This window comes from Grus americana, chromosome 1 (assembly GCF_028858705.1).
Source record: "Grus americana isolate bGruAme1 chromosome 1, bGruAme1.mat, whole genome shotgun sequence".
NCBI classification, from domain to species: domain Eukaryota; kingdom Metazoa; phylum Chordata; class Aves; order Gruiformes; family Gruidae; genus Grus; species Grus americana.
Genome location: NC_072852.1, coordinates 58509339 through 58570984, shown reverse-complemented (window position 1 = coordinate 58570984; position 61646 = coordinate 58509339). Strand labels below are relative to the sequence as shown.

The 61646-nt window shown below is 56.1% G+C and overlaps 5 protein-coding genes across 10 annotated transcripts; 4 read left to right on the top strand and 1 right to left on the bottom strand.

Annotated features, from left to right (window-relative positions):
• The first annotated feature begins 2609 nt into the window (after positions 1–2609).
• CDC42EP1 (CDC42 effector protein 1) lies at positions 2610–10846 on the top strand. 2 transcript variants are annotated; one of them, XM_054821391.1, is made up of 3 exons: positions 2610–2839; positions 6417–7319; positions 8372–10846. In XM_054821391.1, the coding sequence occupies exons 2-3, from the start codon at positions 6878–6880 to the stop codon at positions 9184–9186; spliced, it is 1257 nt and encodes a 418-aa protein (XP_054677366.1). In that variant the 5' UTR covers positions 2610–2839; positions 6417–6877; the 3' UTR covers positions 9187–10846. The 2 variants fall into 2 exon arrangements, with proteins under 2 accessions (XP_054677366.1, XP_054677375.1); XM_054821400.1 differs by lacking the exon at positions 2610–2839 and adding an exon at positions 3933–4306.
• A 1026-nt stretch (positions 10847–11872) lies between these two features.
• LGALS2 (galectin 2) lies at positions 11873–26830 on the bottom strand. 2 transcript variants are annotated; one of them, XM_054821411.1, is made up of 5 exons: positions 26786–26830; positions 26558–26611; positions 13660–13742; positions 13210–13369; positions 11873–12097 (listed from the first exon to the last, which is right to left on the bottom strand). In XM_054821411.1, exons 1-5 carry the CDS (start codon positions 26813–26815, stop codon positions 11951–11953), a joined length of 474 nt encoding a protein of 157 aa, XP_054677386.1. In that variant the 5' UTR covers positions 26816–26830; the 3' UTR covers positions 11873–11950. The 2 variants fall into 2 exon arrangements, with proteins under 2 accessions (XP_054677386.1, XP_054677396.1); XM_054821421.1 differs by lacking the exons at positions 26558–26611; positions 26786–26830 and adding an exon at positions 14195–14337.
• Positions 26831–29831: 3001 nt separating this feature from the next.
• On the top strand, positions 29832–40986 carry GGA1 (golgi associated, gamma adaptin ear containing, ARF binding protein 1). 3 transcript variants are annotated; one of them, XM_054821360.1, is made up of 17 exons: positions 29832–30001; positions 30557–30641; positions 30947–31022; positions 31550–31648; positions 32898–33021; positions 33535–33635; positions 34734–34814; positions 35229–35366; positions 35510–35591; positions 36017–36124; positions 36424–36579; positions 37403–37467; positions 37610–37788; positions 37899–38182; positions 38470–38639; positions 38884–38994; positions 39163–40986. In XM_054821360.1, exons 1-17 carry the CDS (start codon positions 29971–29973, stop codon positions 39271–39273), a joined length of 2001 nt encoding a protein of 666 aa, XP_054677335.1. In that variant the 5' UTR covers positions 29832–29970; the 3' UTR covers positions 39274–40986. The 3 variants fall into 3 exon arrangements, with proteins under 3 accessions (XP_054677335.1, XP_054677351.1, XP_054677344.1); XM_054821376.1 differs by lacking the exons at positions 29832–30001; positions 30557–30641; positions 30947–31022; positions 31550–31648 and adding an exon at positions 31655–31799; XM_054821369.1 differs by lacking the exons at positions 29832–30001; positions 30557–30641; positions 30947–31022; ... (1 more) ...; positions 32898–33021; positions 33535–33635 and adding exons at positions 33642–33816; positions 34409–34636 and having other exon boundaries at positions 34714–34814.
• Positions 40987–42460: 1474 nt separating this feature from the next.
• SH3BP1 (SH3 domain binding protein 1) lies at positions 42461–53365 on the top strand. The gene is made up of 18 exons (XM_054838856.1): positions 42461–43233; positions 45120–45162; positions 45528–45632; positions 46505–46581; positions 46878–46989; positions 47088–47164; positions 47847–47982; positions 48641–48709; positions 49092–49182; positions 49472–49614; positions 49701–49812; positions 49908–49989; positions 50654–50734; positions 50841–50957; positions 51407–51504; positions 51693–51822; positions 51962–52077; positions 52564–53365. The coding sequence occupies exons 1-18, from the start codon at positions 43172–43174 to the stop codon at positions 52896–52898; spliced, it is 1986 nt and encodes a 661-aa protein (XP_054694831.1). The 5' UTR covers positions 42461–43171; the 3' UTR covers positions 52899–53365.
• A 568-nt stretch (positions 53366–53933) lies between these two features.
• PDXP (pyridoxal phosphatase) lies at positions 53934–59547 on the top strand. Of its 2 annotated transcripts, XM_054813341.1 has the most exons (3): positions 53957–54582; positions 54847–55178; positions 59383–59547. In XM_054813341.1, the coding sequence occupies exons 1-2, from the start codon at positions 54003–54005 to the stop codon at positions 55170–55172; spliced, it is 906 nt and encodes a 301-aa protein (XP_054669316.1). In that variant the 5' UTR covers positions 53957–54002; the 3' UTR covers positions 55173–55178; positions 59383–59547. The 2 variants fall into 2 exon arrangements, with proteins under 2 accessions (XP_054669315.1, XP_054669316.1); XM_054813340.1 differs by lacking the exon at positions 59383–59547 and having other exon boundaries at positions 53934–54582; positions 54847–56392.
• The last annotated feature ends 2099 nt before the right edge of the window (positions 59548–61646 follow it).

Genomic DNA, 61646 nt, shown 5'->3' with positions numbered 1-61646 from the left:
GGCAAGAGGGAAGGCAGTGAACAGAAGCACCAGGGAATAGATACCCAGGGGCAAGTGCCCTGTCCCCAAGCTGGGATGCCCCTGTCACCTTCCCTTGGCTCTCCCCAGGATCTGCGGAAAGGGAGAAGGAGGATTTTTCTTCTCCGGAGGGAGTCCTGCATCAGTCTCCTTCAGGCAACGGGCCTGTGAGCAGCAGGGGCTGCAAAGCAAAATGGGAGGAAGAACCAAGCACATGGAGGTGTGGGGCAGAGACCTCAGCTCCTCCAGCACCCTCCATCCCTCTCTCCATCCCTGTCACACTCAGCCACCCATAAGACCTCAGCCCCATGCCGGAGGCATGAGCATTGGGAAGAAGGGGGACAATTTGCACAGCTCCGTCTTTGATGTAGGAATCAAAGCAAATCCTCAGCCAGGAAAGCTGCGGGGCCACTTGTCTGCTCCCATGATAAGCCCAATGGCCAGTCTCTCTGTAATGGTGAGACTGGTACCACTGCCTGGGGCACAGGGTTACAGATAGGATGAAAGTTTGGGGTGTCTGAAGTTAAATGAGGTAGCTGGGCGTCTGTGGCAATGGGGCTGGGAGGTGTCCAGGTATTAGCTCCTGGCCAGGGCATGCACGGATGGTACAGTGGCTCTGCAGCACCGTCCAGCCCCACAGCCACCTCTCATGTATCAACTGAGGCAGATAAACAGGCTGGGAGGCAGGATTGTATGGATTCACTTTCCAGGCAGCTGTGTATGAAAGAAGGGGGTCTCTGGAGGGTGCAACCCCTGCTAGGGTACAGCCGGAGGGGCTGCACCACCTCTGCTTGTACCCAGGCAGCCACCGGCCAGGATGGGTGCTGAGTCCCAGAGCCCACACGTACCCTGGAGTTCTCCAAAGAACTTCGGCGCCAGCCCCAGAAGGACAAAAGTCACAGCCTGGCTGGCACGGCCACAAGACCACAAGGTTTGGGGAGAGATGCTGAATAGGGGGGATTTCCAGCCACTTTCCTGGAAACGGAGCCCATCCTGGCCCAGAGCACAGAGATGCTTGCAGCAGGGGTGAGGAGGAGGAGGAGACGGTGGAGAACCAGCCGCACTGCAAGGAGCGGAGCGTGGCCCCTGTTCCATCTGGAAGAGATTTGTTCTGCATTCCCCAGCGGAGGCGGCTGCCGTCGCCCGGGCTCCGCTCCCCACTGCAGCCTCTGCTTCAGGGCACACGGACAGGGTGAGGGGAGTGAGGGGGAGCCCCTAGGGCTGGCAGGGGGAGATGCCCTGGCAGGCCATGCAGAGGGAAGAGACCCAAAGAAAGGGTCTTTTCCTGCCTCTCCCACCATCCCCATTGGCTTCCTCTGAGTGGGACACGTGGGAAGAGATGCCTACCATACCTCTGGCAAGCAGGGAGGATGCAGGTCAGTATTTGTCCTCCTTTCACTACTGGTAGCACAGCTTATCCTTCCTGAGACCTGAGTTCCTGTCTCCCTCCAAGATATAGACCCACTAGAAGTACCACCAACTATTCCATTTCACAGAGGGGAAGCCGGAGGCTGAGAGGCTGAGAGCCATGCCAAAATCCTGCTGCTGCTTAGCAAACCTCTGAGCAATTACTAAGGTGCTCCTGCCTGGGCACCCCGGGCCACCTGAGCCTAGTGAGAGGCCAGGCTCCATTTTGACATCTCCTCTGCAGACATCTTGTCATCCATTCAGCCAGGCCTGCTTAACCCCAACAAGTCTCATCTCGCCTTTACCAGTGGAGACACCTCCCTTCTCCTCCACAGGGCCCTGAATAGGTGCTTGTGCCTGGCTCAGTGCTCCCCAGCAGAGCCACCGAGTCTCACCTGGGGACCATGAGGGTCACCATGGCACTGGTGATGCTGTGCCCACCAGCAGGTTGCCCCTCATTGGCACCTATAGTTTTCTGCCATGTGACCATCAATGGACAAAGCAACGAAGCGCAATGCCAGAGGGATGCAGTGTCTCAAGTGTGGGCAGAAAACCTCCCTGGTGCCATCAAGGAGCACCTCCTTCAATTTACCCACTGCCACCCCCTCACCCTGGTGTGACACCATGCTGCTGATATGATGCTTGTCCTGACCCCGTAACGCTAGTCCTGACCCCATAATGCCCACCTGGCCCATGTGGCCTTCAGTGATGCTGTTCTCCTGCTAACGCTCAACCCAACACTACCCACAGGCCCTGGCATGACCATGCAGCCCCAGACCCCCATTCCTGGTTGGCAGCGCCATGGGCGCTGGGGACTTCCCATCCAACACGGGGTGCAATGATCCCATCTGATACATTCAGGGTCACGCACACAGGGGTCAAACTCCTTTCCTTTGCCCTCTGGCCAGGTTCCCCTAACCAGGTTAGCCAGCAACCTGGGCTTCCCCCTTCCCCCAAATCCATTGAAACAAGCACCCGGGAGCGGGAGGCAGAGCCAATGCCAGAGGACGGGAAATGGCACTGGGGAAGCGGGGGGGGGGGCGGGGGGGGAAGCGGCAGAGAAGTTCCTGAAGTTTTCTGTCCTGGATAGTTGGAATAAATCTCATTTTCTCTGGTCTCCTTGCCGACGCAAGGATTGGCTCGGCGGTGCTGCAGCCCGCCCTCCTCCTTCCCACGTCCCCTCCCCGCCAGCTTCGCTCCCTCTCTCCCGTGGCATCGGGGCGTCAGCCTTGGAGAGCCAGCCTTGGGGGGACAGCCGTGGGAAAAGGGGGGTCGTGCCTTCCCTTTATTCCCCCCCCGCTCTGGGACACAGCGCCGGTAACCCTCGGAACAAGTTACGAGGGTCCACAGGGAGTGTCTCACAACTTTTCAGCCGGAGGACAGGAAAAAAAATAATAACCCTGGTTTGGAAGAGGTAAATTCTAAAAGTTTTGATTCCTCAGTTTGTAGAGCTGGGGGGGGGGGGTGGTTCGGGAGCAGAAGGAAAAGGGTGGAGAGGGTGGTAGGAGAGGGGAGAAGCGGGAGGGGTAGCAAGGCGATGGAGACGGGGAGGATGGCGAAAGAGAAAGGGAGAAGGCAGGAATGCAACAGGAAACCGTGAGGAAGGAAAGCGGGAGCGAGGAGAGGGGAGACAGGCCCGGGGGGGACCAGGAGAGAAAGGAGACAAGGATGGGGTCCCAAGGACGGGGGAAAGCAGCAAGGCACCCCCCTCCCACACCCTGCTCTGGATACCTCGTGAAGCCCCTCAGGCTCTTGGCGCCTCGATTTTGGGGGTTTGGAGCAAGAAAGGGAGTGCTTTTGGGCAAGGGGGCAGGGAGAAGATGTCTGGAAACTGCCTGCCTTTGGAGCCCTGGCCTCTCTCCACATCCCAGCGTGTCTGCTTGGAAGAATACCCTTGTAATACGGAGAGATATAACTATATATAGAGAGATATATATATATATATATCAGGCGGCAGCGCGGGAGTCAGACTTGGGCTTGTCCGCCTACTGCCCGGCACTGCTCCAGGGGAGCTGGAAGAGACCCAGCCCAGCCAGCTGAGCCCTTTTCCCCCTTCCCCAAAAGCCTGTCCCTGCCGGCTTTCCCCATCCCAGAACAAAGTGACCCAACGGGGGAGCCTCTGCCTCCCTTCCTCCGGGAAAAGGGAGGTTTTTCGGCACTCAGGAAGGCTGGGAAAGCCTTCCCGGCCGCCCACAGACATTTCCACCCGCTCTTCCCCCTGTTGAGACCACCCCAAACATCTCCTCGCCCTCTTCTGGAGCATGTCCCTTTGGGGGGGGGAGGTAAGGAGAGGAGGAGGAGGGAAAAGGCTGCTTGCTGTAGCTCCAGCCAACTAGACATCTGGATTATTTTCCCCCCCTTTCTGGTTTCCGCTCTTCCCAGCAAGCAGAAAAGCTCTGGCCATTCCTGGCGAGTGGAAAACCAGTGGAAACCAGCTGAACTCCGGGGGGAAACGGGGAGGCCAGGCTGGGAGGAGGAGGAGGTGCCTGCGGTTGGTCTTTGAGGGCAGGGGGCTTCCCAGAGGAGGTGAGGAGGGAGCCAGGGAGAGGATGCCGGGGAAGGGGAGGTCAGGACAGGCTGTGGGCTCGCTGTGCCAGAAGCTGGTGAACGGGCTGGGCTGCTGGACGGAAGCAGTGTCCAGATGGACGGGTGGCCAGATGGGGGGTCCCCTTGCTCACTGGAGGAAAGGAGAGCACACGGGTCAGCTTCTGCCCACAGAATCACGAGTTTCTCTGGCATGGAGGAGTCTGCTTGGGCGGAGGGGAGGGCTCAAAGGGGAACAGCCAGCACGGAGACGCACCAGGGGCAGAGGGAAGGAGGAAAAAGTGGGAGATTGGACGAAGAAAAATCCCAGCAGGCCTGCTAGAAACCTGCCATCCAGGTAGGGTTGGGCACCAGCTGCCTCCCTCCCTCCCTCCCTCCCTCCCTTCCTCCTCTCGCAATGCCTGCTGCCTGCCAGCAGGCAGGGAGAGCCCGGGCCAGGAGGTGCTGGCTTGCGTCTCGGTAGTGGCCAAGGGACAAGGAAGGAGAAACACTTTCCTCCTCCCGGCTCCCCGCTCAATAGTTCTCCAGGCAGGGAGCAAAAGGATGCTCTCCTCCCGCATTCCCCCTTCCCTTGCCTCCCCACCCTGTCCCCAGCGTGATGCCAGCCCCGGTCCCCTGCAGGGGTCTGCAGGGCAGCTCTGCTGTGTGGAGGACCTGAGGTGGGGTTGGGGGGTCCACCCCTCAGAGTAGCCCTGCCTGGTGCAGCACAGGCTGAAGGGCACAGTCCCCACATTGGGTTTCTCAGGGGCTCCAATGTGCAGAGGGAAAGGAAAACTCGAGGGCTGTAACTTGCCTAATACTCTCTGCCAGGGTCATGCACCTTCCTGGGGAATCCAGGGACAGCTCAAAAATGGTGTCCCGTCTCTCTCCCTGTGGTCCCCAGACCCCCGTTGTGTTGCAGGGACCACCCCAGTGGTTTCCTTGCACTCCAGGAGAGCCCTGACCCAGTAGCTATGGGTGGGCTTCTGCCAGAGAGAGGACATTGCTTCCTGGTTGTCCTCCCACCCCAAATCTGCCATGTGCCTGGCCCGTCCTGGCCACAAGGCAGCACCACACGACCTCCATGAGCAGGAGGCAGACATGGGCTGTGTGAGCCAGGAAGCTGGGGGCCAGCATGAAGCCAAACCTGCCACTGTCCCACTGCCACCGGCCACTGCCACCCCGGGAGGCAGCCAATGGTGCTGGGAGCTGCCAGGGGAGGTTTGTTTTCCCTTCCCCAGGCATTAACCCCTGGCAGATAAGAGGGGCCCCCGGTGAGCAAACAAGGCCATGGCAAGGCGAAAACACATGTAGCCGGCCAGGAAAGCAGCTTCATGTCCAGGGCTCCCCCTCACCAGAAGCTTTGCCACCCTGGCACCACCTGACTGCTCCGAGGTGACCTGGGGACAGGCCGGGGAGGCAGGCAGCGTGGCAGGGGGACGTAGATGGAGCCACGCAGTGATGGGGGCCCAGCACACATGGACCAAGGGATGCGAGGCTCCTGCATTGCCTCTTGGCATGCTGCCATCTGCAACCAGCCCTGCTGAAGGGATCCAGCTCCATCCTGTTCCCCCGGCCCCTGAGTGAGGACTGAGCTGAGGGAGGGACGTGTCCCCAGGTGGACACCTGGACCACTGATGCTCCGAGGTGCCCCATGTCCCGAATCCTCTCCTTTCCCCAACCTGCCCTCTCCCTCTTGCCACACACATCAGTGAGGAATCTGCTGATCAGAGTGTCCTCTCCAGACATGGGAGGTCATTGCCCTGCCGTTGTGCGCCCAGCTGCTGCTTCCCCGCCTGCCCCAAAGCGCCTCCAGGAACCCCCTGAGTGCAGGGACCCATCCTGCCTTCTCCTCCGACCTTGAGCAATCACTTCCCTTGCCGTGCCTCAGTTTTCCCTGCCTACAAAGCAGCTGCACTGCCAGCACCCCTGTCTCCCTGCTGCTCCGATGTGTCTGCCCAGCACCCGGGGACCCAGCCAGAGGACAAACAAACCAATATACAAATACTGCATTTGTTCCTTCCCACCACCGCTCCTCCCCAAGATGCATGTGGTTCCCAGGCCTCGCTCTCCCCCTAAGGATTCATCTGAATAGCAAAAAGGAGGGAGAGGTTCCTCACCCCAGGAGCCTGGGTAGCCAGGCAGGGCACCACTCCGGAAACACGTGCTGCCTGGGAGGGAAATCCTCAGCCTGCGTTGTGGCACGGGTCTGGCAAAGCTGCTTTGTAGGCAGGGGAACTGAGGCACACTAAGGGAGTTCACTGGGGTGAGGGAGAGCACGTGTTTTGGGGGGAAAGCCTTTTCCTTCCTCCCCAAGAGGATGGCCAAGTGAGGGGGACAGCTGGTAGTAACCTCCTCATTATTGCTCATGCACCACCTTTAACCTCCCCAGACAGTCCCGGGGGTAATGCCAACGTGGTTGGGAAAATCGTCTCTGAGGGCTTCACCGTTCCTCTTATCTTGCTTAGGTGGCCAACGAGGGGACTGAGGTGCTCGCCCTGCCAGCCCACCCCAAGCTCCCATCACCCACTGCCCCATCCGTGACCAGCTCCCACTCACCCGGCAGTGGCAGAAGACGGTGGATTAACCCCTAATCCTGCGACCAGACGCAGCTTCCAGCAGCCTCTGCAGCACCCGGGGGTGACCCCAAACATCTCCTGGGGACACCTCCGCACCGCAGCTGTCCTCATCACCGGGGACGTACCGGCTGCGGGTGATTTCATGAGCACGACGTAGTGCAGGGAAGCGGGGGACAGGCACCCTTCCTACCTGCTGAAAGTCAAGGTGACGTGAGCCATTCCCCCAAGAGCATTGGAGCAGGAGTGATGGGGAGGCCAGGGATGTGACAGGCCATCCCAGTGCTGGAAGCCCATCAAGGGCTGGTTTTTTGGGGCTTTTTCAAAGACAAGGGTGAGGTGAGTGGTGCAACATGAGCCTGGGGAAGCTGCCGGTGCTCAGCTGGGTGTCGGGCTCCCATGGCAAGCGGCGGCTGAAGTCAGAGCTGACGCCGGACATGATCAGCCCACCACTGGGGGACTTTCGGCACACTATGCACGTGGGGCGCGGTGGGGATGTCTTCGGGGACACCTCCTTCCTCAGCAACCATGGTGGGGCCGACACAACCAAAGCTAACAACTTCTTCGCCCGGACGCTGCGGCACGTCCGCCGGACACCATTGAGGAGCCGGGGCAGTGGGGGCCAAGCAGGGGCGTCGCCTGCCCCCCCGCCTGTCTCACCCATCATCAAGAATGCCATCTCGCTGCCACAGCTCAACGAGGGGACATACGATGGTGGTGGTGGCCGGGGCTTGACCAGCAAGTTCTCCTTCAAAAGTGCCTCCAACAGCTTCTCCAAAACACACCAGGCCTATGGTGAGTGAAGCGTGGGGCAGAGGCTGAAGCCCAGGCACAGTGCATCCTCTGCAGCCCTTTTCCATTGCTCCATACCTTGGTTTCCCCACTGAGGGACTTTAGGTTCTCAGCAGAGACAGGACATTTAAGAATCCCCAGTCCTGGTAATCCCTGCAAGGAGATAACCCTAACCTTGCTTTCAACTACAGTCCTTGCTCCTGCCCTTGGAGGGTCTCCTCCCAGGGTGCCCCCCAAAGTGGGGCATGGATGGTTTCTCCTCCTCTCCCTTCCCCACAGCCCCACACAGCTGGCAGCCTGTGTGGAGTAGTTGTAAGGGGGTGTCCCCAGCTCCCCCCAGCCCTATGCCTTCCCCATGAGCAGCCTCCCCAAGGAAGCCAAGAGGGTGCTGGGACAGTGAGGCAATGCCCACACCAAGGTTGTGACATCAAGGGGATGCATGGCATGGCCTTTCCCACCTCCATGCAGATAGTCCAACCCTGTCCCTAGCTACGCCAACCCTTCCATCTCCATGTGCTCCTCAAGGACTCCATCCCTCCCTGCCAGTTGGGGTCCAGGAGGGACCTTTGGGGAAGGGTTGTAGGGAGGATAGGACAGGCCAGCTGGGTGGCTCTTCTCCGGCCTCACAGTACTGGGCTATGGCTCAGCTTTTCCCCAGGGAGGGAGGTCTGGAGCAGAGGGTCTCGGGGGGGGGGGGGGGGGGGGGGGGGGGGGGGGTGGGTCTGGGTGGCCTGCAGCAGTCAGCGGGGAGGTGGCTGGGCTCAGAGGGAAAGGCAAGCTGAGGCAATGCTGCCATCTCCTGGTCCCACCTGCCTGGCTCAGCCCCCACCGGCATCTTACCAAGCCCAGAGCCCACCTGGAGTCCACCCGCTGTAGCTCTGGGCTTTGGAGATGTCCACACAGACTCTGGCCTGTCCTTTAGAGGCCAGTGCCACCAACAAGAGCGTGACCTGCACCACTTTGGTGGCAGTGTCCCTTGTCCCCCACAGATGTAAGGCAGGCTTCCTCCTGCCTAGCCATCCCCCCCCTCACCAGCCATCCCTTCTGCCTCACAGGGCTGGAGTCTGGGTTTTGCACCATCCCTCGCGTCCCTCGCTTGGAAAAGGCCCAAGAGAACGCCTTCCCCGCAGAAGCAGAGCTGAAGCGCTCAGACTCCCTGCTCTCCTTCCGCCTGGACCTGGGGCCCTCTCTGATGAGCGAGCTCCTCCAGGTGATGAGCTTCTCTGAAACCAATGGGAGCGAGGTGGGGGAAGATGACCCAGACCTCCTGTGTGGTGAGGGGACCAAGGATGGGGTCCCTCCAGCATCAGGTGCATCCCATGGAGAGGACAAGGCAACGTCCAGTTTCTGGGACCACTCTGGGCAGAGCAGCCTGTCCGGGGCCAGCTCGCTGCCGGGACTGTCGGTCCATGCCAACGGAGAGGCACACGCCATCGAGGGCACTGGAGAGGACCCTGCCTGGGCTTCCGGGCCAGGGGCAGCGCCCAGAGGGACTCCGTGGCAGGGGCACTGGAACGACTGCACCATCGAGGCAGGAGAGTTTGACCGGGCGGCCCAGGTCCTGGCCCGCCATTATGGTGGGACCAGCACCCCTCGGAGCTCAGAGAAGGGTGAGGGTCCCCGGCAGGCCCGGATGCAGACCCAATGGGAGAGTCCCAGCAGCAACTCATGGCGGTTGCAAGTGACAGGGGAGAGCCGGTATCCCAAGGCCACCTGGAACCAAGGAGAGGAGGAGGAGGAGGAGGAGGAGGAAGAGGCCAAGCTCTCCAGCCTGCAGGAGGGGTACGCTGGTGCCCGGGGAGGGCGCAGCAATTCCTTTGAATACGCTGATGAAGAGGAGGAGGAGGAGGACGATGAAGTCAAGGTGTGAACAGCCATCCCTCCCATCACAGCCCCTCGCCAGAGATGCTGGTGCCGGGGTCTTCACCCTCCTCCTTGTCCCCCACCCTCAGGTGCCAGCGTCACCAGCAGAACCAGCGGGCAACCTCCTTGCCATGCTGGGGGCACTGGGGGGGGCTGGAGGGGTCAGGAGGAGAGCCCATCTCCTCAGGGGCTCCCTGGGGCTGGGCCAGGCTGCTGCGGAGGGCCAGTGAGGGCTGTGCATTGCAGCATGGGGCATCACAGCCCTTCCCCAGCCTCACTGCTGTTAGATGCCAAAGGGACATTCCCATGTGCCAAAGAAACCCCAAACCCCTTCCTACCCCATCCTGTTCCCCCCCAGCACTCTCTCTCTCATCCCTCAGCCTGGCCCCACCAGCATGTCTGGGGACATGAGCCATCCTTGCACCAAAGCCCCCAGCCGCCCTCTGCGCTGGCACAGGTGCCCTCCCAGAGATATTCCCACCAATAGCTCTGGCATGTAAGGGATGGGGCTCACCCCAGCTCCAGCTGGTGCAAGACCCTCCTGTATAGCACATCTATCTACTGGGGGGGTCAGCTAGGGGCTTAAGGGGCAGGCAAACCCCACAGAGCTGAGCTTTCTCCTTTCCCCTCCCCCCAAAAAAGGCTGTGAGCTCAGCGTTCAGGAGGTGAGAGCACAGACAGAGATAATCACAGGGGTCTTTCCACGTGCCTCCTGCTGCTGAGCATCACTTAGGATGGCTCCTTTTCCCACCCCTGCCCCCTCACAGCAAGGAGGGGAGAAACTTCTTGGCTGGCTGGAGGCAGAGGCGTCGGGTCACCAAATTCTGCAGTTTGGGTCCTAAAAACCCCTTCCTTTCCCCCACCTCAAAACAAGGAGACTCCCACTCTGCAGCCACTGTCTGTGCCACCTCTCCATCCTCACTCCCTCTCCCCATTCCCAATGCGCGCACCCCTCTTTCCAGCGCACCCCTTCCCAGGGGTACGTGCGGAGGACGGCTAATGCCCCTTGCCGAGCAGCCCTGGGCAATGCAGCCGCCCTGAAACGAGCTGCCCCCCACACTGCCCCGCGTGCAAACTGGCCCACACAGAAGTGCCTTTGTGCTGCGACGTGGAGCCGAGATGCTCGGGGGCTGAGGTCACCGGAGGGACCCTCACAGGACCCCCCTTGTTCTCCTGGACAGGAGGGGGCGTGTGGCAGGGGGAGATGCTGGGCTGTGGCCGCAAGACTCCACTCCCACGCAGCTCACCCGCCGCCTGGCTGCTTCTGGCAGGGAACTTTTCAGAGCAGAATAAAGAGGCTCTGGCATGCACACGTGTTGTACATGGGAGTGCCACTCGCAGTCAGGCCATGGAGCTTACAGGCAAGCCCATCTCCCCCAGCCTCCCTGGGCAGCTGCCTTGTGCTGGCCAGCAGCAGCATGCCGGGGCAGGCAGTAGCTTCAGTGAGTCCTCAGCTCTGGCCACTGACACCCAGCAGGATCAGCCTTATCACCCCTGCACCCTCCAGGGTGGGGACCCTGGCTCTCAGGATGAGCTCCCCCTGCCATCCGCTTTTCAGACCGTAACACAAGCTCCAGACCAAAGACCCACATCCATGGAATATCCCTTCTGCCTCCACTCTGTATCCCATGCACTTATTATTGTCCTTATTAAAGCAGTTTTGATACTAACTTCTCCTCTGGTGCCTCCATCAGCTGCAGCAACCTTATCATTTTCCTTGCTATGTCTGCTGGTGCCCCAGCCACAAAATCCCGTCCTCTCCACTCTCAGCAGGATTTTCCAGCACCTCTGGGATCCCTGGATTAATTAGCCCAGTACTTTGCTGCTCACGGTGGACCAGGCTCTCCATAAGATGCTCTTCTACTCTGCTGTCCTCCCACCCAGCCTAAAGTACACCTATGTTTGCTGTCACACATTGGTCTCTCACTTAAGGCTGGTGAGACACTTTTTAATTAGAGCAGTGGCATCAGAAAATCAGCACTAATTGCCTGTAGTCCTGTGCGAGGGACACAGACTGGGAGGTGCTGAGCCACGTAACCCAGCCCAAACCTCACTTTCGCTGAGTAGGGTTCGGTGTGGAAATGTCAGAGTAATGGGTAACCAAGCTGGAATGTGCCAGCAGATAAGTGAAGTGAGATAAGGGGTAATGTTGGAGGAGACAACTCCTTATCGCTGGCAGGAATTCTGGCTCAGGGGCACACCTGTGCTGCCTTCTCGTGCCACTGCTTCAAATGGTACCACTCCTGTGGGAGGGCAAGGCACCCCTTCCTCCTGGCCGCTGGCTTCCAGAGCAGCCAAGAGGAACCTGTCAAACCCATGCCCTGAGGTTCCCAAACCTAATATTTAATTATGTGCATTTGTGGCACCGAATGCCACATCAAATGCCACATCGCTCACGTCAACGCTTTTCTTCCCCTTCCTCCTTCCCAAAAACTCGGGTGCAGGAAGAAATGGCACATTGTGAAGAGATTACACAACCATGCCCTGAGCAATCACACAGTGTCCTCCTCCTGAACCCCACCTACAGCCTGCTTTGCCCTATCTAATATCTGTTCAGCCCCACATCCTGGTCTGACACGGAAGAGCACCTGGCATTATCTAGGAGCTATTACCATCCAACAAGGGGTCCTTTCCTGTTGGTGGAAAAACCTTGGGCTTTGTCAATGTCTCACACAGAGCCACAGCGCCAGAGATCTTACAGAAGCCAAAGCAGCTGGAGCAAGCAGTCTCCCACTGCTTGGGTTTTTATTAGAGCTAGGAAGTGGCACCCATCAATCCAGCTTGAAGGAGGTGACTTGGAAGCCTCCCTTGATGCTCATGTAGCTGATCTTGTCATAGCTGTGCCGGTTGGGGAACTCCACTTCATGTCCATCTGGTAGTTTCACTTGGAATTTGTCTGCCTGCATTTCAATGATGATCTGGGAGAAGAGACGGGGAGGAAGGGCAGGAATTGGGGACAAGGAGGAGATTAGGAGGTGAGCATCCAGGTGAAAAGCCTGACTGTTACATGTGAGGGTCAGACCTGGTCCCTACAGCCTTAAGCAAGGTGCTGGGGGTGAGGCAGGAAATGAGCAGTTGGTATCAAGTGTGTGAGCTGGTATCTAGACTATGACCTGGGGACAGAATCTCTCCTGGGGTTGTTTCAGCTACTCAGATTGTAAACTCAGAGCAGATAAACCCAAGTGTGTCTTTATACACCAGATGGCTTATATGATAGATGGCTTATATGTTCAGATACGCTCTGAACAGGGCAGAATAAACCTGACACCCCAATGCCTTCAGCAACTCACTGGGACCTGAAAAAAGGAGCTTTGCTGATAAACATGCACAGACAGACAGGATGAGAATGCATCACTGATAACTGCAAATTAAAGGCATCCTTCCCCAAAGCCATCACCTCTCCATCCCTTCCCCAAAAGCCAGCCATGACTGAGGAAAAGCTTTCTCTCCACAGCCACAGGAACAGGACTGCTCCTAAATGCAGCCCTGTTAACGTCTCGGGACATCAGATGGGGTGAGACAGCAAGTGGGACAGCATCCCCAGCAGGAAGAGAGGGAGGACAGACTGGCAGTATGGATACCGAAGTAGTGAGGACAGAAGAGTTGAGGGAAAGGTTTTTGGACATTGCCCCAAACTCTGGGTTGCCTTAAAGCCTATGTTTGCATAGGAGGGAATCAGGGAGAGAAGTAAGGTAGAAAACAGCAAGATCCTCTTCTTGGAGACCCCCTTTACCTTCATATGTGCCCCTGGTGCCCCTGCTGGGCAGGTATGGGGGGCAGGAAGCACTTACAAAGTCTGAGACAGACAGGGCTCATGCAAAGTTCTCAGAGGAAGCGCTGGGGTTTTGAAGGAGGAGTGGAAATGGCAATCAGGATCAAAAACCCAGAGGATGAGGATGAGAAGTTGTTGGGAGACAGCACGAGGCATTGGATGGGACCGGGAGGATGAGGGTATGGGAATCTGCTAACCAGGGGCTTCCCCCGACCACACCCCCCCCCCCCCAACTGCATTCCAGCACAGACCCCTCACCTTGGTAGTGGAGCCCTTGGAGAAACAGAAGTGGTTATCACGATGCTCTGACTGCCAGGCGTTGGAGCACCTGGAGTTGCAGACAATGACGGACTCATCAAAGCGGGGATTGAAGTGAAATGCCAGATCCGAGGACCTGCAGCCAAGATTGATGCTGAAGCTGTGGGTGAACAGGAGGAAAGTCAGTCACACAGGCAGGACAGGGTCTTGGAAGACCTGAGATCCAACACATGGCTCTGCACTAATTCCTCCATCAGCGTTGCAGGTGCTTAATGCCTCCTGCTTCCTCATTCTGCTCAGGAACCAGAGGAGTTTGCATAGTGGTGGTGTAGGGGCTCCCCTAACACTGAGCTATGCTCACGCTTTTTATCCCTGATGACTTTGGAAAATCACCTCCATCAGCAGCCCACCTTCAGTCCTGGTAAGTCAAAGTGGTTTCTTTGTACTTACCGGTCAACATCATCGGATATCTTGCCCTTGATTTTCAGGGTGTCCCCTGTCTTCATATCCAGGTTGAGGATTTCAAATTTTTCCTAAGGCAGAAAGAAAAATAGTCTGCGGGGCTCATTCAGTCATTTCTCCCCTGCCACCACAAGTGAGAGGGTGCTGCTTGGAGAATGTGCCCTAGCCAGGAGAACATCTACTGCTCTCAGCATGGCCAAAACCCCTCCATCCTGTAGGTCTTGCATGGGCTTCTCAGCAAGGGAAAAGTGGGTTGAGTGAAGCCAGCAAGCGATAAAAGACATCAGAGAGAGAGGAGATGAAAACAGGCTTGTCCTCAGCAGAAGAAAAGGAGAGCATGATAGCAGAGGTACAAAGAGGGTTAAAGCAGAGGGGCACAGCACAGACTTTGGTGGGTAGCATCACCTGCAGCCCACGAAATGCCAGTGGTGAGAGCGGAGGTGGCTGTGGCTTGCAAGTCCCTCACTCAGCCTTGCTGAGCTGGGGATCCTGGGTGACAGATGACAGGAGCAGCAGCACTTACAGACATCTTCCTCAGAGGGCAGAGTAACCAGGCAGAGAACCACCAGCAGTTTAGCTCAGAAACACCTCACACAGAGGACCTTGAATCCTTAGACTTCCTTGTGGCTTAAACATTAACAGCATCTCCGCCTCTGCAAGGCACCCCAACTGCTATTCAGCCAGGAGACTTTGATCCAAAGAAATAGCTTCCCTATGTACACTTCTTCCTGTTAGGGACTTTAGGAAATTTAACCAATTGCCAGCCTCTCGGTAGGCTCCCTTTGGAGGGACCACCATGTTACAGCCCTTAGGGGTGCTACTCCAGCCACCACATAGGAGAAGCATCTTCCCAGCCGGAAAGGTGTGACTGCCATGTTCGCTTCTTTACTGCATGTAACAGCTCAGCCAAAAGAAGCATTCCAGCTCCTTCCTTAAGTTGCAGGGGGCAATCCCCAAAATGTAAACCAGCACACTGAAATGGACCCCACCATCCCTCCCCACAGTGCTCTGAGGAAGGGCTCCAAGGGGCTCAGAGGAGAGGGCAGCCAACACATGCCTCTAGATGACACAAGCTATGAACAGTCCTTTGCAGGGGTGACGTGTGGCATTCCATCTCCTTCCCTTCTCGTGGCTCTAGATTCAGCCACAGCTGCATGGATTGCACTAGCAATACATGGGAGCTCTCTGCAATCTCCCATCCAAGCTCCATCGAGACCCAAAACTTTTGGCTTGAGGAGCCATGCACATCAGGTTCAATAGCCCCACCCTCCCTGACCCTGAGAGGAATGTTGTCCTCACAGGGGAGCATCACCCCTGCTGTCTTCTTCTGAAGTAAGAGCTACAAGTCAGTAGACAGTGTCCCAGGTTTGGTTGAACAAATAGGCAATGTTTTGCCAGACTCCAGAAGCCAGTGGGAAAGCGAGAGTGAGGAGGAGGCCAAAGCTCAGGAGACTAGCAGTCCCTCAGCCCCCCGTCTCAAGCGCCGCAAAGAGCAGCTGAGTGCAGTCACCCTGCCGCTGCACAGCCAGCTGGGAGACAGCTTCTGCCCTTTGAGCACTTCACTGGCAAGTGCTCTAGCCACACTGCCCAAGCCTCACAAGGCAAAGGCAGGGACTGGGAGAACAAAGAAGCACCCACTGTAGGAAAAGATCAGGTTCGAGACCATCTAAGGAACCTGAAGGTGCACAAGTCCATGGGACCTGATGAGATGCATCCGCGGGTCCTGAGGGAACTGGTGGATGAAGTTGCTAAGCCACTCTCCATCATATTTGAGAAATTGCGGCAATCCAGTGAAGTTCCCACTGAATGGAAAAGGGGAAGCATAACCTCAATTTTTAAAAAGGGAAAAAAGGAAGACCTGGGGACCTATAGGCCGGTCAGTCTCACCTCTGTTCCCAGCGAGATCATGGAGCCAAGATCCTCCTGGAAACTATGCTCAGGCACATGGAAAATAAGGAGGTGCTTGGGGACAGCCAACATGGCTTCACTAAGGGCAAATCATGCCTGACAAACTTGGTGGCCTTCTATGACTGTGTTACAGCATTGGCAGATAAGGGAAGAGCAACTGATGTCATCTACCTGGACTTGTGCAAAGCATTTAACACTGTTCCACACAACATCCTTGTCTCTAAATTGGAGAGACATGGATTTGATGGATGGACCACTTGGTAGATAAGGAATTGGCTGGATGGTTGCACGCAAAGAGTTGCGGTCAATGGCTCGATGTTCAAGTGGAGATCAGTGACGAGTGGCGTTCCTCAGGGGTCGGTACTGGGACCGGCGCTGTTTAATATCTTTGTTGGTGACATGGACAGTGGGATCAAGTGCACCCTCAGCAAGTTTGCTGACGACACCAAGCTGTGTGGTGCAGTCAACACACTGGAGGGAAAGGATGCCATCCAGAGGGACTTTGACAGGCTTGAGAGGTGGGCCTGTGTGAATCTCATGAAGTTCAAGAAGGCCAAGTGCAAGGTCCTGCACATGGGTCATGTCAATCCCAAGCGCAACTACAGGCTGGGCAGAGAATGGATTGAGAGCAGCCCTGAGGAGAAGGACTTGGGGGTGTTGGTGGACGAGAAGCTCAACATGACCTGGCTGCATCCGTATCCTGGGCTGCATCAAAACCAGCATGGCCAGCAGCTCGAGGGAGGTGATTCTGCCCCTCTACTCCGCTCTCCTGAGACACCATATGACAGTTCTGCATCCAGCTCTGGGGCCCCCAGTACAAGAAAGACATGGACCTGTTGGAGCGAGTCCAGAGGAGGGCCACGAAGATGGCCAGAGGGCTGGAGCACCTCTCCTATGAGGACAGGCTGAGAGAGTTGGGGTTGTTCAGCCTGGAGAAGAGAAGGCTCCGGGGAGACCTTATAGCAGCCTTCCAGTACCTGAAGGGGCCTACAAGAAATCTAGAGAGTGACTGTTTACAAGGGCATGTAGTGATAGGACAAGGGGCAATAGTCTTAAGCTGAAGGAGGGGAGATTTAGATTAGATAGTAGGAAGAAATTCTTCACTGTGAGGGTGGTGAGGCACTGGAACAGGTTGCCCAGAGAAGTTGTGGATGCCCCCTCCCTGGAAGTGTTCAGGACCAGGCTGGATGGGGCTTTGGGCAATCTGGTCTAGTGGAGGGTGTCCCTGCCCATGGCAGGGGGGTTGGGACTAGATGATCCTTAAGGTCCCTTCCAACCCAAACCATTCTATGGTTCTATGATTCCTCAAAACCTCCTGAAGCAAGCAGAGGTAAGTGCTGATAAGCACTCCTTCCCCAGAGGTGTTTCCTATTACCAGGGGGTCATAAAGCCCAGCAGGCTTGGGAAATTTGTTTGCTGTTGAGGTCACTGAAGCTGTTGGTGAAACCTCCCTGGGCTGAGCGTAGAGCCAGCAGGAGCAGGTGCCAAGGATGGTGGTTTCTGGCATTGGGTCTGTTTCCCATCATGCTGCTATGTCCCACCCACCCACAACTTCATGTCACAGTGCTCCCCTGCAGCCATCCCAGGGAGAACACAGAGCCCAGAGCCCCCCTCTCAAAATATCGGAGCATCCCACTGACTATGAGAGGTTTCTCTTTCCAGCAACTCATGTCCCTTTGCAGGGACAGAGACACTATTTGCGTAGCCGCCATCAGGGTTAGTCATCTGAACTCACTTTAAGCCAGCAGTGAGAAACAAACACTTCTAGGGCTCACGAGATTACGTCCCAAGACAGACCCTAAACTTGCTCAGAAAAATCCTGTCCTATGTGGCTGGCCAAGGTGACACAGGAATGTTGTAGCAGAGACAAAAGCCAGGTCCTGGGCCAGCAACATAGAGGAGGCTTTCCCCCGCTTCCCACACAGAAACATCACTCTCACTGGGATTTATCCACAGATCCCACTGGCAGAGCATGAGGCTGCCCAGGAGGGAGAGCAGCACGTGTCTGAAGGATGGGGAAAACTACCCACACAGAGAGTTATGTGCAGAGCTGCAAGTACCACGGATGTGAGAATACGCAGGGAGAGAGACGGGCAGGAAGGAGGCACGAGCTGCTCAGAGAGGGGCCGTGAGATTTTATCGAGATAACATTAACCCTGCTCCTACAATGCTCAGCAGAGGCGTTCACCCCCCTTTTATTTGCCACTGGGAACAATAGTGGGAAACCAGGCAGCAACTCTGCCAGTGCTGGCGACTTCCTTCGTCTGCAGAGCTGAGCCTCCGCGTGGTCAGACAGCAGCCCTGTGCAGATGGCCTCTCTCATGCAGGGATATGTGCTCCCCACATAGGAAGGGGCTGAGACTTTAGGGACCCCAGAAGAGCCGAAATTCTCCAGTGCAATTGGAGGTGGTGATTGGTGGGATAATGAAAGGAGGGTGAAGGGGGCAGGTTAATACTCCCCTGCAGACATTGCAAAGCAGAAAGCCTGGGGAAATGGTGATATGATGGGAATGTAAAACCCAAAGAAAGAGGAAATCCGGCTAAAGGGCATCTGCAAAGGAGGTGGAGGGTCTGTGCAGTCAGGAAAATACAAGCAATGGTTATGGAAGCTGGCAGCCACCGGTACAAGTGATCCAGGAACACTTCACTCCCAGAGAGATGACCCTATAATAGGGTACCTGCATGGGAGCGCCTCTCCAGGGCCCCATATAGATGTTCATCCTGGCCAGAGGGAAGTTGGCCTGTACTGGTGTGGGACACCCATGTTCACACCGCTGGCACCGGAGGAAGCTTTGCTGCATTCCCAGAGGGTGCCTTGGGACAGCAGAGTCCCAACAAGCAGCCACTGGTGTGAGAGTGGGGGCCATGCCCAACCCAAGGGCAAGGCAAGCTTCCAACAGGGAGGAAAAATCATCTTTTAAGGAGGGAAGAGACCAATGCAACCATGATGGCTTTCAGCCAGAAGGATGGCAGGCCAGGTCCTCTGCAGAGTGCTTTTACCCCATGAAATGTGGCAGCTCCATTTGCAGAGATCCCATAAGGTAGTTTTGGGGTTAACAGTCCTTCCCAGCCTTCCTGCTAGTCCTAGGGAGATCTCAGGTCACCAGGAGCACCCATAGGATCTCAGGACACTCGGGGTGGCTCCAGACAGCAGGACCTCATGTACCATAGCCTAGAGCCACCACCCCTACCACAGGACACCCACACAGCTGTTGAGAACAGACTGAATGCCACCATCCCCAGCAGGCTGCCAAGATCCTCAGCAGCACCGTTGCTGGCAGCAGTATTTATTTTGTTTTCTTACTCGGGCAGGAGATAAGCCAGCTAGGTGTGAAGCCTTGAGGAAAACCACAGGCTTTTCCACTTCCCAGCCAAGGTAGCTCAACCGCCCTAGCTGTGAGAGGTTTCTCAGGGCCTTTTGTGGCAGGGGGCAGCCTCCAAACTCCACACCAGCATGCCGAAATGGTCCCTACCATCTCTCCCAACAGAAGGGAAGAGGGAGAGAGGGGAAGGTGAGGTGGCCATGCCAGCTGCGGGAATGCCTCAAACCAAGCCCTGTGAGAAGAGGCAAGAGATACCCTTAGCACCTAACAAAAGGCTGTAGCTTCAGTTTGGCGCTAATAAGCAGCACTGGAGGAGGACACTGCAGGGGGGGAAAGGTGCCTGTCCTGTTTTGCACTCAAAGCACCAGGGAGCCTGAGCTGTGATCCAGGCATCGGCGTCTGCTCAAGGCAAATGGAGCTGGAGAGCGCAACCGTGCATTCTTTCTCGGAGTAGCAGCTGCTCACTCTGCTATTATTTCCTACTGCTTCATATAATTTGTACTCCACAGCAAGCTATTGTCCCTTTCCACTGGCTATTTATTTCCTTGAATAGCCTCTGGGGAAGGATTTCAGTGCAGGAGTAAAGAAAAAAGAAAAACTCCACACAATAAATATTGAGCGGTGACCTGATTTAAACCGTGTTCTCTGACCTCATCCGGGCCCTGGTTGCGGTTCCTCCTGGCAGTTGCGATTAAGCCATGTTTCTGACTCGGTTTCCCTCCTTTATGAAGCTCCCTGCCTTAAAGGGCTGTGGGGTGGATTTCAAGAAGCTGAGCTCTGGATTTTCAGAGGCCATGGCTCAGGAGAGGACCAAGAAGAGGCTTCCATCACCTCCTGACGGAGCTGCTCAGTCCTCCTCCTGCCAGTCACAAAAATTCCCAGATAGGTTTGACGGGACCGGTTTCCTCTTTAGTCAAGAAGCGTTGGGGTTTGCCTCTCAGCAAATAGTGCTGCAACCTTCGCCCAACTGATCTCTAAGCTCTGAAAGCCAGCCAGCTTTCTAACGGAGGAGGACCAAGAGAACAAAAAGTACTTAGCCAAACACTGAGGTAAGCACGAGACTGGATAAGCAGGTCTGTGGATCCGGAGGGTGTGTACAGGAAAGGATTGTCCAAGAGATGCAGGAGAAGCCAAGGCAATGATGAGCACAAGGAAACTGGTGCTCGTGAGTACTTAACCTCCTGCATAAGAGGTTAACCAGAGTGGGACGGCTCCTCAAGGGAAGGCATTGAAGTCTCTGCATTCAGATCAACTAAAATGGGAAAGAACAAAGGACTGGAGGTGAATCTCTTGCCACCTCTCATGCCCCAGCTCTCTGACAGTGCATCATCCAGAGCCCTTGTGTGGAAGTAGCATCCGTGCTCTGAACCTGGGGGAAAGGGATTTAGAGGCCATCAGCCTCTGGTAGGCTCTCCACCAGCATCACCCTGCTTCATCTGTAGAGTGCAATTTTCTCTTCCTTAGGATGTGGGGAATAAGGAGGAAGGACAAAGCTAGCTGAAGAGCTAAAATGTGGGAAAAAAACCACCTTTCTTCAGGGTTAGAGGCAGCAGTGGAAGGAACCTGCACCAAGCAGTGGAGCAGATCAAGAGCACAGGGGAGGGGTGTAGCCTCAGACTCCATCTCTCTCCCTACCCTATCAGGAAGGCAGTGGTGCCACAGTGACTGGCATCTCCCGTCTCCATGGGGAGCTCAAATGCACTCTGATGGATGGTTTCCATCCCCAGGGCCAAGTTATGTCCTTGTACCTTTGCAGGGGACATCTCTCTTGGGCAGCTCTGAAGTCTGCGGCCAACTTTTGTGTGCTACAAGTTGTGCACAGAGAGGGGACGAAGGTAGTTCATGTGCATGGGAGCTGGCTCATAAGGTATCAGGGCCATTTCATTAACCCAAGCAGCCAGATGAGTCACATCTTATGGGTCCTCAGCTTGCCCAAGAGACAGGAGAATGAACTGAACCAGCAAAGGGTGGGGAAGGGAGGTCAGAGGACTGATTACATGCCACCCAATTCCATTTCCAGCCTTCATTTCTCTAATTCTTTCCCTCATGGGGGCATGCCAGGAATGTGGGTTGTGAGAAAGGCTTTCAAAAACACGCCTGGAGATGAAAATGCACTTAGGTTGAAAGCTTCCCTACTGGCAAAGAGAAGATGCATAGAAGGCTCATGGCTTCCCCCTCTCCTGGACTTTTGGGATGTCCCAGACTTGCTGGATGAGATATTATTAGCTTAATGGGAAAAGGATCTTCCAAAGACCTCTCCACAAAGGATCAGTTTCATGAGGTCTTACGCTCCACTTGTATCTTGCACCAAATGATTAAGATCTCCAACAGCTTTATCCTACCACTGAGTAAGGAAGATGGCAGCCCTCTCATCTTGCACATGGGGAAACTGAGGCACAGATACCCAAGTTCACCTCAAAAAACCCTCTTCTTGTTTAGATTCTCATTTTAAAGCTCCCATGGACAGACTTAAAAAAAAAAAAAAAAGCAAAAAAAAAACCCAAACAAATCCAGCTTTGCAAACCTGTCCTAGAAGCTAAAAGGAAGCTGGGCTCCCTTGGCTAATGCACCTCAAGTATCAGAGATGCTGATCTCTCACCACACCATCTACTATCAGCAGGAGGTACTGAGGCATTCAGTGCTTCTGAAAAACATTAGCCCTTGCATGGGTCCAATTAAGTCCAAAAACCAGAGGCATTCAAAATGAACAGACGCCTTCCAACAGTGGAAGCCAGGGGACTTCCGAGCTGCCCCAAGCCCAACTCCCCTGACTTCAAGGGGACCATTTCCCGCAACAAAGACAGCGTGAGGCCAGCTGGCTGGAACTCGAATAAGCAAAAAAGAAATGCAGCATTGCACCATACACAAAAGGTCCATGGGGACCTCCCTCCATTGAGCTCCGAGCAGCCATCGTGGATTCAAACCCACGGGACAGCAAGGGCATGCAGCGAGAGTGACTGCCGAGTCCCCGTGGGCAGCAGTCCATCCTGCACGGGGAGAACAAGGCTGCTGGCACCGCGTGACTCACTTTGAGTGTGTTTCTCACGGGCTCCAGTGCTGAGCCCAGGCGGGTTGGACAACTCTGAGGACTTGCAGGAATCCTTCAGACAAGCGGAATCCATCTGAGTCACACACACGAGGCATGATGCCAAGGGTGGCTCATCCACTGGAAAAAAAAAAAAAAAAAAAGAAAGAGAATGAAATGCTAAGGGAGAAATAGCAAGTTTTGAAAAGCCACAAGAATTAACAGCTCATGGGCTGGAAAGAAGGGGAGAGGAAAAAAAAAAAAAAAAAAGTCTGTTCTCCCATGCTCACGTCACTAAAGCCAATTATCCCTCATCCCCACCAGGAAGCAGCATGCCACCTTACTAACACCCATCAGCTTTCAGAGGGTCTGAAGGGGCAACCCACCCTGGATCTAAGGCCATGGCTGAGGTCTGCAGAGGAAGAGGTTGTCAAGTCAAAACTATCTGTTGCTCCAAAATCAGCTTGAACAAACTCCCTTTGATGGCCCTGCAAAATGAAACAGTAAAAACCAAACCAGATGGAAATGGGAAAGAAAAGCTGCCAAAAAAAAGGGAATCCAAATCCCAAAATGACTGCCTTAGTGCGGGAAATGGGCATCTAAAGGGGGAACTGCAGGCATCCGAAGGAGACCTAAGAAAAGACCAGGCCCACACAACAGACCCTCCCTGTTCCTCTCCTCCCCTCTTCCAGAGGGAAGGGCACCAGAAATACATGAACCCATGGACCTTCAAAGTGAGCCACAGGGAAAAGAGCTGAGCCGGATCTGCTGCAGGAGCTCCATGGACAACCAAAGTGCAGAAGAGGTCCCAACTCTCATCGGCACAAGGAGCGCTAAATTACTTTTTCCATGCTTCCCAGTGAGGAGCTACAGCCACAGCCTTGCTTAGAGTTGCCACCAGGTGAAGGAGCTTTTGAAGCCAGCACCTGAACCTGCTGGGTCATGGCACTGCCCAGAGATGTTTCATCTCCACACGGTACCGCAGGGAGCAGGGCAGCAGCTTCTTTGCACTGCTGGGACATCTCGTCTCCCTTTCCAACGCTATACTGGACACTAAGGGATACCCCGTGCATTTGAAGACACCCCGTTTGGCTGGCCAGTCCCTTATGGGCATCCTGTCGCTTCTCTGGACTTCTCCTGTGAGCCTCTACTCCTGTTTCTGACCCATCTCACGTAGCCAGTAGTACATAAGCTCTCACTTGACCACAGTGGATGTTTATTTTGCATTCCCAGCAGTCATGCTAGGCTGTTTGTTCTCTCTGGCTCTCTTTCCCTTCCCTCCAGTTTGTGCCTCTTCCTGCTGTCCTTATTTTCCCCACCACTGGCAACACACCCGGGGCCAGAACCTGGCTGTGTCTCTCTGGCTGCCCCCAGGTTTCTTCACATTGCTCTCTGCCAAGAGCCCCCCAGCAGCGACGCAAACACCCAGATTTAATTGCAGTCAGATTCCTGGATGGAGAATGCTTGCTCCCGAGAGTGGAAAAGGGTATTACAAACTAAATGCTTTGAACACGACTCACGCCAGACATATCCCAGGCTGAACAGCCCCAAACACATTGCCATTCACCGTGCAAACAGACTTGCCAAGCCAGGAGATCTGATAAGAACAATGTGAGGAGGACCAGTGGCTGCAACTGCCAGGCAAGTTCCCATCGGCATGCAGATAGCTTATCTCTTCTGTCAAGATGGGACACGCATCAATGTCTGCTGCACAACAAGCAGGGAAAAGCTAGTGGAGACCTGCTCTCTGGTCCAAAACATGCACGTAGCAGTCCTTACAACACCGTCCCTGAGGAACATCTCTATTACTCACTCAGTCTCATTAGGAAAGGGGTGGGAATCTTTCCTGAACAGCTCCAGCAGAGATGCAGCTCCCCAGGGACCAGGTTCAGGATGAGCTGAAGAGCACCCAGTGCCTGCTCTAGACACCAGCAAGTGGTTGGTCAGCTGCAGGAGCACCACGGCAGCTCAAGGACAGCTGGAGGAAAGAGGTCTCACAGCCCACTCTTAAGCCACACTGTGAGACCGTTGCTTTTAACCCCATCAACTCCCAGCATGCATCCTCCTGAAATTCAGCCAGGGCGCAGCTATGGGGAGGTGAGCTACTCAAGATGCAAAGCTACTCTGTGCGAGGAGGGAGGTGGAAAAAGGAGCAGCCTCTGCTGGGAGCATCTCCTCCTCCTGCACAGAGGAGGGGGACTTGGTCTGCAAATTGGAGGTGGCAAAGGTACAACATGGTTGCGGTGAGACCCAGCACACGGACACTGCCTTCAAAATGCCTGCTGGGCTGAGGGGAACACGCAGCCCCTCCACGCGGAGACAAGGCAGGGGTCATTCAAGTGTACCCAGAGGTGTGCACCTGATTCTTCTCCTGGCTGGGGGACTGATGTAGTTTGGGGTGGTAGGAGAAACAGGACAGAGTTGTGTGTGCATGGGAAGCCCTTGCAGAATTGTGTACTCTGTGGGCAACATGATGGGCTCCAGGTTCTGCCTGCCCGAGGAAGAAGAGCCAGAGGGATAAATTCAGCGTCCCTCTGCATCCAGGCCCATCTGATCCCTTGCATCCAGCAGCTGGCCCCCACACCCCCATGACTTCATGCGTTTGGGCAATGTTTCCTCATAACAAGTCTCCCACTCCACAAAGCAGGGGGTCAAACATGGCCAGTGAACTGTAGCACGGGGTGTAGGACACTGAGTCACAACCCTGTGTTGAGCCATGCCCGGCAGACAGAGCGTTTCCCAGTTTCGGTCTGGTGCACACACTCACCTACAACCTGTTGCGTGACATTTCCCATCTTCAGAGAGTGAAAAAGTAGAAAATTAGGGGGTAAATATGCAGGTTGCAGGGGACTGTACTTCAAAAGGCTTCCTTCAGAGGGACCTGGGCTTACAGGGTGTAGCTGTTTCGCTCTTGGCCCCAAAAGCAAGGAGCAGGGCACAGCTCCCATCCATAGGGTTAAAAGCTTGGTGACACCAAGGCTCTGCTGGGAACAGTCCCCAGCCCACCCTGTCCCCCAGCCATGCCTGGGCACCACGGCACTGCTAGCTGGCACAGCCCAAAACCACGCCAGGGAGGGTGCTAACAACCACACTGCATGAGCCATCACCCTGAGGCAGCGCTCAGGCCTGGCCTTGCTCCTGTTGCATTTACCGAGACAGACAAAGCCAGAGGGACCAGAAAGAAACCTACAAAAGGCCAGGTCCACCCTGGGGAAATCTGCGTACACAGACTCTGCGTCTCCCTCCTCCTCCACCTCCTGGGTCACAGTTTTCTTTTTATTCCTAACCCCACGTCCGCCATGCCCCTGCACTGGGTTCACTCCGCCCTGCTGCTCCTCATCGCCACCAAAAGCAGGGCTGGAGCTGGCTGCAGTGCCAAGCGGCAGAGGCCGAGCAGCCAGGCTGGAGGGAGAGAGCCGACGGACTGCCTGCTCCTACCATTTCACAGTCCGGACTTAAGCCAGCGCTGAAGTTTCCTAGGGAACCCAAGGCAGCTGCAGCCAAAGCAGGATTGCTGGCAATGGAGGATATTCAAGCCCAGGCCAAAATCCATCTATTCAAGCTCACCAACTGCCAAATCTGAGCCAGCTGCACAGCCGAGAGCACGTGCGTTCAGTGCCAGGGCACCCCACAGCGGGAATGCCTCCTCCCTGTGCTGCGTTGTAAAAGAGAGGCAGCGCACGGCTGCGTCTGAGTTCCCCGGGCTGCTGCTACACTAAACATCCCCGGCAAACGTTTCACTAAGTCACACTTCATTGTCGCCGCAATGCAGGGATTTTTATTCATCATCCAGGCTTGGGGATTTGCCGCAGCTGGGCTCCCCGATTTGCTCCAGGATGCCTGGTTTCATGTCACCAATCTCTGCTTGGATCATGGTTGGATGCCCATGAAAAATGGCTTTGCAATAAGATTTTTCTCCTTCTCCCTCCTGCTGTTCTTTACAACCAAACTGTATCTCAGCAAAATCCAGGCTCTTAAACCATTTTTCCCAATCCTTGTGCTTTCTAATGATACCCTTCCATCTGCCAGCAATATAACAGAAAGTCAGGGACAGAGCAAGAACGGGTGAATCTGTTCACCTTTTCAAGTGCCTCTCTTGACCTCTGAATCCCGAGTGCACCGTATCGGTAGCAGATCTGTTCGAGTCTGGAGCTGATTTCACCAGCGGTGCGGCGAATGACTTCATCGAGGCTCCCCCTTGCGGGCTCAGGGCCTTCAATGCTCGGTTCAGACAGATAAATTTAAGCAGCACTCTCTAACCTGGCAGGTCTTCCTCTCCTTGTTCTGGCGTTGGCTTACCCAGACACATAATCTATCGGCCCCCAAGCCAAGGGTACGACTAGGGCTTCTGTCCCGTCGGTTTTCTTTCATCTTTGCCTGCTGCCAGTACTGTTCCTCAGCAGTAAGAGCGTTCCCATGTTGTCAGAGCATCCCTCGGCTGTCCTGGACTCTCCAGGGAAGACGCCATTGGCAACAGTGAATCCAGCTGAGCCTTCCCCAGGGGGTAACTCCCCCTACACTGGCCAGGAGGTCACTGCCGCCCACTCAGTCGGGGTATCAGACACTCCTTGAGCTGCCCAGTCTGGAAGGAGGACTCAAACACAAGGAAGCAGCAAGCTGCTCAGCTCACCTCTAACTCTGGTATTTGCTTCTCTCGCTTGCTTGTCTCGCTGAGCCAGTTGTTCTAATGACAGAACCAACACAGAAAGGAAATTTAGTATACAGAGGTCAAGGCAATTCCCCAAAGGAAGCAAATGCAATTATCCCCATGCTAACGACCAGGGAAACTGAGGCAGCGAGCACAGATATGCATTTCCTTGAGCCTTGCTCCAAGACATGTTTAACTGAGAAATCTAACCAGCAGGTTTTCTGATCCCTTATCCAGCATCCTGTTTCTTCATTCTGCTCCTGTAGTTGTAGAAGGATGCCTTTGATCACTGGGAACAGGTCTTCCTACACCGAAAAGGGAAATGCTGAAAGAAATGGAAGGGAGCAATCCTGGTGGATGACTGCATACCACAAGAAAGTGCTGCATATGAAAGGGAAGGAGACATTTCCTATTAGATTAAAGGAGCTCAAACCTGCTCTCCCTCTAGAGAAGTATGCAACTCTCTACTTGCCTCTCTAATTGCAGCCCTCCGCTGGGAAAGGTGCTTAGAAGTATTGCAAAAGGAAAGAGATTAGCCAAGGTCAGGGAATAGCAGGGCTGCAAATCCAGAGGATTGTGTAAGAGGTGCGTGGTCACAGGTGATGTCAGGAGAGGTTCCAAAAGAAAATAGCAGAGGTAAAACTGAGCCAAAAACCCAGGAACTGGCTGCTGCAGTCAGCCAGAGCAGGAAAACAAGAAGAGGGAACAAAAGACTGCAGTACAGAACTTCAGGAAAGTAAAAGCTCTCCGGCAGAATGCTTTGCCAAAGAAAGAGGAATGTGAAAGGGAAAAGGGAACCTCACGTCACGGGCCAGAGCCAATGACCCAGCGGGAAGTGCACAAAAGCTCTCTCTGCCGCACACAAGCGCATCTGAAAAACATCACAGGGTTTGCATAAACACACAAGGCAGAGAAACCAAACAAATGTTGGGACAGAGCGAGGGCGACAGGGCAGCTCTGGCTGGCTGAAGACAACCTGGTGGGTGGAAAATGCCTCTCCCAAGTGACCCTGCCACTCCTGCAAGGCTGCCTTCCCCTCCCGACTGAGGGGGACTTTGCCTGTTTTGTGATCCACCACGACTGCACAGGCAGCGAGAGCATTTGCTAAGCTCAGGTTGATCAGGCAGGAGCTCTCCTGCCTGCTGCTGCCCTCTGCGGGACAGCACGCTGCAGGGCCTGCCAAACCTGGGATCCCGCACCCCTCTGCCAGCACAAGCTTTCCCAACTACCCAGGCCTCCGGCTTGCACGTAGTCACTTTCCTCTGCAACTGGCTACGAGCTAATTATAGTTCCAGTACTTTCATTCTGGAACGGTGTTAATTACCACATAGAACGTCTCAGTCCATCTAAACCTACTTTGGGATTCCAGCTGTCGGTAAAAATAAATCGAGGGACAGGAGAAAGGTTTTTCCTCACATATCATCTAACCACTGTTAGAGGGCGCAAAATTCAGACTCAGATCTCTCTTTTTATGGCACTTAAGAGTCCTTGTTATATGGAAAGCAGATGTAACCAAAGGCGAAAGAGACTCCTAAATCTCTGAGAAGTAAAAAACAAGGTTTGAAAGGCCGCTGCTGACATGACTGTTACGCATCGGTTCACTCGCCATTGTTTGCAACCAGCTGAAAAGAGGTGCAGCTTTCCATTCATCCCAGACTTGCTAACCACTGGGTGTTGCCAAAGAGAGGAAAATAAACAACCTCCAGACTCAGATGGATCGAAACCTGAGCTAAAGGGGGCTGTGAAACACCAGGGTCAAAAACCACTCCTTCAGAGGCAGCGCTTTGCGGGTTGGAAAGAGATGCATGCCTGCTATGCAGATCATACATGACCTAGAAGAGCAGTATCTAGGCCTCAGCCTCCTAAAGATGACTTAAGGATTCTCAGAAAAATCAAAGAGGTAAAAGTGACAGGCAAGCCTGACTCATAAGATTAAAATAACTCATGTAAAACGTGCCTGAACGCAGCAGAAGGAAGGATGTGGCAATTTTCTATTAAAGGGACTTAAAAAAGGCTTTGTGATACAAGGCAGTAAGTTAAAAAAAGAACTACATTCAAGTGCCAAAAAGTACTTCTTAATGGCCAAAAAATCCCCCCCAAAACAATAGCTGTCCATAAGGAAAAGATATCAGGGCAGTTCCCTCGCCTGCCATCTGCGGGATTAGCACTGTAAATGAGTAACCCAACACAGGACCACTCTGACTCAGACATCTGTCTCCAGGATTAGATGCTTTAAGGCTGAATAGACTGTATCATACTCCTGCTCTTATCGCAGAGGTTCCGGCAGGGCCAACCCCAGAAGGCGGCTTTGAGCACCCACGCTGATGAGATGCACTGGGGACTCTTCAAACAGGTGGAGCCCTATGCTCCCCAAAGGTCATTGAGTTGGCAACTTTCACCGGCATTATTTAAAAAGTAGGAAAAAAACCCAACACAACAAAAGCTATAAATCACCACAGGGACACAGACACACTGTTCCTTCCAAGACCACTGGAGCACAGAGAAAACAAGCAATATTAAGTGACACAGTTAGGGCTGGCCTAGATTACCAAAACCACAAGGAGAAAGAGGACAAATGGAGTTTACATTCCTGGAGCCTTAGTTATTTACAGGGCTTCACCAACCTCCCTGCACCCACCCCCTCCTTCAGCTGCTCAGCCAGGTGACAAGGCCAGGCAAGGCCCTGCCAGGAGAGCACTGGCAACAATTTAAAGATGACTCCTACCAGGACACGGGAGCTCGCCTACTGACATTTATAACATCTCCTAAAACGCCGCCCGCACAGCCGCGAAGGCCCGAGGAGAGGCACCGGGCACGGCCATCACGGGGGGGCACGGCCATCACGGGGGGGCACGGCCATCACGGGGGGGCACGGCCCCACTACCCTCAAGGCCGGGCGGACGCCCACCGCGCATGCGCCCGAGCCGGCAGGCTCGTGTCCTTTTAAAGGACACGCTGGTTCCCCCGTGAGGCGGAAGTGTCTTATTCCTGCACCGGAAGTGGCTTCACCTGCCAGTACGTGGGTTCTTCCGGGAAGGGCTAGGTCGGTTTGGTTTCGTGCAGCAGCTGATTTCCGGCGCTCTGGCCTGCCCCTCGCTCATTCTCTCTCTATGTCCTTCTCTTGGAGGTCTTCCGCTTCCTTCCTCATCCGGCGCCTTTCTTTCCCTTGCGCTGTGAACTCTATGGTGGACCGGAGGTGCGCTTCGGCAGGGGGCGCTCTGGGAGCGGGGTGGCGCTCTGCGCCGCCGACTTCCGGTGCTCTATAGTGAGGCCGTCGGGGCGGCGCTCTAGACGGTTCGGTGCTCTCGATGGATCGGCGACGCCGGGCCGGGCGGGTGAGCGGCGGCGCGGTGCTGCCCCGCTGAGGAACCGGCGGGCGGGCGGGGCCCTCCGCCATGGAGCCCGAGACGCTGGAGGCGCGCATCAGTGAGTGCGGCCGCGACCACCCCTCCCTTCCCCCTGACGCGACACGGCCCGGCCGCGCCGCCAGCGGGGCGCCGGCCGCCACTGCTGGGGAGGGGGTGGAAGGTGGGGAGGGGGGGTGCTCCGGGGTGTGAGGGAATGAGGGGTGCTCTGGGGGGGTCGCATGTAGCGAGGTGTCAGGGCGGGCCGGTCTGCGAGTGGAGGGGGTGGCTTCGGGCAAATGGGGGTGTCGGGCCCGGCGAGAGGGGTGGGCGGCCGTGGCCGTGGCCGTGGGCGCACCTGGGGTTCGTGGATGCTGAGCGTGGGGCAGGGCGCGCGTCGGCGGGGGTGTGCGGCGATGGCGGGTGGGTGTGCGCTGCTGGCGGGGAGGTGGTGGTGAAGGGAGTGTGTGCACAGGGCTTGTACAAGTGGACACGAGCATGTTTTTCCGTCCACGCCATCCTCCATTGATGCACCTGGTGGACTTGGCGGCGAGGGAGCGGGAGCAGTGTTGCTCCTCATCTCCGCAGGGTGGGAGCCTGGGGAGACTTTCTCACCGTCCCCTTTCCCCTCCCGCAGACAAAGCAACAAACCCCCTGAACAAGGACCTGGACTGGGATGGTATCAACGCTTTCTGTGAGCAGCTCAATAAGGAGCTAGAGGGGTAAGTGCTGCTTCTTTTCCCCAGGCCGCTCCATGTCATGGGCTTGGGTTGTGATTCCCCATGTGGTGAGCATCAGTGGGGTTGTCCTAAGAGCTGAATCGGCATGAAGCCCTTCAAAGTGGGGGGGGGGGGGCGGGGTCGTGGTCCACTAATGGAAGGTTCCCCCAGGGTTTTGAGGTGTCTTGGTGCCTTATCGGTGCCTTAAACTTGCAACATGCTTTTCAACTCTGGATTCCCAGATAGAAACACAGGTACCAGGTTTTTCATCAATAACCGGCTAGCTTTTTCCCCCTCGTTCCTTCCAGTCCTCCACTTGCTACACGACTTCTTGCCCACAAGATCCAGTCTCCGCAGGAATGGGAAGCTATCCAGGCCCTCACGGTAAGGGCATCTGCAGGCTTGTAGAACTAGATGGAGGGCCAGGGTGTGGGGTTGCTCCAGTTTGACTGGAGGAGCACGGGAAACTTTGAACTGCCTTTGAGAAAGCCCTGGAGCACCTGAGCCCTTGGGTGGGAGAGGGGGTGAAGGTGGTTCCACAAAAGAGGAGGGGTGACTGGTAGGAAAGGTCTTGTTCCTGGGAAGGATCGTAGCCTGTTGATAGGAAGGTTTTTTTTCCCTTAATTGTGTTGTGGGTCCACGCTGTGAAAGTATTTGTGAGCTGTCTTAAGGGTATCTCCTTCCACGGGCTGTTGAGCCACCTCTGCAAAGACTGACCCCAAAGAGGAAAATCTTCTTGCCTCTCTTTGGGAGCATGATTGGCCTCCTGGGAGGGAAAGGGGGTGTCCCTCCATGCTGCTGTGAGGATAGCCACAGGCTCCGTGCCTGTGGAGGGGGGAAAAGGAGGGAGCTGCTCCCTCCTGAACCTGCTGCTGACCCCATGCTGGGGCTCACCTGGCCCCTCTCCCCAGGTTCTGGAGTCCTGCATGAAGAGCTGCGGCAAACGGTTCCATGATGAGGTGGGCAAGTTCCGCTTCCTCAATGAGCTCATCAAAGTGGTGTCACCCAAGGTGGGTCTCAGGGCATTGTGCTGGAGGGGACCGGAGCCTGGTGTCAGGAGGGCTTTGGGAAGAAGTAGTGGCTGAGCAGGAAGGTCAAACGCCCGCTGGGATGTGGGGGAAACAGAACAATGCTAATAGGAGATTTAGTCCTCATTACTTGGTGAGTTTTCCAGTGGGAAGGTGAGCTTTCACCCCTCTGCCCCTGGCTGATTCTAGACATGATGCAACCAGCACTTGCGAGACTATTGACCTCATCTGCGTGCCTGGAGTCACCTTCCCTGCATCTCTGTCAGCCCTGTCTGTGCTCAGGAACCTCCTTCAGCTTTGACATCGTGACCATGTCTCTCTGGAGTGTCCCAACCTGGTTGAGACACTCTCAGAGGGCAAGCCCAGGCCTGGTCAGTGGTGCTCTGGCAAGTCCATCCGAAGCACCAAGTCATTACCTGCTCCTCTGCTGTTCCTGCAGCAGAACAAGCTGTGCGTGCTCTCCTATGCAGTCATGGCAGTTAACACCAGCAAGGATGGAGTTAAGTGAACACAGACTGAATGAGAGTAAGGAAAATCTTCATCTGCCAGTCACAGCTTGTGATCGGTGATGATGAATAGCCGAGGACAGTGACAGCAGCACACTAAAGTCCTCTTGCTAGGCACCCTAGAGAACGTCCTCTACCTTAAGCCACTAGCCTCTGGCGGCACATGCATTGCCTCTGCCCAGCAGACCCACGGGAGAAGGGTGGTTTTATGACAGGGGGAGAGCTGTAACGTTTGGAGATCTCACTGCAGGGTGCTGGTCATCTGGGGCTCACGTAGCTCTAACAAGTGCCTGGCACTTTGTGCTGGAGAGTGCCCCTGAGAGAAGGCTGGGCCCTGCCCCAGGGACCCACAGTCCTTCTCCTCCCAGTCCTGCTGTCCCTTCATTCCTGAAGGGCTGCCTTGCTAAGCAGCTTCTATTGGCAGTACCCTTTCCTTCACAAGGTGACAGGGATCCACCTGAGCCTTCCCACCTGTCCCTGCGTGTTGTTGAGGGGCTGCTGGTGCAGCATTTCTCCCACCTCTTGTGTTTCCTGTGGTGGAAACCAAGCGCAGCATAGGACATGTTGCAAGGGCCTCATGAGCTTTCCTGCTTGCTTCCTCTTTCCTCCTCCTCCTTGTGCCGTTGGGAACGGTCTCACTTCTCCTGGGGGAGGGGAGGAGAAGAACAGGCCAGGCTTGCAACGGCTCAGATCAGCTTCAAGCCACCTCTTCTCTCTTCCTCTAGTATCTTGGCAGCCGGACACCAGAAAAAGTGAAGTCAAAGATCCTGGAGCTGATGTACAGCTGGACGTTGGGGCTGCCTCACGAGGTGAAGATCTCAGAGGCCTACCAGATGCTGAAGAAACAAGGTGAGAGACAGTGGTCTGGAAGGTGAAGGTGGACGGACAATTTGCCCTCCCTCCTTTTTTGTCTGGGCAGAATCTGAAATGAACTCTCCCTTTCCTGTCCCCGGACCCAGCACATCCATCAGTCTGGTTCAGCAGCAGGGGCAGGCGAAGGAGCGGGTGCCTGGGGCTCCTGGCTGGACAGAGGGAGTTGCTGGTGGTCTGAGTTGCTTGATGGGTTGGAGGGGACTTCTGCTTACTCCCTGCAGGAGATGGGGCACTGGAAGGAGCTGGTGCTTAAGGGCTGCGAGTGCTTTGGCAGTTGATGCTGGGTTTTTCTAAGAGAGGATATTTATGGCGAGTAGGGGGCAGTTCTTCCGTGAAAACACAATCCAGTATCATGGGTAGTGGGAGCAGACCCAAACCCCCTTAGTCCCAGTTGGGTTTGGTGGTCCATTAGGGAATAAATGACCTAGGTGGCAACGCCATCCCTCAGCAAGTGAGTCCTCCTGACCTCTCCATTGGTCTCTGCTGCAGGGATCGTGAAATGTGACCCAAAACTGCCTGACGATGCTCCTTTTCCACTTCCTCCCCCTCGGCCCAAGAACATAATCTTTGATGATGAAGAGAAATCCAAGGTAAGGGCTCAGTGCAAGGAGAGGGACAGCGAACGTCTTCCCTGCTCCAGGATCTCCTGTCCTCCTGGGGTAGAGATCCAGAGAGAGTGAAGGCCCCAGCTCCACATGCTGTCCTTCAGAAAATGCATCACAAGAATACTGAGGGCCCGCTCCAACATCATGACAAAGGAAACAACCAAAGGTGGGGAATGTGGGTCTGTTTGACCTTTGGAGCTCTTAGCTGCAGGATGGTGTGAAGGGTGGAGCGCTGACATTAGCCCAGCAGGTTCTGGGAGGTTTGCCGCTCTGCGGTTTCCAGGCTTCTGAGTTATCTAGCCATGAGGTTTAAATCCCAGCCCCAGATGCTGCTGCTGTTATCTCTTCCCCACCCCCAGCACTGCAATCCACTTATTGCCCAACTACTTATACCCTCCTGGACCCATCCTATATTGCCTTTTCATCAGAATTGGGTGACCACTCAGACAAACCTCTGCTTTATCAGTGCTGATACATTTAAGCAAGTATTAGGCTTCTCCGGGTCTAGTTCTGCAGCAGAGGTGCGATGCCAATGTGCTGCAGGGGATATATTTTGCTTCCATGGGTCACAGCGTGCAAATGAGGATTTGTAGGTGGCTAGTGGGATGTTTCTCCGACTATAGAAGAGGGGAGAAAGTGGGAGCGCTCCCTCTTCACCAATTGCACCTGCAAAGAGGCATGTGAAGGGGTCTTAGTAGAAGTCCATTACAGTCCCATGGCGATTCCCTGAATTAAACTAGGCTTTCTGTCTTCCTCAGTACTCCTGCTGCTGTGCTCCTGGGTCTCCATGGTGCATAACGGGCAAGCAGGGGCAGCTTTTGAATGCAGGGGATCTGCAGGGAAAGACCTACCTTGCATAACCAGAACCACAACAGGAAAAGGAAGACCAGTTGTTCTTTTTCTCTCCCTGGTCTCTGATAGCCCACAGGCTCTCGTGGCTGGGCTTTCAAATGGCTGGCGCTGTCTGCCACCTCTGCCAGATACAGGTTTGGGCCGGGGGTAGCTCCGTTGGCTCTAATGTTGCAGGAGTGACTCTGGCTGCCACCCCTCAGCTTGGGCTCAGAGGTACGCTCTCTTTTGCAGATACTGGCTCGTCTCCTGAAAAGTTCCCATCCTGAGGACCTCCGGGCTGCCAACAAGCTCATCAAGGAGATGGTTCAGGAGGTGCGGCTGGGGAGAAGGGGAGCTGGATAGTCATGGTCTGGGTGGCAGTGGTTGGCACCAAGGGAGCAGTGGGTCTCTGTTCTCATGGAGACATATGGAGCTTCTGCTCAAAATTTTGCAGCAGCAGCTGCTAAAGAGTCCTCATGTGACTTCTGCCCTCCCTTGGCTACTTGAAGGAATGGCTCTGGGCACTTTCTTTGGCCCAAGCCCTGCTGCAGCACTAGATCCGTGGCAATTCCACCCCTGTTTGGCAAGTGCTGACCCAGAGGTGATCTGGAGTTTTCCAGTGGAGAGGGAACTCTTTTGAGGGCAGCTATGCCTTAGTCCAGGGAGTTGGTGTGTTGGCTGGCTCAGCTTTCCTCCTTTCCAAGTTGCAGACAAGAGCAAGGACATCCCTGTGTTCTTCCCCTTCAGGATCAGAAGCGCATGGAGAAGATCTCCAAGAGGGTGAATGCCATCGAGGAGGTGAACAACAATGTGAAGCTGCTGACAGAGATGGTGACAAACTACAGCAAGGGGGAGACAACAGAGAGCAATGAGGACCTAATGAAGGTGAGGAAAGGCCATTCCAGCATCCTCCCTGGGCTTAGCAGAGATGGATCGCTCTTATCCCTGCCATGTTCCTCCTTCTGGTTTTGCACCTCCAGCTGAGCATCCTGCTGGTTGCCTGAGTACCCCTTTCTCCTCTCCCCCAGGAGCTGTATCAGCGCTGCGAGCGCATGAGGCCCATGCTTTTCCGACTTGCCAGTGACACAGAAGACAATGATGAAGCTCTGGGTAAGTGTATCTGGCCTTTCTCATTCTGTCCCCTTCTCCTTCCGTCTTCTTTCAGGGAGCCTGTGCTTTGATGCCATGCCATGGGGAGCCCATCAGCACCCACCACTCTGGGGTGGCTGGTTACTGTACGTTCGTTAGTCTATGGCTTGGCATGAAGCAGGGGCACGTGGCAGTAATTAGCAGTGTTACAGGCTTCTTCCACTTCACAGTAGGAATGATGCTTGAGCTTGTCCTGCTCAGACTGCCACGGGGGTATCAACGTACCTCGATGAAGTTTGCAGCAACAATTGCAAAAATGCTATCTGCAGTGGGCTGTTACCAGCTCCTTGGGCCTTGCTTTGAAGGAATACACAGAGTTGGGGCATAAAGCTCACTCTTTTTTTGTTTCTTCACGATCTTAAAACTTCCCACCTATTCCATTTCAGCGGAGATCCTGCAAGCCAATGACAATCTGACACAGGTGATCAATCTCTACAAGCAGCTTGTGCGGGGAGAAGAGATCAATGGGGAGACAGTGGCTGGTCCGCTTCGAGGTGAGGGGACTTGGGAAATGGGGACAGGAGGGTCAAGCAGGGGGACCCTATTGCTGGTTTCCTGCAGTTTGAGAGAAGATTGAGAGAAGTGGGAAGGTGAAACCTGCAGGAGGTCAGAGTGGGGCTGGTGAGATGAGGAAATGGCTTGCAGAGATGTCTGATGCATGAAGAAAGGGAACTGGAAGGGAGAGCAGATGGGGAGTTCCTTCTCCCACCTGTGAGGAGGGATGGGAACTGGCCTCAGCACACTGGATAAGGACTGGATAAGGTTTCTGTCTCAGATTGTTCCTTCTTTGTAGGCAGCACCTCAGCGCTTCTGGATCTGTCAGGCCTGGATCTTCCAGCATCAGGCCCTTCCTACCCAGTCTTGCCCACACTGTCAGGTGGCTCAGCAGTCCCCGTGCCTGACCAAGCTGGCTCTGTCTCCTTGCTGGATGATGAACTCATGTCTTTAGGTGAGAACTACAGAGCAAAAGCTCTTTATTCTTTCCTTGACTCTGGACAGTCTGCATGGATGGTTTTTCTTGTAGTAGGAACATGAATAAGGGAGAGCTCTGGGAGAGGTGAATAATGAAAGACCAAGAGGTGTCCTTCACTTAATGTGAGGGAGGAGGGGAAGACCCTGCTATGATTCTGAACTTCAATCCCGTGGTGTTTTCCTGACTAGTCAGAAAGAGCCTGCAGGGATGTGCCCTCTGATTTGCTCTGGGAAAACTGACCTGGCAGGTAAATTGAGAGTGATGCAATGGCCATCCCCAGTTGGGATCACAAGGGTGGATCACCCCCAGCTCCTCATGTTTAGTCCTTGCAGTTGAAGTCACGAGCTGGCAACAGGCGCATGGGACTTCCAGAACTTTTGACATTGAAATCTTGTGAGGTGCCAGTCCTAGAAGGCCCTAGAGTCCTGCTTTTCCCAACAAAGTGTCTGTTTCCTAAGATTGCTGTTTTGAGTACAACAGCATGAAGTAGACAACATGATCCCCCAGATGCAGGTGCAAGTGGGGCTTGTCAACCCAGTAGTGTTCACTTCTCTGCCAGTTGCAGTAGGAATTAGACTGTAAATGAGGATCTCTGGGCAGAAAAAATACTGTCACCCTCCCTGTGCTCCCCCATGAAAGGATGAGGGCCAGAGATTGAGACCGTGTTGGTGGTTCTGCCCTGCTGCTTCTGCATCTTATCTGACCGGAGGGATCTCAGTTACTGGTGCCTTATTCAGGCCCTGTTTAATGCTCTTCCCCACTTGGTAGCTAAGCTTCATGTTTGCTTTTACCCTGACAGGCCTGAATGACCCAGCACCACATCCTGCCCAGGCTGGTGACAGCAGTGGCTGGAACAGCTTCCAGGTAACGTGCTGGGAGCCGGGGCAGAAGGTGGGGAAGGTGGTGGAACAACAAATGGACTAGGCAGGGAAGTGTCCCAGCTCTGATGATTGGTGCTGATATGCAACCCTGCTTGGGGGGGCTCTCCTGTGCACTCTTCCTACAGTCATCAGATAGCAACGAGCTCAGTGTCACTCCGATCATGGCAATGCAACCAGTCAAAGCAGATGCTGGCGCGTCCTCTCCCAAACCTTCTCCTTTCACCAGTGGGCTGGATGACCTGGACCTCCTGGGCAAGACTCTGCTGCAACAGTCTCTGCCTCCAGAGTCCCAACAAGTGCGATGGTAAGCAGGGGAAGGTCAATCTTGCACTTCTCCCCATCCTTTCCGTTTTTGGGGTGCTGGTTACAGGCATTTCAGTGCCCTGTTCCACTCCTTGTTCTTTCTCCCTCCAGGGAGAAGCAGCAGCCCCCTCCCCGGCTCACCCTGAGGGATCTCCAGAACAGGAGCAGCTCTGGCATCGTGGCCCACAATCCCAGTGCTCTGCCCGTGCTCCAGAGCGTTTCCCCTAACCCCACGCTGCCCCTGACCTCAGAGCTGCCTGCCCCTGCTACACTTCCCAAAGCTGCCACCGCACCAGCAGGAAGTACTGCAGTCCCACCACGGCCTCCTGCCACTGCGCTGCCTCAGGAGATCTCGCTGGCCAACATCACTGTGCCTCTGGAGTCAATCAAACCCAGTGAGCTGGGGTGAAAGAGTAGGGCAAGTTTTGGGGGGCGTGGACTGTTTGGAAGGGAGTCAGACAAGTTGGGGAAGAAACAACTGGACAGGGTATGAAGAAGGTGGAACAAACCACCGGCATATGGAAGGGAAGAATGTGAGGAAACTTCTGGCTTGTTGGATTTTGTGGAGGTTGAGGAGGAGTGGTATCTCTGTCACTTGTGTGGAGTTTGGGCGATGAGGAAGGGTTACCGCAGGGCCAATTCCCTCCTGGCTCACTGCTGCCTGTCCCTGCCTTTCCCACAGGCAGCATCCTCCCTGTGACAGTGTATGATCAGCACGGCTTCCGTGTCCTCTTCCACTTTGCTAAGGATGCCCTGCCTGAGAGACCTGATGTGCTTGTGGTGGTGATTTCTATGCTTAGTACGGCCCCGCAGCCCATCCGCAACATTGTCTTTCAGTCTGCCGTCCCCAAGGTAAGGTGGCTGCTGGGGCTGAGGTGCCCAGACTGAGCCAAAGTGTGATTCTCCCTTTGCAGGAAAGGCAGGGTGGGTGGAGAGAGCTCTCTGGGGCTGAAAGCGAGTTGTCTTGCCTTCAGATTAGCAGGAACCAGCAGAGTGTTTTTTCTCTTCAACTAGACAATGGAATATAAATACAGGAGCAGGGCCTCTGGTTGCCCAGTCCCTCTCAGGAACGTGGGATGCTCTTCTCTCTCCCTAGGTGATGAAGGTGAAGCTGCAGCCTCCCTCAGGCACGGAGCTGCCAGCATTCAACCCCATTGTCCACCCCAGTGCCATCACACAAGTCCTGCTGCTAGCTAACCCACAGAAGGTAACAGCACCAGCCTGGGGCATGAGCAGAGGCTGGTCTTGCTGCCTGGGCAAAGTTTGGTTACCCTGTCCCTATTCCTTCTACAGCTTCCTAGAGACCTGAATGGTTTGTGCCTCGTGACTTTCTTCCCACCCTTCTGACTGCTTATCATTTCTCCCCTGTCTCCAGGAGAAAGTGAGGCTACGGTACAAGCTGACCTTCACCATGGGAGAGCAAACCTACAATGAAATGGGGGACGTGGACCAGTTCCCCCCACCGGAGTCCTGGGGAAACCTCTAGGGCCGCACGTTGCAGGCACTACACTGCAGAGTCCTTGGGAAACCAGCCCTGCAGGGCTGGAGCAGCCTGAGGAGGTGGGGAGGGTGGGTGGGGGGCTGCTGCTCACGCTCTGTTCTCCAGATGGCCGGGCGAGGGCCAGAGGGAGCGTGCAGGAGAGCAGAGACGCCAGGAGATGTTCATCCCACAAGACTAGGAGTGGAGTGAAAAGCTTCATGTGGGTGAACAGTTGCCTTCCCTGCTCTTCCAAAGGCATCACTCCCCAGTCTGTCCAGCTTCTCTTCTAACCCTGCTTTCCTACTAGGTGCAGTGGGAAACAAGGACGGGGAGCTTAACAGCCTCAGCCTGGGGCAAGGCCTAGCACAGGAAGATACTTTTCCTTGTCTGTCCCCTCCACGCTTTCCAGCCCTTCAGCTGCTTCATGCTCTGTGGTGCTCCCTCTTGTCCCCTCCTTGGAGCTGGGCCCTAGCAGTTCCCTGTCTGGTGGGACTGCAGTGGACCTGGTGTGGAACAAGGCTGGACAGAGACTGGGTGTGTCCAGCACCGAGAGCAGGCACGTGCCCTTTTGGGGGGGGGGGGGCAGGAGGAGAAATCTTCCCCCTATATCCCTCCTTCCAGCTGCTTACGGAGCTGCGGGTGGGAGGTGGGTGCTGGGGTGGAGCCCGGGGGCTGGGAACGGTTTGCTCTGTACCTTCTCATCCCCTTCAGCTGGAGCTCCTGGGCACTGAACCCCTGCAGCGAGGAAGCCCACACCCTTCCCGTGTGCTTTATCAACAGCAGCAAGCTTTGGGGACTGCTGCCGAACTTTGTCCTGGTTGCCAGTCCTGAGGGGTGTGCTGGGGGGGAGAGGGGGGGCTGACTCTTCCCCGCAGCCTCCTGCCCAGCAGGGAGAGGAAGCAGCACGTAGTCTTCCTCCCCCGGCTGGGCTGGAGAGTGCGATGGGGCAGGGGGTTTTCTCGGCTCTTCAGCATCTTCTCGCTGTGGGTAGGTGATGGGCTGGACTCTGGTCTCTCCCCAACTCCCAGCCCATCACCAGGGGGCACCACTAAGCTCTGCACTGGGAGCCCGGCTCTGCACTGGGGGGGCACGGGGAAGTGGGGGGGTACAGCTGTGCCTTGCGCACCTTCGCCCGCAGCCGTGGGCCGGCCTGGCTCCCTGCGGCGGGGAGGGGGCTCGCCCCAGCCGCCTGATCACTGTGACACAAGAGCGGGGATCTGCAGGCACGGAGGATACCGGCCGGTGGCACGTCCTGAGCAATCTCTATCCCTCGCTGGACTTGCACCACAGGAGCCGCTTCCCATCCCTAAACTGGTTTTAACAAGGCCTGATCTTAAAATTGGGGGTACGCTGTGCCCTGCGTTAGCTTGCTAGAGGGTAGAAGGAGGTCTGTGCGACGTGGGGACGAGCAGGGTGCCTTGTGCTCTCGGCTCGGGGGCAGCAAAGGTGAGGTGTCGGAGCTGGGTGCAGCGAGTGATAGAGGAGAGGGGGAAGCAAGGTCTTTATGCTGGGGTTCTGCTGTGTCTTACTTCCCTTTCTGGTCTCTTTTCAGGGTTTTGTATGGGTTTTTTCTTTGCAGATCTTGTTTGGTTCTTGAACAGACTTGTATATATTTTCAGTGCAAAATTCTGTAAATGGAAGAAAACAAACAGATTTAAAACTAAACGCCCGGCGCGAAGAATCTGCTGTATTTATGGGAAATAAAGAGTGCTTTCCTGATCCTGGCCCTCTGCCTTTTGACTCAAGAAATGTATTTTCCCCTCACCTTCCCTGACTGCGGAGGAGCTGATATTCTACCCTTGCGAAGCGTTGCTTCCGGTTCAAACCCTGCCCCTGCAATCCTGTAATTTGTCACCCGGGGCCTTGCCATGATGATTTCCCCACTCCCATAAGCAGGGAGAGGGCTGGTGGAAGTCCCCCAGCTGCTCTCAATTCCTGTTTGAGAGCAGAATCACTTCCAGACAGTGAGCTGCGTGCTGCCTGCTTCCCTCTCTTCCTCCCCGTGGAGAGGCGGTGGGCAGGGGTCAGTGCCCCGCAGCCCACGGGGAGCAGGGCTTGAGCTTGCTCCTGTGCCCCTCGCAGCTGTTTGCAGCTTCACCACCGCCTGTAGCAGCACTTCTTCCTCTTCCCCGGGGCTGCCTCTCGGAAGCGGTTGTTGCAGGGGTGCAAGGAGGGGGATCTGCTCCAGCAAGCAGCAGCCCGGGGCTGGGAGCAGGTCTCTGACGTTGCATGGGAGCAAAGAGGCCATGGCTTGGCCACCACCTGGTGCAGCCAGTGAGGGTTTGGGGAGGGGAGCGTGTGTTCTGTGTTTTTGCAAGGGGTGCTTGAAGCCCTCGCCTGCTTTAGCGACCGCAATGCCCGTTAGGAGCACCCCTGGGGATCAGGCGTGGTTGGCCACAGGTTTAGAGCAACCTGGTGTTCAGGCAGGGAGAATGGTGCTCGCTTGCTTGGTCCCCACTTGAAAACAAAGGTCCAGAACTGCTTTGCTACACGTTCACCAGAGGCTCTCCCCCATCCCCCAAGAAGGAGCAGAGCCTGGCAGCCCCCAAATTATTGCTCCTCAGGTTTTGGGGCACAGGTGGAGCGTCCCTTCCACCTCTTTTTTCCTTTGCTGCTTGTTTCATCTGCCCACAAGCTGACCGCTTCCCGTCTGGGCTTGGGTGCTAGTTCCTTTGCCAGCCATGTAACCTTGCCAACAGCAACCTCTGCTCTTTCTTAACGCAGAAGGAGGAAAGTCCCAGCTGCAGGTAGCCAGAGATAAGACAAGGTTTACATCTTATAGAGCCAGGAGCAAAGGTGGTGGTGGTGTGAGGGGGATATTTTTAGACTAAAAAAAAAAAAAAAAGCTGAGCCCTGGTGCAGCTCTGCAGAGAGCCGGCAGCACCCGACCCTGGGAACTGGGAGTTTGTGGTCCCCGTGCAACTGTGCACGGGTGCTGCTGCTCTGCGCTTGGCCTATCTGCCCTGCTCAGAGGAGCCCTGCCAGCAGCAGGGGAGCGGGGAGGGAGGAGGGGGGCCTCCCCAGGGTGTGAAGCAACAGCCCTTGCCTGCAGCTTTGCGGTGTTTTTGGAGAGCCTCAGCGATGGCAGGGAGGGAAAGAGGGGTTGGGGGCACAGAAGGGGTTGCAGGTACGGCTTTGCTGCTCGCCCCCCAGCTTTTGTCCTGATGAGGGGAATACGTTGCAGGGAGGAAGAGGTTGGAGCTGCACCCACGAGCACGGAGAGGTGCCCAAGGGGCGGCGGCAGAGTTTGGGTGACCAGGTAGGGCAGGAGCGGTGGGGTGTACGTCAGGGCACCCTGTATGTGCCTCGCAGCCAGCTGGCACGGCCACGGGCTGTACCACAGAGCAGCTGGTGGTGGGCAAGGCAAGGGGGGGAAACCACCCTGGCTGAGACTGACAGCAAGAAACAAAGTGTAGGCCCTTCGCTCGGGCTCGGCAGCGGCGTGTGCTTGTCCTGCCTTGTTACGTGTTTGCTGTAATATTTCCCCTTTAAGGCTGGGTTGAAGTTATTTATACTTGTGGGGTGGTGACAGGAACACAGAGCGGAGCAAGAGCCCTGAACTGCTCTTACCTGATCTGCGGTGGAGGGGCGGACAGAGGAGGAAGGAAGCTCAGAAAAAGAGAGGGAGCAAGAGAAGGGAGTGCAAGGGAGGGGAAGAGAAAGCAGGCAGGGCATCCCCGGGGAGGGACGAGGGAGGGGACCAGCTGGGGAAACAGAAAAAGGGGGAACGAGGGAAGGAGGAAGGAGAGGAGTAAGGAGGGAGAGGTCCTCAGGGAAAAGCAAGGGGCAGAGCGGCTCCGGGGAGCCGAGGCGCTGCCAGCATCCGATGCCAAGCGTCACCAAGGGGTGCTGAGTGGGTACAGCCAAGCGGAGCCGGTCTCGTGGTCTCCTCCCGGCTCTCAAGATGATGAAGAGGCAGTTTAATCGGATGCGGCAGCAGCTGTCCCATCCGAACATCACCACCCGGTAAGGACTTCTTTGCTACCTGCTCCGGAGGGCTGTGAGGGAGCGGGATACGGGTCCTGGAGGGCTTGTGCTGGGGCTGGACTGACCTCCCATGGCCGGTGGTGAGGGAAAAGGGGGGAACGACCCTGGGTTTAGAGCATCTTCAGCGTAAGCCGAGGGGCTGTGGCTTCCCGGCACCCGCAGGGCAGTGGGAAGGCTGTACTGGTGTTGCTCAGCAGGGACATGATCCCCAAGCCCGGCTACCTCTCCCAGGGCCCATAGATGCTGCATCCACCTGGCAACAGGCCTTTCCTGAGCTTGGCTTCCCCAGGATGTGAGGGCAATGGGGAGGGACCTTCCAGCCACATGCCCTTGGCTGTGCAGTGACCAGGAAGGTGTTAGGAGCTGGGACCTGCCCTCCCCGCTGAGCCCAGGGTGCCCCACGGGAGCCAGATGTCCTGCATAGCTATAGCTGGCCCAGCAGTGAGGGTTTCCTGGGATGCCCTTCAAGGAGAGGACTGGGGATCCATGCCCTTCAAGGAGAGAACCCATGGAGGACTTGCAGGTTCACATAAATCCCTCTGGCCCCATCCTACTTCTACTGCTTCCTTATTTTTCTCTTCAGCTTTCCAAAGCTCTCCCCTTGCAAAACCCAGAACTGAAATTACAGGGCTGGGCACTCCCTTCCCAGCCCCCTCACTCCCTCTTTCCTACAGCTACCTCCACAGGTTCTCCAGCGCTGGGAGGCTGAGCAGGACCAGTCTTGTCCCCTGGACCACTGAGGTCCTTCAGCCAGCCCAGCAGACCAGCCACAGGGAAGCAGCTCCTGCATCCTGGTGGCCTCTTTCTCTCTTGCATTCCCCAGAGGGGAGCATGATTCCCTTTCCCATCCCTCCTCCCTCAAGACGTCTCATCTCCATGTTAGATACACCTCCATTTCGTTTAATGCCAGGCAGGCAGGAGGTTTCAAGCAGCTCGTGCAGTCCAAGAGCAAGTTCTTCACCAGCTGCAGAGCCTCTCCTCCGCGGGCTGCAATCTCACGTGATTTTGCTTGCCTTCAACCAAGCCGCCCCCATTTCCTGCAGCTCCACGGCCTCATCCTGCGTTGGCTTTGGCGGGCGGTGAAAAGAGAGAAACATGAACTGGGGAAAAAGCAGCAGCAGCAGAGGGAAAGCAAATGGGGTTCCCAGGGCGTAGCAATGGCAGCAGGCCATGAAGCGAGGTTTCCTCTATGCAAGGCATCAAGGAGGTTTGGTGGTGATGGCAGCTGGTGGTTTTTGAATTTGGTTTTGAGCAGAATTTGCTGCAAACCAGAAGTTTCCTTTGCCAGATTCACTCCTAATACCTGCTGCAAAACTGAGCAGAACGCTGTTCTTACCTAGGCACTTCTGGGAGGCTGGTGTCTCAGTCCCCAGCTTGACCATAAAGATATCCTTGCTCCAGCATCGGTGGCCTCACAGCTGGTGGCTACTGTGGCCTGCAAAGACGCATGCCAGGCTCCAACAGCACTGCCCTGGATTCACCTTCCGGGGAGAGGTGGGCTGTGGGGGGTAGAAGGTTTCACCAGCAAACATCCCACCTGTGACGTGGCCCTGCTAGGCACCTTGTCTCCAAAAATCAGGTCACATCTGGATGTTTTGACTGTGGTGCTCTGAACTGGAAGCTCTGCCTCATGGGGTGTCCACCAGCCAGCAAGGTTGGCTGCCTTACTCTGCTCCTGCTGTTCTCATCCCCCTGGGCTCATTCTGCCCATAGCCTTGTATATGATGGTCCAGGCCATTAGCCAGTGTCTCCTGCTCCCAGGAGCCCAAAGAGAGATGGGTGAGATGCATAAGGACCTGCCTTCCTGAGGAGGCTGGGTGGAGGTCACTCCCATCTGCTGATTGCTCTTTCTCCTCCCTCCACAGAGCCCAAGAAGCAACCGAGCTCCTGCCAGCAGATTTGCTGCAGGTGAGGCGCGGGCTGGGCCGGCAGGCATGTGCCTGCTTGTGCCTGGGTGTGGGAACCTGCCCCGTTCCTGCCTGCGATTTGCCCTGCCAGCACATCCAAGTCACGGTGCTGGGATCAGCCCGCGTGCCAGAGGGCAAGTCCAGGACCACGGCGTTAAGGGAATGGCAGGCTCCCACCAGGGGAAAAGGCTTTGAAAAAAGGGATGAATCCTGACCAGGAGCTGTGCTCCCTTTTCCCCGTACTGGGGATGCTCTGGGCTGCAGCGGGATGCTGGGCGGGCTCACCCACGTGGGTGGTAGGGAGATGGCCTCAGGGCTCCCATGCTTGGCAAAAGGGCTTCCCCAGTCCCACCTTTCCACCCCCAGATCGAGCAGAGGATCGAGCCGGCCAAGCGAGCAGCTCACAGTGTGTCCAAGAGGCTCCAAGCCTGCCTGCAGGGGCAATGCGGCTCTGAGATGGACAAGCGAGTGGTGAGTAGAGTCCTCCCTCCACAGCCCATGCTTGCCCCAGCTCTGTCCCCTGCCAGCAAAGGGGACGCCAGCCCCCTGATTTGCAGGCTTTGCTGAAGGGTGGCCTAAAGCCCAGCCCGGGTCCCATCTCCAGCCATGGCCACCAGCAGGCACCTGGGTATAGCAGAGCAGGGCAACCCTCTCAACCACCACTAACTTGAGGCCTCCTGAGACAGAGATGCATTGAATAACCCTCCAAAGCCCTGTTGTCCATGTCCCTTCCTGAACCCCTGTGAACCTCTGGCACCCACAGCGCCCTGTGGTGAGGAGCATCACAGTGTGGCTGGGCACAGTGGTGCCACCACTTCCTCCTCCTTGGTTTGAACTTGCCACTCTTTTCCTGGCTGGTGCTCACCAGCCCTTGTCTGGGAAGCAAACAGTGGATCGCCCTGAACTTTCCTTAGGTCCCCCATGATTTTGTGGGCTCCTCTCTTCTTGGCAGCCTGAAAAGCCCCAGCTTGGCTTAATTGTTCTCGATGATTAAACTGCTCTGTACATTTGAAGCAGTGGCAGAGCTGGGATTGGTGAAGGCCTCCATCAGTGTCATGGTCCTCCACAGGGGATGATTTTAGAGAAGACCAGAGGTTTTCTAACCAACTATGGAGCCTCAGTGCCTTGTTTAGTTAACTGGATCCCGGCTTTGGCTGAAGGGACATCCAAAGGGCCCTTCCCCAGGCCCCAGGGCCAATGGGGCTGGGTGTGCCAGGGGAAGATGTGGGGACCCAGCGCATGGTTTGGCCACTTGCTCCCATGCCACGGTGGCATGCTTCATGGGGAGAGAGCTGCCACACGCCAGCTCACCATCCCATTCCCGAATCCTTGGCTCTGTGCAGAAGAAGCTGCCCTTGATGGCTCTATCCACGACGATGGCCGAGAGCTTCAAGGAACTGGACACAGAGTCCAGCCTCGGGTAAGTGCCAGTGGGAGAAAGGGCTGAGGGTGACCCCGAAAGATGCCAGACCCTGACAGAGCCACTGTCTTGGCTCAGGGGCTCCCACAGCCAAGCTGAGCTGTCAAGCCCTGTCCTCAGAGCAAGGGTTGGTGTCACAGGAACAGAAGGAACAGCCAGTGCCTTCAGCCTCCAATTACAGAGGGGGCCAGGGGCTGGCTCAGGGTCCCACGTGGACAGGGGTATGGTGGGAGGTGTTGGGTCAGAGGGTGGCATGGCTCCAGCCCGCAGTCATTTCATCTCTGTCCCCTATGCAGGAAAGCCCTGGAGATGGGCTGCTGCATACAGAGCTCGCTGGCCAAAATCCTGGCTGAGTACGAGATCACCCTGGAGCATGACGTCCTGCAGCCACTCAACAAGCTCAGTGAGGTAGCCCTGGCTGCCCTCCCGGCTCCGCTTTCCCATCCCACCTCCCCTTCCCGCATCCCTAAGCCTCTGCAATTCCCTCTGGCTCCTCTCTCCCACAGGAGGAGCTTCCCATCATCCTGAAGCGCAAGAAGACCCTCCAGAAGTTGATCTCTGACTGGAACACCATCAAGAGCCGGTACGGAGCACACCACGGCTGCGGGGAGAGGCAGAGCACATAGGGTGCAGCCCCCAGCCAGGTTGGGGGAGAGAGGAAGATGACTGCCCTGGGAAGCAAATTTCCCAGGGCTGGAGTTGAAGTCAAAAAGGCAACAGCTCTTTGGAAGCACCCAGCCAGCCCCTCTCTGCGAGTGCATCCCGCTCTGGGCTGAGCCACTGGCTCCGTGGCACAGGAGAGAAGGGCAGGCCATTGCTGAAGACAGCAAAGTGCCCTGGTGCTGCTCAGTGCTGCTGAGATCACCCCACTCTGACTCCTGCAGGGTAGCCCATGCTGAGTTTCTCAGGAAAAGCAGGCCAGTCGTGGGTGGCTGGTGGCTCGTTTCCACACTGCCTTCCCTTTGGCTGAAAGGAGGAGAGGAGGGAACATCTCAGGAACGGGGATTGGGAAGGGTCCTACAGACCCTGGGTGTTTCAGGCAGCCATACTGAATGCTCCCCATCTTGACCATGTCACACCCCTTGGTGCAGCAGCATCTTCCTCTGGGGGAGGGAAGGAAGCGGTGCGGGTCAAGGAAACCCACCTCAGGGCAGTGCTGTGACTTTCCACCCCTCTTGCGGTCCCCATACCCCTTCTGCACACCCGTCCCACCCCATGTCCTGGTGCTGAGGCTGTGCATGTGCCTCTTCTCTCCCACCCCAAAGGCTGAACCAAGCTGCCAAGAGCTCCAGTAACAGCTCTGGTGCTGGCGCTGGCCCCGGGGCATCTTCTGCTGCCAACAAACTGGAGATCTTGAAGGAAGAGGAGGAGGAGGTGAAGAGGAAGGTGGAGCAGTGCAAGGTGAGAATGTCACTCGCTCTCCCCCACGGGAAGCTTCAAGGCTGGAGACCTGCTCCCCTCCAGTGGCTCCATCCAAGGTGACGCCACACCAAGACAGATGCAGCCCACCGGCACGTCCTGCCCTCTGCAGGCAAACCAGTCCCTCAAGGGGCAGAAACAGGGAGGTGCCCAAGCCCAGGGAAGAAGAGTAGTAAAGGATTCAAAGCACAAGCTGCTGCAGAGAGAAGGCTCCAGGGGCTAGAGCAGTGAGCTTATGGAGTCCCCTCGGGCTGGGAGCCAGCCAAGCTGGGGTCTTTGCTGGGTGGCAGGGGACCTTCACATTAGCTTTCTCTACCTCTGCCCTGGTTCTCTGAAAAGCCTAGTGCCTTGTCTGGCAGATCCCATGGGTGTGCTGGAGCTGGAGGTGCAGGGACCTCTTGTCCCTGAGCCTCCTGTGCCAGGACCCTGATCATAGGGCAGGTCACTGACACTACCCGAATGCAAGCGATGGGGGCAAGGAGGAATCCCCATATGGTCCCAGCCCGCCTCCCTACTACACCCTGGAGACCCTGCCCAGGCACCTCATGGCCCAGATGGGGGGCTTTGTGAAGACATCCCCTCTTCTGTGGGTGCCAGGGAGGAGATGGAAGGTTGCTCTTCTCTATGTCTCCCTTTCCAGGATGAGTATATGGCTGACCTCTACCACTTCTCCACCAAAGAGGACAGCTACGCCAGCTACTTCATCAGAGTAAGTCCTTTCTTGCATTCCTCCTCCGCATGTGAACATCTCCTGGGGTATGTGTGAGCCCAGCCTTGTCCCCATCCGCACCAAACCCTCCAGCCAGGGCAGGGGACAGCCCCAGGCACCAGCAGATGCCCAAAGCTGGCCTTGCTTCACACACTGCTAGCACCAACTGCAAACAGCAGCTTGTCCCAGTGACCCCACCATCTCCAATTTGCCCTCTACCCCTCACTATAGCCATGGTTCCATGAACCCTGGGGGGGAGGGTTCCCCTTTCAGCTTCCCCTTTGCCCTCTCTCCATGTGGATGCAATGTCCTGGGGATGCGGGTCTCTCCAAGAGGAGCCAGTGCTGAATTGAGTGCTGTTTGCATGTTCCCTGTCTGGCAGCTGCTGGAAATCCAAGCCCAGTACCACCGGCAGTCCCTGGGATCGCTGGACTCAGCTCTGGCGGAGCTGAAGGAAAGCCACAGCCAGACAGGTACCTGCCAGCTCTCCATGCAGCCTGGGGAGAGCTGCAGCTGAGCCCGGGGCATGTGAGCGTGGCTGGTGAGGCTGGGAAAGGCAGGTTTTCCCTCCCGGTGCCTGCTGCTGCTTTCCACATCGGGCTGGTGGGATGGCGATGGCAGCCTGAGGCAGGCTGAGGATGCTGCCTGCCCTGCCTCTGCTTCCACCCAGCCAGCCCTGGCTCAGAGCGAGATGTTCACATGGCAGATGCCAGATGGCCCCGGTGGCCACCATCCTTTCTGACATTCATCTCCCTCTTCCAGAGCCCTCCTTCACTGCAGACACCCCAGTGGTGGGGTACTACGGCGTGCCCCTAGAGACACACCTTAAGAGCTTGGGCCGGGAGATCGCACTGCCCATCGAAGCCTGCGTCATGATGCTGCTGGCCTCTGGCATGAGGGAGGAGGTAAGCAGCACTCCTGACCCCCCTGCCACCCTCCCCCCCCAAAATGCAGCCCCCCTGCATCATTTCCCTCTTTGCCCCATCCCCAGGGACTCTTCCGGCTGGCGGCGGGTGCCTCGGTGCTGAGGAAGCTGAAGAGCAGCTTGGCCAGTGGCTCCAATGCCCTGGAGGAGTTCTATTCAGACCCCCATGCAGTGGCTGGTGGGTGCCAGTGAAGCGGGATGGGGGGACACAGTTGGGCAGTCCCTGCCGTCCCCCAACCGCCATCACCTCCACTGCTCCCTCTCCCTTCCCAGGTGCTCTGAAATCCTACCTACGGGAGCTGCCCCAGCCTTTGATGACCTTCGAGCTCTACAACGAATGGGTCAAAGTGGCCAGGTGGGTCTGGGTGTTGGGGCAGAAAAGCCCAGTGGGGTTCAAAAAGTGCCCCCGCCACCTTCCCTCCATCCCTCCCAGCACTCAGAGCAGGGCTGCTTGGCCTCATTTGCCATGTGGGGAGATAAGAACACAGTGCCTGGTCTGTTCCATGTTCGGCAGAAATCCAAATGGCCCAAAAACTTGGAGCATAGCAATAAAAACACGGCAGGGCGAGGGAAGGCTGCAGCCTTTTTGATTTTAACAAGAGCTTGGCCTCAATGGTGTGAGCCCCATCTCATCTTTGGCCTCTTGCTTTCAGGATGGAAGGGGTAGCGGAGGAGGCACAGTAAAAAGCCCGGGGGAAGGGAGAGCGCACCTTTCTGAAGGGATCAGCTCAGTGCCGTTGACCCCTGTAGTCATGGTAAAATAGGGTTGTTGTTTCTGGCAAGGCAGTGCTCGACCGCAGGCCCACCCACAAGCTGTATTCATATCATATTAAATCCCTTTGAGCCTTTGGGGTGCAATTTTGTCGATGACTGGCTCAGCTGCCCGGTAAAGGCAGCAGCAGGGCACCTCCATCCCCGCACGGGGCAGCCAACACTGGCCTTCCTCCCTTGCATGCCATGTCCCTCTCTGCCGTAGGGAGCGGGCTGAGGTCTCCGTTCCTCCCTCTTCTCTCTCACAGCTTAAAGGACGTTGACAGCCGCGTACAGAGCCTGCAAGACACCTGCAGCCGCCTGCCCCGGGAGAGCTACAACAATCTGAGGTGTTTTTCAGGGATGGGGCTTCTTTGGCCTCAAGCAGTCACTGGGGGCAGCCATTCCCCATCCAAATCTGTACTTATGCCCCCTCGCCCTCCTTTTACCCCACAGGTATCTGATCAAGTTTTTAGCCAAGCTGGCCGAACACCAGGAGTTGAATAAAATGACCCCCAGCAACATTGCCATCGTGCTGGGCCCCAACCTGCTGTGGTTGCAGCAGAGCACAGGGTAAGGCCTGGCTTGGAGGGGTGGGAGGCAGCTCGCCATCCCTGGCTGGGGTGCCCTGAGCACAAACGCCATGGGAAAGGCTGATCTAGCAGCCTTCAGGCTGGTCTAAAGCACCTGCACCTCTTCCATCCTCAAATCCCATCCCTTGTCCATGCACTCCCTGAGTGGCACGTCCCCTCGCCAAGCATGTGTCTGCTTAACCACTCTGCAAAGTAGCAGAGGAACAGGCTGAGACCTGGAGCACTTGTGACACAGATGGCCTCCAACACCGTTGGCCTCCAACACCAAACTCGGGTTTCCAGGACAGGGAACAAGGCCGACCTCCCACCCTCTGACCCCCCTTGGCTGGACTGTCTTCCCTTTGGGCTCTGCTCCCTCAGGAATGAACACCAAAAGGGTTAATTCCCCCAAAGCCTTTTGTGATGCCTCCCCCACCCCTGTCTCTTCAGAGACCCCGTGCAACTGGACTTGGCCTCGGTCACCTCCATCCAGGTGGTGGGTGTGGTGGAAGCTCTCATCCAGAATGCGGACACCCTCTTCCCCGGAGGTAGGGCCAGGGTCTTGCTCAGGGGGCTGCAGCCCAGGGTGAAGGGTGGAGGAAGGGAAAGGGACATTTCTCCATCCCCAGGAGGAGCGAAGTGGGGGGCTGCTCTGCTTCCCCAATGTGGGATCACTGGAGGAAGCTCTGGGTGGCAAGCACTTCCTCGCAGGGTCCCCTCCTTTCTCTCAACTCAGAGATAGATTTCAACGTCTCGGGCATGTTCATGCCACCTGCAAACGGTGGACTTAGCGAGGCCACCCCAGTTGAAGAGCCATCCTCTGAGCCAGCTCTGACCAGCACCCCCACTCTCCCAGATGGAGAGGCGTAAGTCCAGTGCAAGATGGGGGCTCTGGCTGTCCCAGCTCTCCCCATGTCCTCCCCTTATCCCACCCCACGGGCCATACCGTCATGGCCAGGACCACCATGCCCAACTGAAGCCTGACTTGCCCAATTCTCTGTGCAGCACTTCAAAGGACCCCGAGGCCAGGTCCCAGCCGGTACCCCCAGCAGTGACCAGACCATCTCCTGAAGCTGTGGGACCACCAGCTCCACAGATGACCGATGACACCGCCCGCAAAGGTTAGGGTGCCCCAGCCGGCACAGTGCTTGGGAGATGACACCCCCACCAATGCCACCTCCTCTGGTTTGCCTTCATCCCACAATTCCCCACATGAAAGGGTTCTGGGGACGTCCCTGCTACCAAATGAGAGGAAGGGCCTCTGGCCGGGGCAGCATGGACAGGATCTGGCCCCTTATTGCATGCTCCCTCCCCAGCCGAGGGTGGGATTGCAGGGGTGGATGCAGCCGGTCCTCCAGTGTGGGGGATGAACATCCCCGTAAAGAAGAGTTAAAGCTCATGGCCCCTTGTGAAGGGAAAAGGGTGGGAAAAGCCTCCAAAAGCTGGTGTGTGCTTGACTCTGCAGTATGGGAGCCAGGCAAGGGCCAGTTTGTCCATCAATCTGTCTGCGGCCTCCTGCCTGACCCACAGCCAGCACCATGGTCCCCTCTGCCCCTGGGAGATACCCTGGCGGAGTGGACCCCAGCCCACCCCAGCTTTCTTTCCAGGCAAGCACCCAGCTCCAGCCCGCCCGATGATGCCGCTACTGCCCGTGGCCCAGCCCCGGAGCAAGGCTCCCACCCCGGCAGCGCCCGAGCACGCAGCCAGCCCCAAAGCCCGGCCACGACGGATGGCCGGGGCACCCAGCCGAGCTCCCTCTGTCCCACCGCCGCTCCCCCCCCAGCCAGCACGCCGCCACAGCCGGGATGCCCTGCCATCCCCCAGGCCTCCCGCAGACAAGACAGACGTGGCAGCTGCCATGGACTGTGTCCCTGGAGCCATGGAGGAGGGAAGGAGCCCCCCGGCCACATCTCCACCAGCAGGACAGCCCACGGAGAACTGAGCAGGGTGGAGAGGTGCGGGGGCACCACAGTGCCGGGGAGATGGATCCCGGTGCACCTCTGGGACCCAGCAGGCACCGTGGAAATGCCAGGGTGGCCTGAGGGGCAGCACACCCCTCCAGCTCCTCCATCTTGCTCCCTTGGCTCATGCCAGCTGGGACCCTCCACCTGCCTGTCCTTGCTCTTCCGTCTCCACAGAGCCTTCCTCCCCACACCACCATGTCCCTGCCAGGGAGCTGGGCCTGGTTTCTGAGCCCTGCCATCCCTGCGGGACCCAGCTCCCAGCCCAGATCCCCCAATCGCAGGTGAGCCACCCCCTCAGGTGCCATGGGGTCCTCCTGTGCCCAGAGGGCAGGAGGGGCCAGAATGGGCAGGCTGGCCCTGTGGGGCTGTTTGTGGGCACACAGCCATGATCTCAGCCCCTCCTGCCCCCTTGTGCTTTAAAATGTGTTGCCCCAGGAACACACAGGCAGACATATATAAATATATATATATTTTTTGCAACTAAACATTTAAAGAGCCAGTGTCACAGTCACAGGCAGGTGCAAGCAGGGCACGCTTGGGAGCCAGAGGTGCTGGAGGCCTCTTGCCCCACAAGCTGCAGCCAGAAGGAAGGAAGGGGAGTTCCCCGGGGAGGCCAACGCGGAGAGGCGCGGCTCTGCCCCAGGACGGGAAGACGGGAGGGCAGCCGGCTGCCCCAGCCCGCGGAAGGACACAGCCAAAAGGTAATGGCGGCTCCACTGCCCAGAGACTCCACCGAGCAGCAGGGGGAGCCCTGCCGCCGCCCGTTCACCCGGGGAGGAGGTGGCTGGGAGGAGCGGCTTTAGCCAGTCGGCAAGCGCGTTCAGGCTCTGTCCCGCCTCTTCACCGCCTCCCTGAGCAGCCAATAAGGCGGCGCGGCTGTCACTCTGGCGCCGGCTTCCCGCCCCCGGCCCCACCCCTTCCCCTCGAGGGCGACAGGGCAGCGCGGCTGCCGCTCGATGTGCTCTCGCTTCCCATTGGTGGCGGTGGGCGGACGGGGGGCGGTGATTGGGGGGCGGCGGCGGGGCGGGACGGGACGCGGCAGCCGGCCGGGCTGCAGCAGCGGCAGCAGTGGCGGTGGGGGTATGGCGAGCTGCCGGCGGCTGAGCGGTGCGGGGCTGCGGGAGGTGCTGGGCCCGGCGCAGGGGCTGCTCTTCGACTGCGACGGTGTGCTGTGGGCGGGCGAGCGCGCCGTTCCCGGCGCCCCTGAGTTGCTGGAACGGCTGCGGCGCAGCGGCAAGGCCGCCCTCTTCGTCAGCAACAACAGCCGCCGCTCCGTGGCTGAGCTGGAGCGGCGCTTCAGCCGCCTCGGCTTCCGCGGCGTCCGCGCCGAGCACGTCTTCAGCTCCGCGCTGTGCTCCGCGCTCTTCCTCCGCCAGCGCCTCCTCGGCAGCGGCGGCGGGAACGGGGGCGGCCGCGTCTTCGTGCTGGGCGGCGAGGGGCTGCGCGGCGAGGTACGCGATGCCGGCCTGCGCCTGGCGGGCGAGGGCGAACCGGCACCCGGCGACGCCGAGCCGGTGCGGGCCGTCCTGGTGGGCTACGACGACCAGTTTACCTTCGCCAAGCTGGCGCAGGCCTGCGGCTACCTGCGCGACCCGCAGTGCCTCCTGGTGGCCACCGACCCCGACCCCTGGCACCCGCTCAGCGACGGCCAGCGCACCCCCGGTGAGCCCGCACCCCCTCCCCTGCTGTCCCGGGGGGGCGAGGTTGGCCTCGGTTGGGGGTCGCCGTCCCAAGCCTGGGCGAGGTGTTTCTCAGAGCATCGGGACGGGCAGAGCTGCCCTCACACATCCCCTGCTGGCTCCTGAAGCCGTGTCGCTAGCACCCTGCTTGCCCATCCTCTGGTGGGGCCCAGGGCACTGAGCTGCCTGCGGCAAGCACCCCCTTAGCCCACAGCTACTTAATTTTCTCCTCCTTCCCCCCTTCCAGGGACTGGCAGCCTCACAGCTGCGGTGGAAACTGCTTCAGGCCGCAAGGCGCTGGTGGTGGGGAAACCAAACACCTACATGTTTGATTGCATCGTGGAGCGTTTTGGCGTTGACCCGTCCCGTACCCTCATGGTGGGAGACCGTCTGGAGACAGATATCCTCTTCGGCAAGAACTGCGGCCTCTCCACCATCCTCACCCTGACGGGTGTCTCCCGCCTGGAAGAGGCGCAGGCCTACATGGCCAGCGACAGCGCTGCTGCCAAGGATCTGGTGCCCAATTACTATGTGGACAGCATTGCAGACTTGATACCGGGCCTGGATGAGTAGCAGTCTGTACGTGTGAGGGCAGAGGGGTCGGGTTCCCCATCCTAGATCTCCATCTGTTCCCATTTCTCTCTCACTGCCCTATTCCCTCAATTCCTGGTTTCTTCACATTCCAGCGCCCTTCTTTGGGGACAAAAAGGGGGGGTTGGCAGGAGGGGGCAGGGTTCAAGTTGTCTCCTTTCTGCTGAGAGCTATCCATGATGGACAGAGTCCTTCTCTCCCTCATATGTCAGCTGCCAGCATCTCTGGGAGAGAGCTGGAGGCCTTGAGGCTGACAGGGAGGTCGAATAAGTGTGTCTGTGTGGCCTCTTCCCCTGCAGGGGTTAGGGACCGGCTGTCTTATTTTTCTCTTAGATAACCAGTGGCGGCCTTTTACTGCTGTCCCTTCACTTGTAACTCTCAACTTCTTGAGCTGCATCTCTGCAGTCCTTGTGGTAACCCCTTCCTTGCCAGGGGACTGGCTGGTGGTGTCACCCACCTGGTCTCCATCAGTGCCAGGGTGTGTGGAAGGAGCATGCAGAGCTCTGAAGTGATGCATGACAGCATTGCTGCCTCCCACGAGTGAAAGGGAGCATCGCCTCATCTCTTCTCTTCCCCCATTCCTTAGAGGTGTTCCCCCCTCCATCCCCTGCCCTGACTCAATAATTCTGCCAGTGTTGATCTGAAGGACTAGAGAAAGGGAAGAGACTGGTTTGAGGATTTTTTTGGTGCCAAACAGACAAGCTGTGAGCGTGCACAGTGGGTCTGCAGTTGTACCTTGTTTTCAAGCACCCTTTCCGAAGGGGCTTGTGAAGGAGAGAGGGCTCCTAGACCATGAGAGCACAGCAGTAGTGAACTGTACAACTCTCCCCGGTTCCCCCTCCTCAGTGGGTTTTGCCATAGTACGGTGAGAGAAAAGGGCTGATGGGGGTCTGTGCTGCAGCTGCTGGTGTGCAGGTGAGGTGTTGGTGGTATTGTCACTGCTGTGAACATGTTGCAGCCCTCACAATCATTCCTTGCTGCTTTGTCTTTCTAGGTTTTTTCTTTTTTTAATTTCTTGATCTTATTTATCAAACTTATTTATTGTTCAAATACTGTATTATTTGTATAAACTATGCTGACTGGTTGCACCAAGGGGACAGGGGGCAGTGCCTTTGGGCCTCCCTTACTGTTCATGTCCCATGTTGATGTTCTTACACTCACCATGTCTCTGTATATAATAAAGTGTGAGCGTAGGCTGGAAACGGCCTCCTTTTTTTGCCTGTGGTCCCATCAAGATGAGAACAGCCTGGGTATCTTTGAGCCCTCAAAGATGAGGACATGGCAAGAGCTTTCCTCACTCAAGGGGGTGCTGCTGGGTAGACAAGAGAGGGATGGACCACATCTCGTGGACGGTGTCTGCATGCTGCTCTTTGCTGCTGTCTCTTACTGGGGTCTTGGAACTGGAGTTGAGGGTGGAGGTGGCCAGTGGGGCTCTGGCGTAGGGTGAATTGGAGCAGTAAGCGATGTGATCTTTGCATGTCACAGCATGGGTGATTCCTCACTGGGGAACAGTGACTTCTCGTGCTGCACCTGAGGTCTGTCTGCTGCTAGTCAGGTGGACCCTGACGCAGCGATGTCCTGCCCTGCCAGGATAGGGGTGAGGTGCAATCTGTCACCTGCATCTAGCTTGCAGAGGGTGAAGAACTGCCCAGGTAAGGTTTTGCTGTGATCCTTCTTGGCTATGCCAAGCTTTGAGTGAAGGGGAGGTGGGTGGTGTTGTACCCCTGGAGGTGACCTTCACCAGACTGTAGCTTGCCATGCCCTGTGTCCTCTCCCTGAGTTTGGCTGTAGTCCCAGGCCAGAGGGAGAGAACACTGGATAAGAAAAGCATTTGAAATTGCTTGAAAGTGCTTTGCCTCCCTTTCTCATATGGGAGCCAAATCCTTCAGCCCCTTTAACAGCTGTTGGTGGTAACCAAGCATCACATCTCCTACTTGAGAGATCAGCTGTTCAGCTGAATAACCAGCTTCGGTGTACGTTAATGCTGTGTCAGCTCATGTGGCAGAACTAGATGCAACTTGCTAGCCCTAGGATAATTCCAGGTGCTGAGTGTCTTTTCTCCCTCCTGCCCCTCCAGAATAACTTAGGAAATGGCCCTCCAAAGCAAAAGAACATCCAAAGAGCTCTACTAAAAAACTGCCTGTCATCTTAATCAGTCCCCTTTGTGTGCGTCTGTCTCTCCCTTTTGTCTGTCCTGTCTCCAATTAGACAACTGGAGTACTGGTACTCCCTTAATGAGCGCCCTGACCAACACTTGCATCATCAAGGAGAGGCAAGATCAAGACCTAATGTGTCCACTAGCTCCGGCTGCCTAATTAGAGATCCCCAGACCCTGACTTATTTTTCAGAGCTCTCAGTTCTTCTATCAGGCTGAAACTCAGAGCACTGTTGTGACTTGGGGCCAGAGCTGGGAATGCTCAGTATGGCTGCAAATTGCATAGGTTGAGCTGATTACATGTGTGTGCACAGAGCAGATGGTGCCCAGCACGAGCATCCCCAGCAGTTGCCCCCTTTTTCCTAAGGCGCTTTGAGGGCGAGTCCTTCTCGTGCTCTCTGCCTTGTTTGCTCTGTCCTTTCCAGCTCTCCCACCCAGCAGACAGGAGTTTGGAGGCTGTGGTCTCCCAGGCTGGCACATTGGGAAACAGAAGGGAATCCAGTAGCTAATCAGATCATAACAGCCTGCATTTCGGCCCTCTCCAAAGAGACTTTCGAGTTTGTCCTTTGGATCCCACATGGTGAGCCTGCAGAGTAGGTTTTCTTTTTCACGCAGCTGCTGCTGAAAACAGCTCAGCAGAGGCGATGGCTGATCCCTATCTCATGACCATGTAATGTCTTTTGATCTGGTGCACCTCTCCCCGAGGGCTTTGTTATGAAGCAGATGTGGGCTTGGAGCGGAAGGGGAATAGGCTTTACATGGCCTTCCCTTGGCTCTTCCTGTAGCTGAGGGCACCAGGCAGGGGTGACCTGCGTCCTGTATGTGCTTTCTCTCTCCAGTGATGGAAGCAGAGGGATAAGTGCTGCCTCTAGCCACGGGGCTGCTCTTGCTTTGAATGGGGATGAGAACAGCGCTATAGGGGTCCATCAAGTCTACCAGGCTTTGGGTTTGTGTAGCCTCCCTCAGCTACTGTTGCTCCTACACGTAATGAAGGTGAGTGTGAGCAGATCTTATTAGAAAACTAGGCTGGAAGGGTCCCTGAGGGATGGTGAGTTCTCCATCCAAACCTTCAGATATCCATTCAACCACTGACACTAAGGGGTCTGTGATCCTCATGGGGGTCAGGCCTTGGTTCCCTCTGGGGTGGATCTGGTGGGGCTGCAGAGCACATCTGCTGTTGAAACTGAAAAAAGTGATCAACCTGGGTAGGTTGATTTCTTCTTGTCTAAAGCAGTTTTTCTTCTCAGGTTGAGTGTTCAAGGAAGCAGTGCAGTTGCCAGGGAGCACAGGGATGCGCAGAGTGGAGCTGGGGCAGCGCATGGGAGGGTGGAGTGGATGGGAAGCCCGGCTTGGTGTAGTGTAGGGAAGTGTATTTATTTTCTCACCTTCAGAAAACTGCATCATCCTTTCCTGCCGTGCAATAGTGACAACAGCCAGGCGGGTGGCAGTCGTTCCGTTACCCCAGGAACCTTCTATCCTTCATCCATAAGTGTGGTTACTGTGGCAACTGCTGGCTGGATGATGTAAGCAGCAACCTGCTGAGCGTTGCCTGCTCTGGGCAAGGCCCAGGGAGAGGCTAGGGATGTCTGTGTTCCCGTGGCTGGAGGGAGAGGCAACTTCATCTTGCCTCCCAGACTCCAGCCATCCTTAGGGTGGAGGAGGCAGAGCACTGCAATAAGTCTCTCTGGGCTCTTGGGTGGTTGGGAAAATGTGGAAAAGGGTCAGATATATGAGTAGATGAACCTGCTTCCATAGAAAACTATCTCTTGAGCCAGAGTGGAGTGAGCTATACTGCTCCCATTTGTGTGCAGTGTTCGTGATTTGATGGCAGGTAACCTGGAAGCAGTCTGTGTGTGCTCCTCCATGGCTGTCCGCTGCTTTCCTCTGCTGCTAGACTGCTCTCACCAGCCTGACTTCTAGGGCACTGGCAATTTGGCAACCTGATGTCCCCTAGTTTGAAACGTTCTTCATCATGCTCCTATTAACAGGTGCTTCCTATGTTCCTTCTCAAGCATACTGCATTCTTCCCTTTCACAGAATTGCAGAACAGCTGAGGTTGGAAGGGACCTCTGGAGCTCATCTGGTCCAACCCCCCTGCTCAAGCAGTGCTCCCTGCACCAGCGGCCCAGGACCATGTCCAGATGGCGTTTGACTGTTTCCAAAGATGGAGACTCCACAACCTCTCTGGGCAGCTGGGCCAGTGCTCAGTCACCCTCACATTAAAAAAGTATTTCCTGATGTTCAGAGGGAATCTCCTGTGTTTCAGTTTGTGCCCATTGCCTCTGGTCCTGTCGGTGGGAACCACTGAGAAGATCCTGGCTCCATCTTCTTTGCACCCTCCCTTCAGGTATTTATACACATTGACAAAGTGCCCCCTCAGCCTTCTCCAGGCTGAACAGTCCCAGCACTGTCAGCCTTTCTTCAAAGAAGAGATGCTTCAGTCCCTTAATCATCTTATGAACTTTTCCTGGATTCTCTCTAGTGTGTTCCTGTCTCTCTTGCACTGGGGAGCCCAGAACTGGACTCCAGTGGTGGCCTCACCGGGCTGAGTAGAGGGGAAGGATCACCTCCTCAGCCTGCTGGCAACACTCGCCCTAAGGCAGCTCAGGATACTGCTAGCATCCTTTGCTGCAAGGCCACATTGCTGGTTCACGTTCAACTTAGTGTCCAACAGGACCCCAGGTCCTTTTCTGCCAAGCTACTTTCCAGCTGGGTGCTCCCCAGCATTTACTGGTGCCTGGGGTTATTCCTTCCCAGGTGAAGGACTTTCTGCTTCTCCTCATTGAAATTCATGAGGTTCCTGTCAGCCCATTTCTCCAGCATGTCAAAGTCCCTCTGGATGGCAGCATGACCCTCTGGTGATCAGCTACTCCTCCCAGTTTTGAGTCATCTGAAAACTTGCTGAGGGTATATTCTCTCCCATCATCCAGATCGTTAATGAAGATGTTAAACAGGATTGGACCCAATATTGACCCCTGGGGTGCACCACTAGTTACTGGCCTCCAGCTAGACTTTGTGCCACTGATCACCACGCTCTGGGTCTGGCCATTCAGCCAGCTTTCAGTCCACCTCACTGTTTCCACATCCAGCCCATACTCCCGTTGGCTTCTCTTTGAGGATCTTATGGGATACAGTGTCAAAGGCCTTACTGAAGTCCGGGTAGACAATGTCCACTGCTCTCTTCTCATCCTCCAAGCTAGTCATTTCATCATAGAATTTTATGGAGTTGGTCAAGCCACTGACACTGCAGGAAGACAACAAATGTGTTTAAAGATATTAATCAGTGAGTAGATGCCTTTAATATGAGGAACTAATGATCACCTTGGCTGCGAAGCTGTTAGTGTTCAGCCACATGACATGGTAAGAGAACTGGGAGGATCTGGAAGGTGTTGGGACTGGCAGGACCGAGGAGGGTTGTTTTTTGGTTTGGTTTTTTTTTTTCTTTTGCATGGGAAAGTGCCTCCAGAGCCAGGAAAGGATCATGATCCTAGGAACTCGCTCGATACTTGTCCAACCTGATGTGAGAGTCCCCCTTTGCCAAGGCAGGCAGCTCTGGCGCCACCCTGTCCCGCAGCAGCTGGAGCAGGAAGGAGGAGGAGGAGAAGGTGGTGAGGAGCAGCAGCCTGTTACTGCCTGCCCTGGGGAGGCAGCCAGCATTTGCTCTTCCTCCTGCACCAGTGTGGGTAGAAGTCCCTCCTCTGCGGCACAGCTTCCCTCTCCTCACTTCTTATACAAGGTGCTGCCCCCTCCACCCCATAATATGGGCTTTCAGGTACCCCTGTGCCATCCCAGTGTCATTATCCATTTTTTCCTTCCTTATTGCTGCCTCAATTTGTTCTACAGACTCAGGCCCCAGCAAACTCACCAAGCAGTCCAGGAGACTTGCGTGGCTATGTACATCCAGGAACTGCTGCTGTGTTGTCAGACTCTGCCTGCCTGGGAATTGTGTATAATGTATAATGTAATGGATAATGTATTGGAAGTTCTCCTGGCAGACAAGCTATTCTGACACTCTGTATAATCCCTGAGAGATATTGAACAGCTGAACCTGCTGAGAGCAATTAAAAGCCGTTAATAACTCCACCAACTTAGAGAGTTATACTGGTCTTTGTAGGTTCAGTATACCACTGCAGCAAAGCACTGTCAGCTCTGTAAGCCTTCAGCATGGAGACAAGGGAAATGTGATGCCAGAAACATTCCCAGATCACAGGGCAGCTGCCTGTGACCATCTAGGTTGTTCTGCCCTGTGATTTAGTCTGCTGGATGTGCAGCTCCAGCAAATAACAGCTTCCATTCTGTAA

Coding starts and splice junctions, on each gene's coding strand:
- CDC42EP1 (XM_054821391.1), top strand. CDS start 6,878: ATGAGCCTGGGGAAGCTGCCGGTGCTCAGCTGGGTGTCGGGCTCCCAT. Junction 7,320..8,371: donor CAAAACACACCAGGCCTATG/GTGAGTGAAGCG, acceptor TCTGCCTCACAG/GGCTGGAGTCTGGGTTTTGC.
- PDXP (XM_054813341.1), top strand. CDS start 54,003: ATGGCGAGCTGCCGGCGGCTGAGCGGTGCGGGGCTGCGGGAGGTGCTG. Junction 54,583..54,846: donor CGACGGCCAGCGCACCCCCG/GTGAGCCCGCAC, acceptor CCCCCCTTCCAG/GGACTGGCAGCCTCACAGCT.
- GGA1 (XM_054821360.1), top strand. CDS start 29,971: ATGGAGCCCGAGACGCTGGAGGCGCGCATCA. Junction 31,649..32,897: donor TCAAAGTGGTGTCACCCAAG/GTGGGTCTCAGG, acceptor CTCTTCCTCTAG/TATCTTGGCAGCCGGACACC. Junction 38,995..39,162: donor TGCTAGCTAACCCACAGAAG/GTAACAGCACCA, acceptor CCCTGTCTCCAG/GAGAAAGTGAGGCTACGGTA.
- LGALS2 (XM_054821411.1), bottom strand. CDS start 26,815: ATGCTGGATAAGGGATCAGAAAACCTGCTG. Junction 13,743..26,557: donor AGCAAATACCAGAGTTAGAG/GTGAGCTGAGCA, acceptor TTTCTGCCTTAG/GAAAAATTTGAAATCCTCAA. Junction 12,098..13,209: donor CCAAGGGCTCCACTACCAAG/GTGAGGGGTCTG, acceptor CTCTTCTCCCAG/ATCATCATTGAAATGCAGGC.
- SH3BP1 (XM_054838856.1), top strand. CDS start 43,172: ATGATGAAGAGGCAGTTTAATCGGATGCGGCAGCAGCTGTCCCATCCG. Junction 45,633..46,504: donor CTGAGATGGACAAGCGAGTG/GTGAGTAGAGTC, acceptor GGCTCTGTGCAG/AAGAAGCTGCCCTTGATGGC. Junction 49,183..49,471: donor GGAAAGCCACAGCCAGACAG/GTACCTGCCAGC, acceptor TCCCTCTTCCAG/AGCCCTCCTTCACTGCAGAC.